Source organism: Mus caroli, unplaced genomic scaffold (assembly GCF_978045245.1).
Source record: "Mus caroli unplaced genomic scaffold, Mus_caroli_1 scaffold_5, whole genome shotgun sequence".
Classification (NCBI taxonomy): Eukaryota; Metazoa; Chordata; class Mammalia; order Rodentia; family Muridae; genus Mus; species Mus caroli.
Window position 1 is genome coordinate 95,870,162 of NW_028227260.1, and position 72,089 is coordinate 95,942,250.

Below are 72,089 nucleotides of genomic sequence, written 5' to 3' on the forward strand. Positions count from 1 at the left end.
GGCTTTTTTTCTGTAGTCCTAACACGTGGGAGTCTGAGGCAAGATTGCTTTGAGTCTGAGACCATTCTGGTGTACATACTGAGTTTGAGGACACCCAGAGCTCCACACCAAGATCCTGTCTCAAAAATGAACTAAAGAAGTTTAAGTAAAACTGTGTGTAAAATGCCACACATGACCAAAGTCACATGCTTGGCCCTTTAGTAGGACATTTCTGGATAGATCAAGAGGTAACTTATACTTGGAAGCTTCAGTGTAAATGTTTGCTTGCAATGGGAGTGAAGGTCTCACCAGTCACCGACAGGGAATGATCCATGACCAGCTGGCTTTCTTTCTGGGGGCTATGATCTTAGTTGCCTGTTGATGTGGCCCTTACTGAGAGTCTAGGCAGACAGATCTGATCCAGAATATATTCCTGTACTGCCTACTAGCTGCTGTCATTGGTGTATGGTCCACAGGAGGATACTGAGGCTTAGAGAAGTGAGGGCATATAGCCACATAGCTTTGAAGTGGCTGAGCCCAGATAGCAATCCAAAGCTCCTGGAGCCCTTCAGAAAAGCAATTGTGCTAGAATAAATAACTTGCCCTAAGGACACAATTCAATTTTGTAGCAACCAATGCTGCAAATCAGGCTTCTCCATAGATTTGGGCAGTAAAGGAGAGTGATGCAGAACTTCAGTTGATCCAGGGATCCTCTTCAACCTGGTGCCTTAACTTTGGATTCTGAGGCATGAAAGATGTCAAGAGGTAAAATAAGGCTATGACATAATTAAAGCTCATGGTCATTGTTGTCAAGTGTACTTCTCTAAAAGTTTGATAGTTGACTTTCCAATTTTTGAACTGAATTCTATCCTACTGTATATGAATGAGAGCTAGGTAGCAATTGTACCCCTGAATCTACACCAACTTGCTTTTGATACAAGACTATGTTCCATATACCTTCACTATCTATGACTGCTGAGGTGGTGGAGTTTTATTTTTGGCATCTATGTTTATGTTTGGATTGCCATTTTCTTATTTTCTGTTCCCTTTAGGGAATGTTCCTTCTTTTTCTAGATTCTGTCAAATGGTTGAGAGAATTCACTATCCATTTCCCTAAGTGTGAAGATTTTGTTGAATGAATTAGCTATCCATTCCAAAAGAAAAAAAAAAAACAGCAGCATATAAAAATCCATTGAAAGGAAGTGACTCATGTGATAGTGGGGGCCACTTGAGGAGGTCTACATTGCAGAGCACAGCCATAAAGAATAGCAGGCTGGGCCCTTTAGATATGGACCTATGCTGCAAACCACCACAACATAGATGATTGGCTGAGGCTGAGGGTCTAGGATCATCTCCCTACTTTAGAGTTCATTCATGATGGACCTGAATCACTCCTGCAGAGTATTTCAAGTAGCCCCCAGATTAATTAATAGGGTCTCAACTATTTTGACTCATACTGACCCACCCAGCCCAAAAGTGTAGGTATTTGCCTCTGGCCAACAGTTTATTCTCTGAATCTCGAGATGCCAACTGCATGTTCTGCAATGAGATCCACTTCTGACACAAAGCTACCTAGAGTTAGTCCACTTCCCACAGGGTTGCCTCCACTTCAGATGCCAGTTCATGTCCTAAGTTGCCATCTGCCCTTCCTGATGGCTGGTTATAAATTCAGGGTTCTTCCTCAAGTTCAATAGTTTACTTGAATGGCTTACAGAACTCTGGAAATGACTTTACCTGTTATTATTGTTTATTATTAAAAATGTAACTCAAGAACTGCTCAAAGAAAAAACTACACAGGATGGAGTACAGAGGAAATGCTGACGGGTTTTCATGTCCTCTTGGGCAGACTATGGTTGGTTTTGATGTTAAGTGTTCCTAAAAGAACTATGTGTTAAAGGCTTACTCCTTGTGGTGGTACTGCCAGGAAACGATGAGAGTTTGAGTTTTAGAAGATATGTTTTCACGGGAGGTCTTTGTTATTGTGGGAAGGGCCTATACCAGCCTCTTTCCCTTTCTTTTGTATTCTAGTGACAAGGTGAATGGTTTTTGTGTTGTCATAAACTTCCATCATGATGGCTGCTTCGCTATAGGCCCAAGCTAATGGAGCTAAACATTCATGGTCAGAAATCCCTGAAAGTACAATAAAAAAGCAAAGCATTCCCATGTCTGTGTGCTTTTACATGGTCATACTTCTGAGCAGTCGCCAAAGAAGGCAAGAATCTGATTGAAGTAGCTGCCTGCCTAATCTTCTGAGTTCTAAATTAAATATATACTTTAATACAGAGTGAAAACAAGAGAGTACATGGTTTGGAGGGTTGAGTTGTTAAAGGTTTACTTTCCTTTCATAATATTAAGGATTGCAAGATAACTCAGCAATGGTGGCCTTCATTTCTTTTCTTGTGAACAAAGACAGTCTTTGTATCACCAATGATGTTGAGGTCGATCTGTTGGGACACACAAGTGAAGTTTTCAGTAGATGGAGCCAAGAGCAGATCTGCCTGGTACAAAGTGATCCAGGCAGATGCATGTTGAATAAAGGGGTTATGGCTTCACGTCTGAACAGCCTAGGCTGGGTGGCTGCTGTCATCAGTGGCAGAGTTAAAGGCAGTACTCTGACCTCAGTTTCCTGACCACCAATGATTCTGACATGGTGGGGACAGCCCCCACTCCTCATTAGGACCCATGGGCTTTGATCTGAGTCTCATCTAACTGAGTCTTCTTTAACTAATTTTGGCCTAGACTACCTCTGACTTCCAGCAGACTTTTGCCTCCAGGCCTTGCAAGCAGCTACTTACCCACTTCAAGTAATTCTTGCCTGCTGGGATCCTGAACACCATCACCAAAGGGATTCTTCTCCTTTTGGTTCTATTAGGCAAGAGGCACGCAGGTCTTCAGGGCCACAGGGCCACAGGAAAACAGGGCTTTGGCTCACAGTGTAGAATAAATGAAAGGATATGTGTTTTTGTAGGTGAAGTACTAGTAATATCATCTTGATGATGTGTGGCCAAGTGCAGATGCCTGGCAGTGTACTCCCTGTCATCCTCAGTTACAGAAACCATTTGTGTGCCTATGCTGACTAAGTGTGCACATAACTGGCCATCTTTAAGTCTATGGAACTGAGATGAATGGAGGGCCCTTACCAGCCATGTTCTGTGGGACAGCTGGGAAAGGTTCAACATGTTACCACAAGACTCAGAGCCCAACAGTCACCAGACTGTGCTTGTGGCTAGATCTGGGCACAGGATGGAGATGATGTCACTAGAGCTTCACATTATTTCACTCAATTAAGTGCGAGTTAATTAGTATTCCCAAGATGCTTTGAAGGGGAGGAGTGCTGTTTATTCACTGTTGGGGTGGCAGTGAGAGGATAACTCACTTAGAAGACATGCAACACTTAGACCTCTGCAGACACGTGGGTAAGGTTAGTGTGCCAGGGCTGCTGGAACAAAGAACCACAAATCAGGGTGCTTAAAATGATGGAGTGGCTTCTCTCTCAGTTCTGAATGTCAGAAGTCTGAAATAGAATGTTAGTAGTGAACCTCTAAGGCTGGTCCTTTTTTGTGTCTTCCAGCCTTAGTAGCCCCAGGCGTTCTTCAGCTTGTGACCACATGGTTCCCATCTGTTTCTTTCTCTAAATGGCCATCTTCAGTCATATTCTGTGGCTCTGGTCTCTTCTCTGAGAACACCATTATATTTGAATTCAGGCCGTGTAATATTAACTTGATTTTATCTACACAGACTATTTACTAAAAAGGTCACCTCACAGGGATGAGGGCTTAGGCATGAAACCAAGGTCATGATATCAGGCTTTCCAGTGTCTCTCTGACTGTATACTTTCTTGCCTTGCTGCTCCTTCCTTCATTTGAACAGCCTACAGTGATTTTTGGCACCTGGGGTCTTACTACTGTCATTGGTGCAGGGCCCAGCTTTTGCAGTACTCTTCTAAGAGTTACATAGTCCCATCCTGGAAACCCCTTCATTGGTATATGCTGGCTGAAAGCCTTTAGGTCAGCCTGCCAGCTTCCTTTTCAGACATGCTAATCACAGCACCACAGAAAGTACAAAGACGTATGCCCAAGTGTCTGAGTCCCATACTTGCTGGAGCCAGAGACCCAGATGTTCCAGTCCAGAGCTTGGAGCAGTGCTGAACAAGCACTTGCTCACCCTAGGCCACTGGATTCTCAGGAGGCTCCACCCACATTTCTCAGCACCACCCTCTTGGCGACCTCTATGTAGGTTTTGCACTCATCAGTGACAAACCAGTCCAGGGAATGATCTGAATGGTTCTGGTTCAGGGCTGAAAGTATCTAACAGTTTCCTTAAGGTCTTGGACCCGGTGGAAGCCTAGCAGGCGCCCTTGTGGGGCAAGAAGGAGCCTTAAGCACTTTCTTCTCTGAGCCAACTTGCCCGGCTGCCCTACCCCAGATCGGTGGCCAACTGAACCTGTTAGGACTTGCCTGTCCTTTGACCTCTCTTCTCTCTTTCAGTTAGCTTCCAAACTGAGTTCTAGCATGTTTCATGCCTCATCAGGTGGCTTGGGATCTTCTCTCTGTGCTTCTCCAAGGTTTCAGGGCTTTAGACTCAAGGCTGCCTGGTCTCATTCACTTGAGTTGTTTCTGTCTCTACCTTTGGAGAGTTTTGCTGGATTGATTTTACTATGCAAAGAGTAGAGGACCAGGACACTTCTGCCCTGCAACCCCACCAGCCAGAGGTGATCAAGGGTCTTAAAATGAAGAGATGATAATCCTGGATTATCTCAGTGGACATAAGGAAAATCTTACCTATTTTCATAAGAGTAAGTGAAGAATAAGATAGTATAAACAGAGATGGAAGTAATATGCTTTGAAGAGAAGGGGTCACAAGCCAACAAAACAGATGATCACTAGATGCTGAAAACAAAAAGGCAAAATGGCAATCTATCTGCTCCTACCCCTTCCCCTCTGCCAGGGCGATGTGCCTGTCAATCAAGGAACAGCTCCGGCAGCCTGTCAATCATGGCTTAGCCAGGGCGGCCTAAGTTTTAGAAGGATGCACATGTTCAGGCTCCTGTGAGTGCATGTATGGAGGCCAGAAGAGGACATCAGGCACCTTCCTCTATTGTGTATCTTCCTCAATAGATTTCTACCTTATTCTACTGACACAAGGTCTCTCAGTGAACCTAAAGTTCATTGTTTTTGGCTAGGCTGGCAGCTGTCAAGTCCCAGAAATCCTCCTGTCTCTGTCTTACTCCTAGAACTAGGATTACAGGCACATACACCCATGCCCAGCTTTTTATGTGAGTGCTGGGGATTTGAACTCAGTTCCTGATGCTTGTACAACAATCATTCTTATTCATTGAGCCATCTCCCCAGGCCCTATTTGTGCTTTTTGAAACCTTCAGGTTACAAACATATCAGATTGAAGCCTGCTATCCTGTAGGTTTAGGAACTCTTAGCTAGATTAGGCTGGCTGAGTATGAATGTGAAAGGTGGTGCTTATTGGCCAAAACAATTAGTCCCCATTCTGATTCTGAAAAGGATCTTTGGGGCTCCCTCAGGTGGCTAATGTGGGAATTGTTGGCTCTTGGCATACTAAGTGTGCACCTTCCATAAAATAGGTAAGGAATAGAAAGCCCTTGGCCTCTAAGGAGCAAGAAAATCAGTCTACAAGGGAGAGTGGGCAGTTGGGTCAATGGTTAATATATGATTGAGGACATAATTAGATGGACGTGTAGGAAGTGAGGGGAGCTATAAGGAAGAAATTATGCTGGAGATAGGCTTTGAAAGGGAATCAGGTGCTGCCTCCCCCACAGTGAGCTGGAGGTTGGGTATAGGATGCTGCCGCCGAGGAAGTGGGTAGAGGATGGCACAAGCTGTACTCTTGGGGATAAAAGAGTAGAGTTGTGCAAAGATTATATGCCCCAGTACAGGGGAATGCCAGGGCCAGGAAGCGGGAGTGGGTGGGTTGGGGAGCAGGGGAGGGTATAGGGGACTTTTGGGATAGCATTTGACTTGTAAATGAATAAAATATCTAAAAAAAAAAAAAAAAAAAGAGTAGAGTTGGGAGGGAGAGGGTGTGAAAGGAGGACGTCCCAGCATGAGGGCATACCTGGAACCTTTGAAGGGCAAGAGGCCATTTCTGTCCTTTGCATGGCTTCCATTTTGAAGTGATGGACTCCACAGTGGAAGAGCTAGTTTAGAGACTTGCCGACAGAGATTACTACCGCCATTTTGCTTCTCTCTTTTGGCTCTCTCTCCAAAGCAGGTTTCCCTACAGCTGCTGAGTTCCAGATTCTCTAGCTTGCAATGTTTTATTAGGTCACAGTCTTGTCCGACACGTTGGTGAAAGACACATGCTGAAAGGCTAATTTATGGTACTCAGAGGTTGCAGACCCCACACATGTATGCTGGGATTGTGGCTCTTCTCTACCCCAGCACTTCCTGCTGTTCCCCTAGGACACCAGGTCAGGAAAGAAGATCACCTGTGCTTAATGGACAGCTACCCTGTGCTGGCAGGACACTGGCTGCCTCTGTCCCTGAAAGAACTTATAGTCTGGCAGAAGTAGGAGAAAGCAAAGGCAGGGAACACATGAAATGAGGTGAAGGCCAAGAGCCACAGACTGAGGAGCCGGAGAGGATCTGAGAAGGAAAGGAATGGCCACAAAAATGCACTGTCAGCAAGCAGGACAACCTGAGCAAGTATATGGATGACAGGGTCAAAAGTGATGGTACAGTTTTGCTGCAATACAGTACATGTTAGCCTAGTGGTGGAAGTGGAAAGGTAGGCTAGGAGAACATTGAGATCTGCTAAAGCATTGTGAGTAGTGAGGTAGAATCTAGAATTGTTTTAGGTCTTGACATCCCCAGGACTGGAAGAGGGACAGATCAGCTTGCTATCACAGCACACCTGACTCAGGTGCAGATGAGCCAGGAAGAACTAGGTCAGCAGCCATAGAGATGGGAAAAGGGACCGAAATGGGAGATCACCCCACTAGACATACAGAAAGTTAGCTGCCTTCCTCTGGCTGATTCTCTAGGGAGAAAGTACTGCATGGCAGATGCAGAGGCCAAGCTCCATGTTCTAGGCAGCTACTGTAGGTCATCAGTCATCAGAAATTCAACAGGTTGGGTAACCCCTAGGACTTGGGCCTGTGATGACAGCAAGTTGTGTCTTGTAGTGGCTGAGGTGAGGCTACTTTAGTGGTTGGAACTATCTGCAGGACTGGCAGACACAGTGCCAGGTCTATTCCCCAGTCACAGTTTAGGGTACGCCCAAGGCTGAAATTTCCTGGTGCTTGCATTTCCTCCAAAAGGGCATAGTGGGTGAGTGGGGCTGAGTTAGGAATGCTGGGAAAGAGTGAGCAGCTAAGAATGTAGGTCTGTCTCTTCCTAATTAACTCACATCTTTTAGGTCTGAGGGGACATTGCTTCCACACCTAATTCCTACACCCGATTCATTCACAGGGCCATCTCCTTCCCATGGTATTCTGTCCTTTTCCATTTTTCAAAAATTTTTTGTATTTTATGTACATTGGTATTTTTGCCTGCAAGTGTGTTTGTATGAGGGTGCCGGATCCCTTGGAACAGGAGTTACAGACAGTCTTGAGTTACCATGTGGGTGCTGGGAACTGAACATGGGGCCTCTGGAAGAACAGCCAGCAACACAAACTGTATGGCTTTTTATTTCTTTATTGTTATTGTCCTCTAATCATCTTACTGTTGAACAGTGATGAAGAAGAACTTAGAATTTTTCAAGAATACATTTCAATTAGTTCAGAGAACAGAAATGGCTGGATTGTTAGTGGCCTGTACTCTTTGGAAAGTGGCCTAATAATGTTCTGTGAAGTGAGCTGCAAAGCTGTCTGTAACCCATTCTGCACCATCTCATGGAGGAGTTTCTACTCAAACATCATGTCGATGAAGGAGGCCACTCTTTCTGACTTATTGCCAAGCAGCCATCATCTCCTGTTTATTAGGAGCTGACCAGCTAACACAGCACACACTGTACCATTGCATTGCACCACCACTGAGCAATAAAGACCACACCAGAGTCTGTGGATAAATTGAAATGCTTTATGGAAAAACAATGGAGGCAGACACTGCAACCATCTTTGAAAGAGACCTAGACAGTATGTGAGGGGGCAAGGAACCAGCAGTGAATTTACCCTTAAGGACTGGGGATTGGGGATTACATTCATCAATGCTTCGAGCTATTGTACTATGATCATATAAAATGTATGTCTGAAGGCTTACTGTATGTTTACAATTTCTGGTTTTGCTTCAATTTTTAAGACCCCAGATAAAGACTTCACTTTAGTGTTGTCTTTCTGATAATGAACCCAGGAGACAGAAGTAGGGGGTTGGGGGAAAGAAAAAGACCCAAGCAGTGGATTATGACTCTGTCTGAGAAGTTCAATGCTATCCTGGGAGAAATGTCTCCTGATGTCACCTCCAATGTCATGGAGGGTGTCAGGTATGCTACCATCTAACCAGCAAGGGACACACAGGTCAAGAGAAACTCACTTTAGGATATGTGTTCTTTAGAACAACAGAGAGGAGAAAGTTACTGGGGAGGGCACTGGGGAACTTCACTTGTCCTTCCGCAGGTGGTGGAAACTCTGCACAGTCCTTTCCACAGCGTCATCCATGGTGACCAGTGGCCGGTACCCAAAGAGCTTTTTGGCTTTTTCACAACTGTAATAGTGGAATGTTCCAGCCAATGCCACTCGAATTGGTGTAAAGGTTGGCTGGATTTGGATGAGAGGGCTGACTACCATCACCAGTAGAGATAGCAGGAAAGCAAGGTAATAGGCCATCCAGTAAGGGATGTGGTACTTAGGGGCCTCATAATTGAGGCCTGTCAGAATGCGGGACAGGAACGTCCAGAAAGGGATTGGTTCATCGTTGGTGATATGAAATGCCTGGTAAAAGAACATGTAAAAGAACATGAGTCCTGCACAGCTGCTAGAGTGAACAGGCCACACATGGGTCCCTAAGCTCAACTTGCTGGCTCCACTTCCAACTTCTGTGGAAAGCAAAGGCACATTGTCCAGCCTGCCCCATCTCTTTTGCAGGGGCACTAAATGGTGAGGTTGTGTTATCAGGCGTCACATGCCTAGCTGTGGCAATGTGCCTGTCTTAGACTCTCAGAATGGGCAGTGTTTAAGGGCAAAGAGGGGAGGTGATACAAACTCTACAAAAGGCCAGGACTTTAAGTGAAGTTTAGCTTGCACTTAGAAGATTACATTTGGTTTTAATCTTTGCATGTAAGATCTATATTAGATCTTTTAAACCAAAAGCTATATATAACCACCCCATTTCCAACCACTCCCAAAGTGGGAAAATGGAAAATGTTCAAGGGGAGAAAAGAGTACTGAGTACTCAGGAGGGGTTACAGAGCTAGCATTGCGATGTAGGAGGCAACATGAAGGAGCAGAGTACATTCTCTCAACTCTGCTGACTTCTGAATACCAAACGCCAGGGAGTTCATATGTATTACTTGCTAGAGGAATATCAGGCCTGAGCAATATGAGCCATGTGTGGGTGGGGAGGGAGGATGAAGATCTGGACTGTAAGAAGGAGAAAAATGAGGAGCAGGCATCTGCCCAATGTCCATGTGGGCAGGCCTGGAGTGAACATGAGAGCTCTAGAGAAAAAAGCCTTGAGGTTTGGGTCTGTCCTGGCTGTCAACTCCAAAGTAATGTGATGTTGCTATGGTAGAGAACTTCCCAGCGGATCCCAAAGTGCTGAGAGAAGCAAGTAGCTTACCTTTCCACCTAGAGCTGAATCTTGGGAGAGGTGCTCAGCAGCTAAGATGTGTCCATGGACCACATTCTCCACGAAGGTGAAGTCCACCAGGTTTTCCCCGTTTCTGTGGGGACACAGGAAGTATTTAAATTGTGCGGAGTATCTGCATGCTGGCCCCACAAAGTTCCAGCACTGAGACGTTCAATAAACTAATCCACTTCTACCTCAACAGTGCCTGCCTCTGGTGCAGTTAAGTGATTGTAGCAGGTAAGGAAACGTGATCATGGAGAACTACTAGGGCTCTCGGGAGCAGTGAAATATTGAATACGAGAGCATGGTGCCCTGCACCATCTTCTTAGGCTCAGGTTTGAGGTATATATCTCAAACACTTGCCCAGGATACACCCCGCCAATGGACTTCCAGTTTTCTAGCATCGCCTCCGTAATCCCTCACAGTTTTAAGTCAGGGAATCAGTGAATGGTATCTTTCCAAAGCTTACACCACTCTGGAAATTGTAGTGTGACTGTATGTTGAAATAGTTATGGTAGACTAGAGCAGAAGTCTTAGCTCAATGCTGATGTCTTTATCAGAGGTATGAGGTAGGAGTGACACAGTGGTATGCAAGGAGCAGCAACGACAAGCTCGGCAGCCTGTGGGCTCCTCACAGCAGCCAGGAGCTAGTCCTGCCAACAGCTGCATTAGACTTCTGGTTTCCAGAACTGAGAATCAATTTTTGTTGTTTTAAGAACTGGGAAAAAAGTACTTCCAAGGAATCAACGTGGAGGTCAACAGAGAAGCTCACATGTATGGTCTAAATGTTTCTGTTTCCTCAATATTCTTGTTAGAATCTAATCCTCAATGTACTTAGGTTCTGAGGTGGAAACTTTACAGGGTAATTAGCACATGAGAGTGCTGCCCTCAGGAATAGGGAGGGGCCTCATAAAGATACACAGCAGGTAGGAGGACTGGATAGCCCTTAGCAGACATTGCTAAGTTCTCTTAGCACATACCAATTTTGCTGACAGCTGATCTTGGACTTCTCAGTCTCCAGAACTGTGAGCTGTGAGTTACTCCTGTTTGTCCGAATAGACTCAGACAGTCTCAAATTATTTTCTATATGTGTGATCACAGTCAGAAGGGTAGAGAGAGCCATGGGAGCTGCCTTACCCAATCATGAACTTCATTTTGCCCTTTCTAGCTGCATCAACTAGGATTGGGACCAACTGGGGGTCCCTTGGGCCGAAAATGCCATGAGGACGAATGGCTGCGGTTAAAAAATTCTTCTTAGGGTCGTTGGCATCCAGTACTGCCTGAAAGAGAGCAGGAGAGAAAGGAGCCACTATAAGACTTTTCCTGAGCTAAGATAGAACCTTACTATGTGTGGAATACTTCCCATTAGGAGGTAGACTGATGACATATTTGGTGTGTGTGCAGGACAACTGGACAGTTGTCTGCCTTGGGACAGCACACTATAACTCTATCCCACTTGTCCCTGAAAAACCAACAAGGCAGGAGAATCTGGCTAACATCTGTTAGGATTGAAATCAGAAAGTTCAGGTTGGGTGTAATAGCTATTTACACATGCAGCCAGAAGGTGTATCCTGGCTTCTTCAATTGCTGGAAAGGGTATGAGAGTTCTAGTTAGTGAAGTAGTCTTGAGCCTCCAGCAAGGCTGCTACCACCAGAAGAGCTCCTAAATTCAGTGTCATGTGTGAAGCTTCAAGCATACTCATGCACCATGTATTAAAGGGTTCAGTCAACAGCAGATACATAGAGTTGGGGAGCTGGCTCAGTCAGCAAAACTTTTACTTTGCAAGCACAAGGATATGACTTTGACCCCCTACCACTCATGTCAAAATATGTGGAGGTGCATGGTTATAATCCCATGGCTATGGAGACAGACACAGGAGGATATATGAGGCTTGATGGATAACCTTTTAGTCTAATTGGTGAGTTCTAGGTCAGTGTGCATGCTTATAATCCCATGGCTATGAAGACAGATACATGAAGATAACCGAGGCTTACTAAACAACCACTTTAGTCTAACTGGTGAGTTCCAGGTCAATGAATGACCTTGTCTCAAAGGAGGTGGACAATATTCCAGAAGATGATACACATGTCCATATACCTCCATTATCATGTAGACATACACATACACACACAAAGACGCATATTGGTGGTCTCATATGCTAGAGGTACCATAGCTGTCTGAGTTTTTCAGGTATACTCTATGTTCCCACAATGATAAGTCACCCATTGATGCATTTCTCTGAACGTCTTCATCCTTATGGTGCATGACTGTACGAAGAAACAGGTTTTGCCTCACAAGTAATTTCCGAAATGATTTGTTATTATTGTTAGTAAAAACAAGGTGGCAAAATATGTATGCAGGTGCTGAAGGGAATGAGCCAGCCTTCAAATGGCCTTTGTCATGGCTATCTTTAGTGCTAAAGAGAATGGAATTTGAAGAGTTTCTGGACTAATCCCCCAAATAACCTATTATTAAGAGGGTTTAAAGTGTTGATCTGGAAAACAAGATTAAGTTACTGTTGGAGTCAACTCCCGTTTTTCGGACTTGCGGCTGAATACCCAAAAGTCCGTGCCAGTGACACATTCATGACTTGAGGCCAGGCTTCCATCTAGAGGTCATAAGCTTACTCAGCTGCACAGGGCCTCTGAGGTAACTAATTATCAGGAGGCTCATTGTAGGCTTTGGTCTTCCTTAAACCTAGTTCCACAGTGCAGGAGGACACAGCACGGACATAGGACTTTAGCATGTCAAAGGCCACATCTGGTTTAGGAAGTTGCTCTTAATCAGCTGAGAACAGGCTCTGCTGTGATTTCTATGTGACTGTGTCCAGTTCTGAGCTCAATGTGAGGACAGGCAGAACAGGAAGACCCATGCCAGTTGAGTGTAGAGCTTCAGTTTAGCAGTACCAGCTTGGGGAGTGAACCAGTGTGTGGTGTGCTGCAAAGGCCTAAGAGATGGAAGCCCACAGCTGCCCAGTCTACAGTCCAGAATCTCCAGTGTCCTTGCAATCTCAGTGCTCAACCCAATCACATGGCAATGATGAGGCCCCTGATGAAGACTCTGGATCCCTCTGCGAACCAGGATATTTTCCTGTCATTTGGAGATGATAAGAAAGAGTAGCTACTGTATGAGATCATTTCGGAGTGTAAAAGAAGTAGTTCGCAGAAAATACTGAGAACAGTATCTGGCCACATTACGGTATTCTGTCCTCTTGAAATCTAACTTCACACATGAATTTACATCTCGTGTTGGGTCTCAAAATAGAACATTCCCATGTTCATAGATAATTTTTCTTATGAATGGAGCCATTTGAGGTCTCTGCACATTTAACTGCCTTTAAAGAACATACTCTCTCCTGCAAGATCTTGGTCTCTGTGTAATAGTCAATGGGCTTCATGGCATAAGGGAGGTCTTCGGATCCATTTTTTATGTCAACACCCTCAAAGACAACACTGGCACTGCTGGTTAAAATGAGTTTCTGGAAGAAAAAAGTTCAAAGGAAAATATAAGTCAGGAATTATTGCTATTCAAAGTGAACGAGCAAGTCCTATCTAAGGCATTTCCAAGTCACTTGCTGAACTATCTTTTATTTCTACGTCTTCTAAGATAACCCGAGATCACTACCTTTGTATCCATAGGAACTCTGGACACATTATGGTATTCCAATCTAAAAGAGTAGATCTTATTTTTTTCCATCCTATCACATCTGAGGGAGGCATCAAAACTAACACTATTCGTGGTAGATCACTATAGGAGAGCGTCTCCATGGAGGGAAGGATGGACGACCAACCTGTAGGGAAATATCTGCTTGCAAAATTCTCCTGGATGCTCTGATACCAATCTTGCCATGTGAACACATACCTATGCACACACACATAACTCTAGTCATGCTTTCCATGCTTTGCTAATAGAGCCAAACATCTAGCAAGTGTAAGGCCCTAGGTTCAGTCCACAGCAGCACTATGAAAAAAAAAAAAGACAGAAGGAAGACAGGAAAGCAGCTAGCTATATATATTCTTTGCTTCTTTTATTATACATCATTCTACAAGTCCTAGCCATAGTGGAAGGAGAAGACAAATCTAATTTATAATGTTTAAAAAACAAGAAACCAAATTAATCTCACCAGTGCATTGGTTCTCAACTTTCCTAATTTTGTAACCTTTTAATACAGTTCCTAATGTTGTAGTGACCCCCAACCATAAAGTTATTTCATTGCTTCTTCATAACTGCAATTTTGCTACTGCTATAAATCGTAATATAAGTATCTGACACGTAAGATATCTGATATGTGACCTTAAAGGGGTCATGCTCTTGAAGAGAAACTGAGTTGGCTTCCCTATACCCATATTATATGGCTCACAACCTCTTGTAACTCCAGTTCTAATAGGATTTGAGCCTTTGGCCTCTGAAAGCTCCTGCATGTAAGTGTGTACACACACACACACACACACACACACACCCCAAACAAAAACAACCCCAAAACTAAAACTACCATATGTATGTATATATGTATTATGAAAATTAGCCATAGTCCTAAGTATCAGCAGAAATTGAAATGTAGTATAAGTTGGTAATTGACACATGATGGGGTACACATGAATAAATTCAACAAAAGATATATAAGACGTTTGTGAAATATGGTACAATATCACTGAGTGGCATTACCAACTGGGAGATATTTATAGAAAGGAAGACTTGCTAGGTGGTGGTGGCTCAGGCCTTTAATCCCAGCCCTTGGGAGGCAGAGGTAGGAAGATTTCTGAATTTGAGGCCATCTTGGCCTATATAGTGAATTCCCAGACAGACAGGACTACACAGGGAATCCTGTTCCAAAAAACCAAAAAAGGAAAAAGAGAAGAAAAAAAAGAACAAAAGGAAAAGAAAGTAAGACTAAATGATAGAAAGAAATCAGCTCTTTTAAAAATTTTCCAGAACATAAATGCAATTGCAGTAATAATCTCACAGCTTCATCAAGGAACTTGACAAGCTGAATATATATATATATATATATATATATATATATATATATATATATATATATATATATGATGGGAAAATTTGAACAAAAGTCTCAGAGCAGCTAAGGGATCTTTGAAGAAGTTGCTCAAGGAGTGTGCCCTATCAAATACTGATATGTATGCTACAGCCATGAGAACAGAGGTCAGTACAATAAACAGAAAACCTAGGAACAGACTCTGGCAGGACAGGATGCCCAAAGTATGCTGCAGGAGGCATATGTTTGCACAAATGTTGGATTAAGCCATCAACATGCTTAACTGGCTAACTGTAAAAAGCAATCTTGCATATAATCATAGATACCTGGTTAATTAGCCTTAAGTATGGGAAGTAACATGGTCAAACTTTGAGATAAAATGCATTCAAGACTTGGTTTTGGGTGTTAGAGAAAAAAAAAAAAAAGGTTACTTATATCACTTTCAAGCTGTCTACCCCCTCAGAGGATGACCAAGAGCTACATATAGCAAGATATATAAAGCTCAAAAGTCTAGTATTGGTGGAAAAAAGTTACAGAAAGACATGTTCAGTGCGACACCACTGTTATAAAGTTCTCCAACATGCAAGCCAATGCCTTATACCAGAGGTGCATGGAATGCATAGCTCCTGGCTACTTAAGAAGAGAAAAAGTAGGTGACAACTACAGCAGGGTGAAGTGTCTTGTCGAGTGTAAAGCACAGCTGAGTATGACAGTTGGTTTGAAATCACCTAGGAGATGCATCTCTGGGTATGTCTGGGTGGCACTTCTACAGAGGTTTCAATTATGGAGGAAAAGCCACCATGCAGGGGATCAGAGGCTGTGGGGTCCTGAATAGGAAGAAAGGAGGAAGCTAACTGAATACTGGCATCCATCTCTCTCTACTTCCTGCTTATGCATTAATATGATTGGCAAATGGAAACTTTAACCAATGGGAATCCAGAAGAGCTCCCCTGTCATCTATTCCTGCTGGGCTGGTTGGTTACTGGGAATTGGCCAAAAGTCACCAGGAAAATGATTAGGAGAAGTACTCTTTTTCTCAGATCAGAGCATCTGGCATGTAGCATGCACTGTAAGCAAGTGAGATGCTGGACCTAGAGGCTGAGGCTTCATTAGGGCCACTCTAGGAAGCAGATTTCTAACAGTGTTATAAGCTGATACAAGGCTAAAATCTGTATGTCCTTTGGCCAAAGACATGATAGGTTTCTATCAGACATAAGCAACAGTGCTGTCTTTTTGTTTCTTTTAAAATATAAGCAAGGTTGTTAATGTGATGACTCTTTTTAAAAAGTTCTGTACAAAATTATCTTATGGTTCAGGAATCCCACCTCTGAGCACTGAACCAAAAGAGTCAAAAGCAAGGACTGAGGCATTTGTAGCCCCCATTCATAGCAGATCAAAGGTGAAAGCACCACAAATGTCTATTGATGGATGAATGAATAAATTATGGTCCAAGGCTAAGGGGAGTATTAGCCTTGAAAAATGAATAATGAAAAGGAAATTGTGACATGTGTCAAGGTGGACAGATCTTACAGACACTGTATTGTGACAAGTAAAAAGATAAAAACATGGTTTGAATGACTCATATGAGCTCCCTAAAGTAATCAGAGAGATGGCTAGAATATGGTGGTTGCCACGAGTTAGGGATGGGCAGAAGAATGGAGCCCTGCTGCTTATGCATGACTAGGGATGGACAGTGGTAATGGTTGGACAATGAAGTGAATATAGTTAGTATCACTGAATGAACATCTGAAAAGGTTACAGGGTCAAACCTTGACAACATTAAGTGCATGCTGTTTCAACAGAGAAAAGAAGTAATGTTCAAATTTCATAGTTTGCTAAGCAAAGACAAATAGGCCTTAGTCTACCTGAGCATTCTGATGATGGCCTATCTGGATTGGAAGAGTATAACTGCAAGTGGTCCTCTGTGATATCAACTGGTCCCCAGGGCTTAAGTTTTAGTATCTTTTCAACACATGAAAAGCAACCCTGGATAGGCCCAGCAAGACAGTAACAAGATTCCTCCCCCTCCCCTCCCTCTGAGAAAGCAAGCACACTCTCCTGCTACTCCTCACCACAGCATTCCCCTTACCTGAACTCCAGCCTCTTTGCAGGTTTCAATGATAGTCTTGGTGCCAATGAAATTCACTCTATAAAAGAGCTCCTTGTTGTTACTGTATGGCGGAGGTGACGCACAGTGGAAAACTGTGCTTACACCTTTGAGAGCTGGGTACAGGTCCTGGAAAAGCACACAAAGACAAAAGAATCACTCCGGTTTAGGGCAGGTCAACAGCCTTCTCACATTCTGTCATCTGAGGCTGAAGGTCTTTTGGCTTTTTATAATTATATAAGCAGCACAAAAACTTTACTTTTTGTAAAAGACTCAAACTATACAAAAGCATGTGGTATAAAAACAAGTTTTCTTTTAATTGTCCCCTTCTTATTACCTTGCCCTGAATAAAATGGGAGTACCAGAAGCCAGACAATACAGTGACAGGAAGGAGATTTATAAAGCAAGCAGGTTTCACTTACTTCTAGAAGGAACCTCCTAAGACAAACAGGTGGCTGCAGATCTGGGGCAGTAAATATACTAAATGGACCAGGGATCAGTAAGACTCTCTAGGCCTACAAGAGACTAAAAAGACTCAAGAACAAACACGCAGGGACTCCTACTGGCCAAAGAAGAGACAGTTTGGTCATCAGTAAGAAAGAGAGTTATTAGTGAAAGGAGAAAATAGAGAGGAATAAACTGATTTACTCTTGCGGAAAAATAATTTCATTTCTTTCTTTCTTTTCTTTTCTTTTCCTTTTTCTTTCTTTCTTTCTTTCTTTTTTTTTTTTTTTTTTTTTTGAGACAGGGTCTCACTGTGTGTCCTCAGATGATCTGGGACTTGTTATGTAGAACACTTTTGCCCTCCAACTCTACCACCTATATTTTAAAGGACACCTTCTTTTTTTTTTTTTTTTTTTTTTTTTTTTGGTTTTTTGAGACAGGGTTTCTCTGTATAGCCCTGGCTGTCCTGGAACTCACTTTGTAGACCAGGCTGGCCTCGAACTCAGAAATCCGCCTGCCTCTGCCTCCCGAGTGCTGGGATTAAAGGCGTGCGCCACCACGCCCGGCTAAAGGACACCTTCTTGTTTGAGGTATGTTAGCTGGTCAATAAGCTCCTGAAAGTCACCCATCTCTACCCCCCTAATGCTTGGTTTGCAGGCCTGCATGACTATATATAGCTTTTTATTATTTGTGGGTTCTGGGGATTTGAACTCAGTGAACTATTTCCTCAGCCCCTTGGAACTCCTTTTTTTTTTTTTTTTTTTTTTGGTTTTTTGAGACAGGGTTTCTCTGTGTAGCCCTGGCTGTCCTGGAACTCACTTTGTAGACCAGGCTGGCCTCGAACTCAGAAATCCGCCTGCCTCTGCCTCCCGAGTGCTGGGATTAAAGGCGTGCGCCACCACGCCCGGCTGCCCCCTTGGAACTCTTAAGTAACAGTTACTCCATATCTAAACTTCCCGAGTCATTCTGACAATATTTATTTGGGGGTTTATGATCCACATATGGACCATGCCTATGTGATTCTTCTGTTCTTTCCATTTAATCTGGAGCAGTCCCCTGAGTTTTGCCTTCTGCCACACTAATATTTCACAGGATCAGAGAGGTTATTTTATGGATTTCTCAATTTGCACTTGTCTGTTCCTTCATGATTATATTCAGGCTTAATGGTTTTGGCAAGCATTCCACATCAGTGCTAGTGTATCCTTATCAGGGCACTCACTGCTGGCAATGCCAAGTTGGGTCATTCAATGAAGGTGATAGCTGCCTGCCAGATTCTTACCAAATCTGTGGGGTGATACTTACAACATCCACCGATGTTTCTGTCCTGGAGCATTTCTCAGCAAATGGTGACATTCTCATTTGGTTGTTCCCTAAATATTTACTGAGTTGACATTCCTCTGCCAAGTAGACCTCTGTCCACCCGAATTTTCTTTTTATGAACTATGGATGCATAGATTCCCTTAGTAATGTGTTAGATAAAAAAGAATCTATGCACCCATAGTTACTATACTCCCAGATTCCCTTTATGGCTATGTTTAACTTGTGTAAGAGGCTAACAGAATTCAGGTAAACACATTTACTGACTCACTCTAAAGGAATTACAAAGGTTCCAGGTGAAGAGATGCACAGGGAAAGGCATTGAGGACGTAGTATAGAGCTCCCATGCCCACCCTCCGTGCACAAGCTTCCAATCTCATGACACAAGCACGGCTGAAGCCTAGATATAAGCACAGTTAATAAGAAAGCCCAGCAAGGCCTGTCTGGCCAGATTCTTTTTGGCTGCTCTGTGTAGCATTCCTTCCTTCTGGGCACAGTGATGGGTTCCTCTGACACTGCACTGGGTGGGGAGAAGCACATATGACTCATCTTTGAAAGATGATGGTTAGTCGTTTCTTATCTGCCCTCGAGAAGCACCAGTGAACGGAAATGTGGATGAGGACAAATACTCTCTCTCTCTCTCTCTCTCTCTCTCTCTCTCTCTCTCTCTCTCTCTCTCTCTCTCGTGTGTGCGTGCATGTGCACATTCAATGTTCACACACATATACACATATAGGGGTTTGTAGTCACAATGCATCAGGATTTTGGGGGGGGGGGAGGATGACCAGAACCACATCAAGTCTTTGCTTCATACTTATTTGGGAGTTGGAAGCAAAAGGATTACTGTGAGTCTGGGGCTAGAATCCTTGACATAATGAATTCCAAGCTAGCCTACACTAAAAAGCAAAAGCCTTTCTCAAAAAAAAAAAATGTGTGTGTGTGTGTGTGTGTAATAAACCTATCAGACTCTAGATTTTGTAGTCCCTGGACATAATCAATATGAAATTATTGAGCTACTTAATGATTTTGTACTCAGTCTCTGAATTTCAATATGTATTTTAAAGTGCCTCTCACTGCTGACTTGTCTTAATTGAAGTGTTTGGTAGCCACAGGTGGCCCTTAGTGCCTTACTGGACAATGGACCTATTATTTTACAGGAAGTAGTAGATGGCACAGGGACATATGCTGATTACCTGGAGCCCTGGGACATGCTAGCTGATAATGAACAAGCTAAACAGCACTAAGTCTACACATATACTAAGACATCGTGGGAACTAAGAGACTGACATATTTATCAAATACACATGAGATTGGAAGCTTGTGCACGGAGGGTGGGCATGGGAGCTCTATATACTATTTCCTCAAATCAAATCAAGTCAAATCTTTATTTGTGTTTAACTCTCTATTTGGGGAAACAATTATACATTAAGGAACTATTTACTGTGCCTCTGAGATAATATTGTGTAATATTTTTATTAAAATAATTTTTATGTTTTAGAGACAAATCCTGAAATGTTTATAGACTGATATGTTTAAGATTGTCTTGAAAATAATTGGGGGGGCGGGGGAGGGCAGGAAACAGACATGCTGAGAAGGTGGCAGTTGGGAATTTCCAGGACTCATGTTAAAAACAAACCAAAAACCAAACAAACAGAAAACAAGCTTTGTGCTGGGCAGTGGTGGTGCACGCCTTTAATCCCAGCACTTGGGAGGCAGAGGTAGACGGATTTCTGAGTTCGAGGCCAGCCTGGTCTACATAGTGAGTTCTAGGGCAGCCAGGGATATATAGTGAAACCCTGTCTCGAAAAAACAAAAAACCCCAACCAAAAAAAAAAAAAAAAAAAAAAAAAACCAAAAACCCAAGCTATGCACAAAGGTATGCCTGTAATCCCAGGGCTGGTGGAGCAGACATGTGGATCCCTGGAGATTCCTGGCTAGCCTAGCTGAACTCTAGGTTTAGTGATCCTGCCTCAAAATGAGATGGAAAGTGACTAAAGACACCTGATGTCAACTTCTGGCCTACACAAGAATGTCTATCTGGCCACACCTTCATGCACACAGAAAATAACGTGAGGGTAAAGATGGCACGGCCATGAGAAGTTATATAAAGGTGAGAATCTATGTAATAGTATAAAGAAAAAGAAGGAACACAGGACATAGGCTAAGATAACAAAAGTCCAAAATTGAGGCCTGGATATTAAAAAAAAAAAAAAATCCTAAAGCCATGAGTGGAAAAGCCAGATGGCTTACAAAGAACAACAATCCGAATTACAAAAGCTACAAAAGCCACCAGAAGTTGGGGGGCGGGGGGGAACAACTCTTTAAAAAGTGGGCGATGGAGTTGGAGAGATGCCCAGTGTTTAAGAGCCCTGGCTGCTCTTGGAGGACCTGGAATTGATCCTGAGCAGCCACATACTTACTCACATCTGCCTGTAATTCAAGTTCTAGAAGATCAGACACCTTCTTCTGGCCTCTGTGGGTGCAGTGTATATGTGTCACAGAGACACATATGCAGGCAGAACACACAAAATCAAAATAAATAAAATCTCAAAAAATACCATAGATCTGGAATTACTTTGCTCCCCTACCCCCTTTCAGTTGATAAGCATCTTTTTCCATCTGGCTGTTTGAAAAGTAGAACCAGGAGCTAAAGAGAGTGCAATGAGAGGGCTTCTTCAGCGGATAGCGGTAGGTGCCTATAGTTCCAGCACTGGGAGGCTGGAGGCAAAAGGATCATTTTGAAGTGTTCCCTTGCCATGGTCTTTAACAGCATCAATCCACCTTTCTTTGCTTACTTTAGAATTCAGGATCTACGCATAGAGTTTTGCCTTAGTCCTCGACCTTGTAGCACATTTGTCTGGCAAACTCCTGACCTGGTTAATGCTTCTTGCTTGTACGTTGAGAGGCTGATTGTGACTAGAGAACATGCTGTGTTGGGAAAGTTCCTTTGGAATTAGATGGAGGCATGTGTAGGCTTGTGACTGAGGCTAGATGGCACCAGGGGAGAGTGAGGGCTATGATAACAGCAAGGAACACTGAGAATGTACTCATTACCCAGAGAAGCAGAAGGAAAAAGACAGATGGTTTTATCAGTGTTGGGGCTCTAACATGAAGGAGCTTCTGGTGAATCACCTGGTCCATATCCTATCTCCCTCCTAGTGACTGCATCTAGAACTGGCTGGGGGTGGGGGGATATTAACAATTGGCTGGTTCAGACAAAAGAATACTCTCCTTGAAACTCTTGCTGAAGAGAACCTGAAGAACAAAACAGGTTTCTATAAGAGCCAGGGGTCCTAATCCTATCAGTTCTAACCAAGTTTTCTGTCTGTCCTGCTAACTTAATACTTCCCACCCGCCAATCACAAAAACTCATTCTTTGAATTTGATCTCAGTCATTCTCTCCTTCCTGCCCTGTGCATTGCCCCTCTCCTTCCCACTGTGGATTGTTTTTCTGAAGAACCCTAGCTGACAAGTGACAAGAAGAGACTGGGTTTGGAGGATGAAAGTTATACAGGAAAACAGGGCTATGGAGCCAAAGCTGATGAGGATACAGTACAGAGGGTGACAGTAAAATGCCCAGAGTTGGTCCCACTGGAGTACAATTTTACCAGAAATGTTGATGGGGCCATCTTCAGCAAGGAGCTGAAACCATTGTGGAAAAAAGTAAGTCACTTGGGAAGGGAAAGGGGTGGCTGTGGATGGTCACCATAAACACACCCAAGAGCTTTGCTGAGCGACTTGGCAATATCTACAATGATTCAAAATATAAATACTCCATACAACCCGGATGGAACTTGAAAGCATTGTGTTAAAGGACATTTTCAGAACAACTGAAAGTGGGAGAAGTGGTGCTGAGGGTTGCGGGGAGAGTGGGGACTGAAGAGGCGCAGGATCTCCTTTGGAAGTGAAGAGCTGCTGAAAATTATTTCAGAGCACATTTCAAAAATGTGAAGTTCAGGGCTGGAGAGGTGGCTGAGCACTGCTGGAACATGCACTGCTCTTCCAGAGGATCGGAGTTAAATCCTAGTACCCATATCTGATGGTTTACAACTACCTCTAACTCTGGCTCTGATTGGGGAAGCTGGGGATATCTAACATCTCTGGCTTCTGCAGACACCTGCACTCACATATCAACACAGACATATATACATAACTAAAATAATAAAACATATTTTTAAATAGGAATGTTATAGCATGTTAACTGTATCTCAATTAAAAGGAATAAATACCATATGGCCTACCATCTGCATACTCTAGGGCAGCAGTTGGCATGTTGCAACCTATAGTATGTTTGATGAAATGTTTTGGTAAAGTTTGCTTGGCACACAGCCTTGTCTGCTCACTGGACTATGTATGGCCCATGGCTACTCTCATGTTCCTATGACACAACAAATTCCCTGTGACACAGACAACTGTTGCTCATTCTGATTAATGACAACATGGTATGTGAAATTATTTCCTATAACTTTTACATTTTTCTTTTCTTTTCTTTTCTTTTCTTTTTTTTTTTTTGAGACAGGGTTTCTCTATGTAGCCCTGGCTTTCCTGGAACTCACTTTGTAGACCAGGCTGGCCTTGAACTCAGAAATCCACCTGCCTCTGCCTCCCGAGTGCTGTGCCACCACACCCGGCTACTTTTACAGTTTTCAAAATAGAATTTTTTTAAGCTACAATTACCCTGGTCTCTGAGTACTTGATTTTCCATTGAGGTCCCGCAAGAGACCAGTGAGACTGAGTGGGTTCCTTACCTGTTGGCTGCACAGGTCGCCTATAAAGAACTGCACCCGGGGGTTATCAAAGCCTTGGCGGATATCAAATACATTGACAGCATAGCCTCGCTCCAGCAACTGCTCCACCATGTGCTGCCCCAGGAACCCAGAGCCTCCAATCACTGTGCACTTCTTAGCCTGCAGAAAGAGAAGAATGGCAAGAGGACAAGAGGTATGAGGATTAAAGTGGTGAAGGTCAAGTTTACCTGTCACAAGCCACTACAATGACAGACACATGCATTGACATAATTAAGCTATATGGCACATTCAGGGCTTGTCAAAGCCAGGTACCTTCTGCAGATTTACCTGTCTTAATCTGGGTGTTCATCCTGAAATAGCTCTGTAGACACCGTCAGCCTCATCACTGTCCACCAATCACCTCTCTGGCAGCCCGTTCCTTCCATCTCTTTCTACCTCAGCTACAGCGTGAGCACTTAGAGCCACACTGGTTTTTCTTGGTTTATTAGAAGTCTGGCCAGTCCTCAGAGCTCCTGCTGATGTTCTCTAGTGCTTAGAGCTTCAGGGGTTCTATATGGCTCATAGTCTAATAATTATTTTTAAATAAAACAACTTAGGGGCCGACGAAATGACTTACTGGTTAAGAGTGCTTGCTGTGCAAATGTATGACATGAGTCCAAATCCCGACATCAATGTAAAAAGCCAGGCATGGCTGCACATGCTTATAACCCAGATTTAAGGAGCAAAGCCAGGTGAATCCTGAGAGCTTGCTGACTAGCCATATTAGGCAAAACAGCAATCTTCTAGTTTATAGAATATAGTAGAGGCTTAAATAGGAACATCCTCTGTCATCTTGGGCATGTGAGTACTCTGGTCCCAGTTGGTGATGCTATTTGGATAGGTTTATGAGCTATGGCTTTGCTGGAAGTATGTCACTGGGGGCTTTGGAGTTTCAAAGTTTCCTGTTGTTCCCAGTGCTCTCTCTCTCTCTCTCTCTCTCTTGGTTTCATGTTTATAGTTCAAGATGTGAGCTCTCAGCTTGTTACTCTAGTCACTATGCTTGCTTACTGCCAAGCATCTATGCAGTGAGGATGGAATCTTATCCCTCTGGAATCGTAAGCCCAAATAAACCCTTTTCTCTATGAAGTGCCAATGTCATGGTATTTTATCACAGCAATGGAAAGATAATAAGGTGAGAGACTCTGTCTTAAAGAAATAAAGCAGAGTACAATAATGACATCCAATGTCTTTCTCTAGCCTCTTTGTATAAACATATGGGTGTGCACACCTGTACAATCACTTGCAGGAACTACACTAATACAGGCATGTGCATACATACACACACACACACACAAACCAAACCAATCAATCAATCAGACAAATAAATAACCTTTTAATTTTGCTATTGTGTCCTTCAGGGAAATTACATTTCCTGGCTTTATAATATGTATGTATGTATGTATGTATGTATGTATGTATGTATGAAATCAGGGTCTGTCTTTCTCTATATCCCTAGCTGTCCTGGAATTCTTTATGTAGACCAAGCTGGCCGTGAACCTACAGACATATTGTACTGATACTGCTTGGAACAACTGAGACAATTGCTGGTCAGTAGAGTTTTATAGTGATGGGAATCAAACTAGACTCTGCCCAGAGATGTTGAACATGTAAAGGCTTATTAATGTACTTAATCATATGTCTAAGACTAAGCGGCTAGAAGAGACCAGGTGAAATAATCACTAACTTTTGGTGGCCATACCAGATAAAAGCAGAGTGAGTACTGATAAAAATAAAATTTCAGGTAGTAAGACTCCAGGATGGACCAAATGGATAAAATGAACATCTTAGAGATGATAGTGCTAAGAAAAAGGAGAGGAATGAGCTTGGAGTAGGGTGTATAGCGCAGTGATAGAGCACATCTATTAAGCTACATGTTTGATTCCCAGCACCACAAAAGAATTAAATTCGATTGTAATATAATCTTAACAGCATGGCTGGGGCTTCTGGGTTTTCTTTTCTTTCTAGTTTTTCTTTTTCTTCAGCAGAGATGATTTTCTTTTTAGAGTAGATAAAACTATTCTTCCTTAGTAGCTTAAATTTAGGCATTTATTTCTTAGAAAGTCACTCCCTGGAAAACAGAGCGTATTCCAAAGTATTTAAAGAAGGTTCAGACCTGATGATACTAGCAGTTTGTTATGATTTTTTAAGGTTGCTCTTAACAATAAAATCTTGGTTTATACAAAAAGGGTAGAGAGCTAGTACAGGGCTTCAACCAAAGGTGCCCAAATGAAAACTTATTTGAACTCTACACCAAAACTAGAGTGATTTGGAGGCCTGGTATTATCTTGGAGAATATCTAAATTACTAATGTTTGATAGACACAATTTGGAAATGTGATGTTTATCAAGAGTGAATTACATGACAGTAAACTTGAAGACCCATGGTGAAGAACCTTCAGAACACTTGACAATGATGGGGCAACAATTCCTTCAAGTATCTTCTGAGACTCATGATACTACATCTTAAGGGCTACTGCCACCATCTGGGAAGGCTTCTACCATCTCACTAAGAAGTCTAAGCTAAAATATTAGAGGCCATATGAAGACAAGCCAGCCAGTACTGGTGGTGCGGGCCGGTAGGATTTGCTGAAGGAAGCAGAGGCAGGAGGATCTGGAGTTCAAGGCCAGCCTGGGCTACACATTAAAAAAAAAAGAAGACAAGTCAATGTGTCTAGCTGACAGCCAACATTCACTCCCATCAATGCGTTAGTCCACCAGTAAACATGCATGCTAGAGGTGCCTGCATGGTTGCAGCTACATGAACAAGTCCAGGGAAGACCAGTGTAAAATCTCCCAACTGGAACCAGAGTCAGTATCCTCAGAAGGGAGGAGAGGGGGATCCCCTAGGACTGGAGTTACAGGTGGTTGTAAGTCACCATGTGGGGACTACACACAGGTTCTCTGAAGAACAGCTGGTGCTGTTAACCATTGAGTCATGTTTCTGCTCTAATTATTGCTCTTTTAAACTCTTGCTTTCTGACTTTTGTTGGATACATAGCAATAAGTAACTGGCATATTTTAAATCAAGGTATACATACACAAAATCATAACCAACCAGCAGTGACTGAACAAATGGTTTAAGTACATTTTAAAATGTACAGATAAAGCCTGATAGGTCTGTGCCCAGTCTTCTTGCAGCTTGTTAGGTCGTCATGCTCGGTTGATAGTCCTGGGAGGGCTATTGTTTTTGAAGTGAAATAGAGGAGCAGTGCATCTGGGGAGATGGGAGGGGGTAAGGAAGGACTCGGAGGAGTGGATGGAGGGGAAACTGTAGTTAAGATGTAATATATGAGAAAAGAATAAATAAATTTAAAACCACGGAGGTAAATATCAATAGTTTGACTTTCCCCTACTTTTTAAATGTTAGTACCTACTTTGGAAATGTCGTTTGTCAAATGTGTTCCTGTGACCTGGCCTCTCTTTGATTCACCGTGAACAGCTTGTTCCATTATGGCTCAAAGTATGGTTTCGTTTGCAATCAACTCTTCTTCCTGAAGACACAATTAGAGAAAGACATTAATAGTATGCGAAGCAAAGCACCGTTAGTCATTATGGCTATTCATAAATAGCTAAGGCATAGCTATTACACATTACCAGCCAAACTGCCCTGTGCTAGAGAGTGTATGACAAGTCTTTAACTCATAAATAGCTAAGGCATAGCTATTACACATTACCAGCCAAACTGCCCTGTGCTACAGAGTGTATGACAAGTCTTTAACTCATAATGCACTTGGATTAGAGGCAGGATAGGAATAACCTCCTTTACAATAGTCATAGCAAAAGCCTTTGGGTAGTGGTTGGAAAATGATGGGGACCAAGAACTTTACAGTGGGAGACAAAGTAATCAAGAGCAATGATGCTACTAAACAGAAAAATGCAGTCCTGGTGAAGGCCTCATCATGCATTCCCCTTTTCCTTTACCCACAATACACAGTTGCAAACGCAAATTAAAAATTATGATATTATTTTGTATGTATAGGTATTTCTGATGTAGTATTTGTAAATGGAAAACTATACCAGAAATAAAAGAGCCTACCCATGAAAGAAGATGCAAGGAATGTCACTGGGGAAAGAAGTGACAGGCACCCAGTACTGACTAGGTCTTGTGATGGCTTCAATCCAATTTCCACAGCCTGACACTTTCAAACAATGGGTGCCATCATATGTCTCTATGGGACTTAATTTGATAAGTGTATTGATTTTTTGGTGGTCATATCAATGGCCCAAACATCCTTGAAACAGATATTACAACCCTCAATGTTTGATAGGTCACCTATAGGGAGATTTTCTGAATTCATAATAGAAAATATCAGTTATAACTATTTACCTTGTTAAACTGCAAGATTCCTAGGAGACTTTGAGACATGTCTGTGAGAGCATTTCCAGAGAAGTTTAAGCAAGATACAAAGACTTACACTGAACATGGGTAGTGCTATTCCATGGGCTGGGAACCTGGACTCAATAAAAAACGAGAAAGCAATGGAGAGGTGGATCAGTGGTTAAGGGCAGTTGCTACTCTTGCAGAGGAACTGTTTTTGGTTCCCAGCACCCACCTGGTGACTTACAACTGTCCTTAACTTCAGTGCCTAGGGATCTGACACACTCTTCTTATCTCTGTGAGGACTAGGCAGGCTATACACACATGGTATACATATATACAATGTAGACAAAACACTTATACACATAAAAGGAAACTTAGAAATCTTATATTTTAAATAAAAAACAAGAAAGCAAGCTAAGCATCAGCATTCATCTCCCTCTGCTTCCTGACTGCAGATGCAGTGTGACCTGCCACCTCGCATTCCTACTGTCATGACTGCTTTGCCATGACAGACTGGACTCTCTCACACACAACACTAAACTTCTGCCTTCCATAGGTTGCTTTTCTTCAGTTATTTTCTCACTGTAATAAGAAAAATATCCAATACATCAGTTCAGTATATTTTAGAACTTGCCTTTTTCTGAGTCTCTGTCCATACAATCTAATGAATATGGATAGTTAACCTGCAGTTCCATGCCTACTCCATTCCTGTCTTTATTGCTCATTGCCCTGAACACTTGCAACTGACATCACTCACCTCAAACCTAGGTGGCAGTGACTGGACTCATATATGGCTTTGCATCTAGCAGGACAGAAGATGCTGGAGAACAAGGATCAGGGCACCTTGTGCCAGTCTTGCAAACAGTCTGATCTGGCTTGCTTGCTTGCTGCTGAATTATAGGCATGCAAGACAGGGCCTAGCATAGAGCAGGCACTCATGGGCCTGCTGGTCTCAGGGCTGCATCAAGTATTTATACATGCAGAGTCTATACTGCTCTTCCTCATGTATCTAGTGACGCCTATCTAGAAGCTTCCCTAAGCGGATGACTCTTTTCTTAAGCTGGTGTGTTATAAATCACAAATGTCTACTGTTCACTTTGCAGTTTTTCAGATCCTCAAGGGAGCATTAGCAAATGAGAAGGCAGATGCATCAGTGGAGGCAAGGGGATTCTCCTGACTACCTTGCAACCCTGTCAATGCCATTATTAACCTCTCTAGCAGGGGGTCTGTGTTGTGTATCTGGGGCTGTGATGGTCTCCACCTGCCTGCTTGTGGGATCCCATCGTAGCGTCAGGGAGGGAATGCTTCCTACAGGTTTGGAGCCCTGCTGTTTTAAGTCATGATGTGTATGTTCAGGCATGACATAGACCTAAGAGATGAATGCAAGCTTACTAGTAAGTCCATCCCTGGAGGGTACTCTGCTCACCTACACTGCCAAAGCACACACCCCTTTACTTTTCAAAGCTGTAAACTAATAAATAAACCCAGAGCCTGTGCCAAGGTTCAAATCTCAGTTCTACCTCTGACTGGGAAGCTCTCTTGAGAGTCATTAAAGGGAACTGAACCTGTTTCTTCATTTATAAAGCAGATAGCCTTGCAAGATTACAGTGAGAATTAAAGACAAAGCCCTTAGAGCAGAGTGCCAAATACCCATTAAACACCCTGTTAAAACCAGTTTTTACCATACCTCCCAATGGTCCACTTCTGAAATCCAGCTTACCTGAGGACACACTGTGTACACTTGATACAGGCTGCTTAACATGCCCAGTGCCCTGGCTTTGATCCCTTCCCACCTCATTCTCAGTAAAGCACAATTCATCCTAAGGTGTTCTACTTAGTTCTTTTCTTAAAGCTGTTTATTTACTTATTTATTTTTACATCTGACCACAGTTACCCCTCTCTTCTCTCTGCTAAGTAAGTCTCACCCTCCCCCCACTTCCCCTTGTCCTCTTTCCCTATCCACTCCTCCTCCATTTCTCTTCAGAAAAGAGTAGGCCTCCCATAGATATCATCCAGCCTTGGTATATCAAGTTGTGGTATGAACAGGCACATCTCCTATTGAGAGTGGACAAGGTAGCCCAGTTAGGGAAAGGGTCCCAGAGACGGGCAACAGAATCAGAGATAGCTCACAAGAACACCAAGCTACAAAACTATAACTAACATATTTCACCCAGTTCTTAAGTAAAATGCAGAAAATATAATCATCCCAGTACTCAAAGTTTCATGTAAGATGTAGGAAGAAATATGGGCCCAAACTGGGCTAGCTTAAGGGAGGTTGTGTAAGGATTACAAAAACAAAAGGAAAGAAACTCACTTGTCCTCCATGCTGTCTGTGGTCAGGTTACAAAGACCGAGTGGGTGAATGAATTCTGTGCAGTCTAGAAACATAGAGTGCAGTTGCCAAGCCCCACCCCCACTACTAGTCAAAGCAAGAAGCACATAGTCTTTCCCACTTGCCAGAGGAGGAGGTGAGAAGTAAAAGTGACATGGCCACCCTAGTATAACTGCAGCGCTCAAATGATGATCACACAGGTCTTAGCACACCGACCTCTTCTCAAAACTAAACCCTATCCTATCTCAAATTATAGGCCTATCTGCTGTGTATGCAGCTCCTGGGATAACAGAATTAGTCCGACAGTGAGTCAAATGCCACTGGCATCCTCTTTCTCCTGCCAGATGTCTGAAATGCAGTGGACATTCTATACTTAGGTTCAAATGCATATCAGGAATGGCTCTGAATGAACAGAGAAGATACACTTAAACAGCAAGCAAGCACATGAAATTGACTAAATGTTACCAATTGCTAGAGAAATGCCAATCAAAATGTCAATAAGACCATCTCACATCCATTAGGAGAGCTACTATCAGGAGTCAGAAAACAGAAAATAAGTGTTAGTAAGGTCATGGAGAGACTGGAATACTCATGAGTTTCTTCGCTGTAGAAATCTGGCAGTTGCTAGCAGAGTTCAACAGAATTCCCATGTGACTCAGCAGTTTCATTGGAGAGTATAAAACTCCTAAATTGTGCGCAAGGACCTGGAGTTGACTTTCCTATATCTGTCTTCACAGAAGCATTGTTTACTGGAGCCAAAGGGTAAAAGTATCCTAAATGTCCAGTGATGCACGAGCTGATAGAACGTGGTCCATTGAAATCATACAGCAGGATATTATGCAGATATAAAGGGGAACAAAATTCTAAGACATGTAGCAAACTGAATATACTCTGAGGCTATCATGCTAAATGAAACGAGCCAGGCACAAAAGAATAAGCACTGGCTGATCCCATTACCACCGGGCACTTAGACTCACAGAAACTGAGAGTAGATGGTTTCTCGTAGTGGTTGTCACGGGTAGACGGAGGAAGGGCTGCTCATGCAGAGTTTCAGTTTTGCAGAAGGAAAATATCAGAGCAGAGTTGGTGTCAGTTGCTCTACAGTAGGAAGAGAGTACAAAAATGGTCAAAAGGTTGCATTTTCTGGTACATATATTTGATAACACACTTACAGAGAAAAACAGAATTGCTCTGAACTAGTGAAAAGTGGTCCTCAAAGAGCAAAGTCCTAGGGACTAGTGAGCTGTGATGACTGTCATACCAGATGCCTCAAGTCTGTTCCTTTTAGAATAGTGGGACTTTGAATCCACTAGAAGCTAAGATGTACCACCACATCATACACTGTGAAAAATACAAGAAGGTAGGGACTGTTTGTGACCACTGATTGCTGAAGACAACAGGAAAGGATAATGTGTTTCAAAGCCCACAACGATGAAAGTGCCCCTCATTTTCTGAGGAGGAGTGTGAGCTCTCTCTAAAGGAACAGAGTGTGAAGCTAGACTGTGGCTACCTTGAGTTCCTTATCTGAGGGTAGATTGTGCTGATCTATGTAAGAAATACAGCCTCCAAGGGCAAAATACACTTCCCAGACAAGTCAATTAGTGGAGTTGTCACCACCCACCTCAGGCTTAGCACACTGTATAAGACCTGGCCTGATGATCTAATGGAAAGAGAACAACTCCCATGAAGCTGACACCTACTTATCCAATGGATACATTACCCTGAGTAAATACTGCCAAAAAAAGGCAGGGGTCTTGTTAAAAAAACAAAGTAAGACCTCTCTGTGCAGAATTCAAAGACATGGCACAGGGTGAAAGTGTTTAGGAGGTAAGCCATTATTTTCCTGGGGCCATCCAACTGGACTCTGTCTTTTCACAGACCTGAGATGCCATATCTCTCTCACTTTTTCATATCTACTTACTTTTGAATTTGCTATGGGCCACTCAGGAGCCCCTTACCAAGCCCGAGCCTAGCTTCTACTGTTCCTTTCAGATTTAAGGTAAATCCAAATTGCCCCCTATCCTTCTATTTCCTCAGTACCTGTTGGCAATGCTTTCTTCCTGATTCAAGTGACTTCTATTGTTGTTTTAGAAGTTGGATCTGTAAAACACTCACATTTCTTGCCTACATCAGAGTTGCTATAGGGGCTCACTCACTTATTCACAAGTTGCCAAACAGCAGCCACTGTCAGGCAGAAGCCAACTAAAACACTTCAGATCTTCAAAGAAACCATCAGCTTGTATGGAAAACAGAAAGCTTCAAAGAATGATAGAGCTGTGGTCGGATCCTAAGGAGGCTAAGCCCATGAGAACTAATATCCGACGCTTAGTAACATGAAATTATCTGAAAACTTGAGTGCTAAGGCCCTAGAACAAGTGAGTTAAAGAGAGGATGTGAGAGTCTTAAAAGATAGATCACATCCAAGGGTGGGAAGAACATATCCTAGTAACTGTGATAAGTTGCAAGAACAAAAGAACAAAGCAAAATTATACTCAGACAGGTCAAAGAACTTGGCTAGGGTCACAAAATTAGCGCATAACCCAGGAAGAAATTTATTTGTTCTTTCTACCCTGCTGGGCTGCCACCCCAAAGGGGACTGATGAAACCAGAGATGTTCACTGTAAGAGTATAAGCATATGTTGGCAGAGGGGTAAATTATGAAAAACTAAGGGATACTTAAGGACTACCTGATAGACTAAGGTTCACTGAACACCTAACATGTAGTCTTTCCTTTTCCAGGTACTGGTGAACAAATATGATTCCTGTCCTCATGTGCCTCCCTTCTAGTGGAGACAACAAAGAAAAAAGGTTAACTTTACAGTGGCTTAGGAGGTGACAAGTGCTACTATAAAAATATGGAGCAATATGAGGGGCCCAGGTACAAAGTAAAGAGAGTGATTACAGTAACTTTACAGAAAAGGTGACAATATCTGAACACCAATACTAGGCTTGCTGGTGCATACCTTTAATCTAAGCACTCAGGAGGCAGTGGCAGATGGATCTCTGTGAAGTTTGAGGGCATCCTGGTTTACATAGTGAGTGCCAGGTCAGGCAGAATTACATAGTGAGACCCTATCTCAAAACAAACAAAAAAATTATATCTACCTGTGAAATTTTCTCAAAGAATTAATCAAAATACTATAACATTTAAAAAAGTTCATGGGACTGGGTAAGGTCAGTGCGGGAATGTATCAGCCAAAAAAATAGTGCCCTAGGTGAGAGTGAGCCAGAGGGGGAACAGTGTGGGTATGCTTGGAGAAGGAGGAATTTCATGACAGGCTTTGCAGACTATGGTGAGAACTACAGCTCATACCCCTGAGGAAGGGCTGAAGAGGAACAGAGAGAGCAGATGACATTTCAAGGACAGAACTGTGAGAACTCAGAGGCTGGATATGGGGGATTGTTGCTGCAGTGAACAAAGGAGCCAAACAAGACACAAAAGTTTTGAATCTGGTTCATGGCTTAAAAGAAAGAGGGCAAAGGGCCTATATTCCATTTATGAGGAGCTGTTAAGTCTCAGGCCTTTCTCAGTTTGAGAGACTGATGCTGTGCCCTTAATGTTCCTAAACTGATTTTCTTTGTTTTGAGGGACATAGAACATAGAATCTGTGTTCGATCCTGGGCCTTCATTACTCCTGGCACAACTCCAGGTAGCCCCAACCCGTTGTGCACTTTGCCCATTAATTCTCTTTATATTTCATACTTCCAAAACTCCTGTGGCTTTGCTTTCCAGGGAGTCTCATTCAGGAATGCTCCTTCCCATGTGACTTGAGTGTCTGTACGTCTAACAGGACACATTTTGATGAGTTTTGAAGATCTTAAAGTCCCCAGCCCATTCCCCTGAGAGCTAAAGTGACTCTTGTAGAGCTAATGTAAAGACAAAGCCCCAGCCCTGTGAACCACTGACACAATACTCAGCATGCCCACTCCAGTTTCGAGGTCTCAGCTTCTCCTGGCACAGTCACCCCTCCAAACCATTAGGTCATATCTTGCTGGCCCCTCAGATGTTCTGTGTCCCCCAAATCGGTTTTTAAATGGGTCACACCCATTCCCTCCGACTTCCTCCAGGTTCTGTCACCCACTCGCAGCAGCCTCTAAGGGCAAGCCCGCAACTCTTACCCGGTTTAGACACTCAAATGATCGACCTCAGCTTGCAGGCAACCGGCAAACAGTGAACTCTGGCTGAACACCCGCCACCCTTTTCTACTGATAGATATGAGCCCACAATCAGCAGAGCTTCCTTCATAATGTTGATTGGTCTAGCTTGGCTCTGGCGCAACCAATTGACGCTCACAGCACGATTTTGCCCAATGAGGCTAGTCTTTGGCTGCCGACGCACCGCCCTCTTGCTCTTGGGCGAGCTTTGCCAGGTTAGCCCCACCTCTTCGATCCCAAACCAATGGGAAGCGGGCTGTGCGCGCACGGAGCAGTGGGAACGCCGCTGAGGCTGCGAGTACGCCGTTGCCTTAACAACCGGTGGCAGAGTCCGTTGGGTGATGGTAAGTGCTAGGGATTCGGTGGACCCCACGCGGCGTCCCCGGTCCTTTCCTAGGCCTCGGTGCAGCCTTGCTACCTTTCTTGCACGGTTCTTGGCGTTGACGCACTAGTTCTTCCTTGGAGCTGTGTGCCGGAAGGGTAGAAGAGAAAGTACAGCCGCCAGCAGCTTGCCTTGCCTGCTCTTTCCCACTACCCCCTCCTCGCCCCAGTCACCTTCAGCCACCCCCGCACAAACTGCCTCTGGACCTCCGCTGGCTTTCAGGAAACAGCAGGGTGACCATTCTATTGCTTCCCTTAGACTCCCGCCTCAGTCAAACTCAGGCCTCCTGGCCGAGGCCACCCAGTTAAAGTTTATGCATGCATGGTGCTAAGAGGCTTACTGTGTTCTGATGGTCGCAAACGCTTTCAGGAGATGCTGTGAGAAAGCACGCAGGTGCAAATGGTTTGATTTTTATCACTTTGTACCGGCATAATATTTATCTTAGTAAGTTTACATTTAGCCAAATTTAGGCATAAGTAATTGGAGGAGCAGAGTTATTGGAAACCGGCACCACAAGTAGATGTTTTAAGTATATTTCTAAAACCGAGAGTCCCGAAATCATATACAATCGATCATCCATATCTGTAATTGGTTTCTCAAAGAGCTTTTGATGATGCTTCTTTATATTTAAAAATGACTTAAACTGAATTTCCTAAAGTGACACATCGATTAATGGTACAATTGCATGAACTTTCTGTAGTATAAACTCGAAGACAGTGGAAGTCAGAGTTATGCCCTCTCATGAAGGCTATGTAACACTAGAAATTCATAGTCATATATTCACTTGCTCTATGTTGATCTATACAAGAACAAGGAGGAAAATGGCAATATACTATTTTAAAACAAAAACTCTCTTCTATTTGGTGGCTCCCCAATGAAATATAGTTGAATTTAGTCATGTGAGACATCACATTAAGACAGATTTACAGTTATATTAGAAAATAACCACATTATTACCAATTTCCTTTTTTACAACATAGTAAAAACTGACATATATAAATTAAAATAGTTTTAAGTTGAGAGAAAGTTTTTTCTTCACAGAGGTTTGTGTTATTTGTCTTTTAGAGTTGGGGTTAATTTTATTTTAGGTTTTACACTTATTATTCCTTGGTGGAGAAGCACATTTTAGCCTGAGTGTGGCAGTCAGAGAATAATTTGGAAGAGTTAGTTCTCTCCTTTTACCATGTGAGCATCGTTTCCCTTTTCATCTTTGATAACGAAAACTGAAGCCTGGGTCCTGGTTCCCACTTAGGTTATCAAGCTTGGCAGCAAGATATCTCACTGGCCCATGGAAGTTTACGTAATGACATAAGTACATTACAAACGATGGCGGGCCTAAATGAAAAAGATATGTATGTTTAGAACTATCATAAATAAAACAAGGACTATGGCTTGTAATAATGTGCTTCTGTTTTTATATAATGTGTGAAGGCCTCTAATTTTAAGAAGACAACCATGGCATCCAGTGCCCAGAGAAAAAGGATGAGTCCTAAGCCTGAACTTACTGAAGAACAGAAACAGGAAATCCGGGAAGCTTTTGATCTCTTTGATGCTGATGGAACTGGAACTATAGACATCAAAGAACTGAAGGTAAGCTGCACACACCCTTTCTTTGTTACCTTGTGTTTCCTTATTGCTTGTCTTTTAGCTGTTACCGTTCTTCTCCTTTCTTCCTGTAAAAACTAACAGAAAAGGGTACCCTGTGTATATTTTACCTGAAACAATGGTCTAATTGATAAAGTTGATTGCAAATATCAATTAAATCAGCATTACAGTGTTCCCTGATCATTTTTCATCATTTTAAAAATGGTGTTTGGTTAATATCCTCAATAGTCATTTTTGTTTTTACATTATGTATCTATTTAGATGATTCTGTTTTCATTGTAGGTGGCAATGAGGGCCCTGGGCTTTGAGCCCAAGAAAGAAGAAATCAAGAAAATGATAAGTGAAATTGATAAAGAAGGAACAGGAAAAATGAATTTCAGTGACTTTTTGACAGTGATGACTCAGAAAATGGTAAGTTAGTTAAGATAGTTAACATACTTTCCACCTATAATGGTAGAAACATGAGAATGTGTGACATAAAATGTCTAGACATGAGAATCTAGACATAAAAAGAACTTTCTCCAACAAAATCTACCCCATCCACATGGGAGAAGATAGTATTTTTAATTGAGAGGATCCCTAAGTTTCATGTGGCTTTCTTTAAGGTTATTAGCATTATCTTGTTTCATGTGGCCACATGATAATTAATCACAAGCTGTAAAAACTTTTAACAGAGATTTTCAAATACTAGGCATTTTTGTTTTTAATTTATTATTATTAAAAATTAAATTATCATACAATAAATCAGGTATCAATCTGACATTTTCAGACAAATGGTTCACACTTAAGATTGGTTCCTAGATTATTCTTCCAACTGTTCCTCCTGGCAAGAACCTTCCTAAAATATCCGAGGTTTGAATGCTTTCAGAAATTCTACTCTTCTCTATTACAAGTACTCAGGGCCCTGGGAATTCTTTGAAGGCCATTGTGAAAAATACCTCTCTCCTCCTCTGCCTTTATCAGTATATCTGATACATAGATACAGTATATCTATTACCATAGCAATGTATTTTCCCTGATTACAACCCTACTCACTGCTTCTATATTTTAAAAATGAATCTAGTGTCTGCTTGTTTTGTACAGTACTTTACATACAATTATATTTCCTATGTAACCCCTGAGTTTATATTCACTTTACTAAGTATGTTTTCTTTTTTTACAATGTACCATACTTGTTTGCCTGTGACCAAGGACATATATCATGACAGCTGTCACCAGGACCTTATGATAATGTGGGCCATGGCCGGGGAATTAATCTAAGAAGATAGTTTTCCTACAACTCCCTTCTTGGGATTAGAACTGCTCAGAGTTCTGTACAAGACAAAGCACAGGAGGGACAGTATAGATACCTGGCCAGATCCAGTGTCGGGGGTTAGAAAGATGAGCCCCAGCTCACTCCAGAGGCTCTTGTCTTCTACCTGTGAAAACAGTATATGACTGTTCGGCTACAATAGGAACCTGTCCTTGCCACATGATACTTTGCCCCACCCCCCAACAAGTCCTCATGTCTATATTTTAGGACTTCTTGACTTTTCCAAAAGCAGGCATCTTTTTTCTACTTAGTTCTGATTTGATTGTGGAATAGATGATGGGAGAGGGAATACATGCCACCATGAATCAGAGGACCTGGCCTCCTAACATTGTTCAAGTCAGGTTTTTGGAGACAACAGGATGCCCATGGAGTAGCAGAATGGCTGGATATGAGTAACTATCACTTTTGTGCTCTACTCCAGTCTGAGAAAGACACTAAAGAAGAAATCCTGAAAGCTTTCAAGTTGTTCGATGATGATGAGACTGGGAAAATCTCTTTCAAGAATCTTAAGCGCGTGGCCAAGGAGCTGGGTGAGAACCTGACAGACGAGGAACTGCAGGTGAGGAAAAGGCTATGGCTTTCGTGGGCTCTATTTTCTCTATTTTCCTTCTTTGAAGGAAAGCTAGTATCCCTCATACCTGTGGTGATAATTTCATACCTGTGGACCCTGTTTCCAAAATACACATGTACAATTGAAGTTCCCTCATTTGGGTTTCAGGTCAGGGTGACTTTCCAGCCTCTTTTCAATGGATGCATATGACAGTAATTGAGATTTGGTTTTTAAGTAACTTTCATAGAAAGGGGCATACTCACATTAAATGGACCACAGTCATCTTTTCTCATAGCATTATTTGAAGTTTCTTCTTCTTTTTCTCTTTTGTTTTGTTTCTCGGTTTTTTTTTTCAAGACAGGGTCTCTCTGTATAGCCCTGGCTGTCCTGGAACTCACTCTGTAGACCAGGCTGGCCTCGAACTCAGAAATCCGCTTGTCTCTGCCTCCCAAGTGCTGGAACTAAAGGCGTGCGCCACCACTGCCTGGCTGAAGTTTCTTATCTAATCACTTTCAATTTAGTTTGTGACTTAATCTAAGCTGAACCCTTATCTCTGTGCAGGAAATGATTGATGAAGCTGATCGAGATGGAGATGGTGAGGTCAATGAGCAGGAGTTCCTGCGCATCATGAAGAAGACCAGCCTCTATTAAGATCAGTGTTTCTTTTTCTACTGCAAGCACATGTGACTAGATTTAGTGCCTGACATTTTGTGAAATCTGGCTTTTGAAAGCCTCCCTCCCCCAACCTCTGGGGTAACTTTAGCCATGACCTTGAATCTATTTTTGACTTTTGGAAGTGTTCTTTGATATTAAGTTCTTTGTACATTTACCTGCTGACGAAATCAACAGGGCAGAACAAGAGCACATAGAGTGGGGGAAAGGGTCTGAAAGTGTGACTGTGGCCACCCCACCTTCCATTACTTCACCTTGCTCATGCATATCCACACGACTGAAAACATGCAGTGGCTTCTTAGTTGTCCAGTATCCATGTCACCATAAGCAGTGGTTGTTCTTAAAGTGCTTTTGGTTTTCATTTGATACCACAGTACAGTTTTCTCTTTTACAAAACCCAGTGAGTGCTTGCTGTGGCATTTGGATGTGTGTTAATGTATTTGTTTTGTCTTAAAAAAAAATAAAACCTTTCTTAATTTAAGCTCTCATTCTTTAAAGGATGAGTATTTTTAGCTTTAACTGTGAGTTCACCTTGTAAAAAACTGTGTTGAGGACAGCCTGGTACATATATACAATTTGTCATCGACCTATGGATAAAAAAAGGTAATAATTCTTTGTAACTTTTCTGCCATAAATAGTTTTTTTTTTTTTTTTTGCTTTCAGAACTTGTGGATTTTTACAGCTAGTAGAATTTCTTATGCTCTAAGCCTATAGAGTCTTATGTGTGACTTCTGCTTGGACAAAATGGAGAGGGATGGTCAGTAGGCAATATTCAGGCAATCTTATGAGATTATTTGTTTTATAATATCTCATTGTACAAGTGCCCTCTGGGCTTGCACAGAATTGCCTATGACAGAAGCCCAAATATGTGGCATTAACATCTAATCCAGGGTGAGGGTGGGAACAAGAAGAGCTGAAAGGAAATGGAAAATGAACAATGATTAAATACATACATGAAAACGTACCTACATATATACACACACAAAACCCACAATAAGAGCCAGGCAGGTGATCAAGATGGCAATCCCAATGGATGAGGCAGGAGGGTTGCAGTGACTGTTAGTCATGCTGGGCCTGCATAATGAGTTTCAGATCATTCTGGGTCACAAAGTCTGATCCTGTCTCAAAGAAGCAGAACAAAACAAGACTCCACACAACCAGATCGGTTTGAATCATATCATCAATGGGTTATATGTACATATATTTAAAAAGTTTTAGATATATTTATTTTATGTGTATGATTATTTTGCCAGCATATATATATGCATATTATGTGTGAGCCTGGTGCCTGCATTAGTTAGAAGAGGGTATAAAATTCTATATAACTAGAGTAAGGAACAGTTGTGAGTCACCATGTAGGTGCTGGGTGCTGGAAATCGAACCCAGGTCTTATGCAAGAGCAACAAGGCAAGAAGTTCTCTTAACCACTAGGTAAACTCCCCATACTTTTTCTCACTCTCTCTCTGTTTCTTTTTCTTCCTCTGTCTCTCTCTCTCTCTCTCTGTGTGTGTGTCTTTCTCTCTCTCTGTATGTGTGTGTGTGTGTAAAGGCCTCCGATTCCTCTTGATCTAGCATCCAACTTTCCAAGGCATTTTATATTTTCTGCTGGGGGGCTGTTAAAAGGCTGTGCTCCCGGGCCCACCTTTATACATTGGCAGGCTTGAGAATCTAGGTGGACTGCAGTAAGTGAGGGATGACTCCTTGGAAAACACAGGGAGACAGAAAGCCAAGAGGCACCTCAGATTTCAGTTACAACATGGGTTCACTTAGTTCCTGGATGAAAATGTGGGGCAGGCTGCTTCTCTTAGTGTCTCGAATTCCTTGCACAATGAGAACTGCTGAATGGAGATTTTTGTGCAGTCAAATGAAAACTTCTCAACAGAACCTTGCGTTATGCTATTCAAGTATAAGATGTTTCAGAATGATCTCATTCCATGAAACTTACAATCATTGTACCCAAAGTCATTGGCAGCATTTTTTGACAGCATTTTTTTTTAGGAGGATAAAAGATAAATAGTTTAAAAAGACTGACCCTTCAGCCCATTTTACTGTGAAGTATATAGCCCCACAAAATCAATATATTCTTAATGGGCAAGTAAAAGTTCTCTATATTTTGTGTATGCACAATTATATTTTGAAATATGCCTACTTTATAAAATAGTGGAATCAAGCTAATTACCCTGAGAACATTCTCCTACTGTTTAATGTTTCCCACTCTGATAATAAATCTCTTTAGAATCTCTTGATGGAGGTGATTATTGCATATCATCCCTAGTGACAAAAGCAAATATAAGGAAGTCACCATGTCCTGCAGTGCAGCCATTCTGTGATTCTCAGTACAGGAAACAGACAGACAGGATGAGTCATTCAAGCAGGGAGGTGGGGCTAACCAAGGAGCTGTGAGAAGAACTGGAGCTGTGTAAGTTCAGTTCATGTGGAGCCAGGCAAGGGGCACTGTAGGGATTGGGTATGTGGGATAGAAAAAGAACTGAGGCAGAGTGGTAGATGGGATGGGCCTGGTTCTAGCATGACTGTACCAGAGACTTGGGCACTCAGGAGAGTTCAGCCAATTATATCAGTGTGTGTGTGTGTGTGTGTGTGTGTGTGTAGGAGCAGTAGCAAAGGATGGGAAGAATGGACCAAGAGACATTTTATAAAGTAGGAAGGGATCAGAAATTGAAGGAACCAAGGTGAGTTCAGTTCATTCAGGACAGAACACAGTGATGGGTGGTGGGGAAGGAGAGAGAGAGAATGTAGAAGATCGTCTATGTGAGGCTGTAGCTGAGACATTTTTGTTGAATGGGATTCAGTTGAAGATAGTAATGACTAATTGATGTGATCTTAGGCATGTATTGGGAATGGGGAGGGAGCACATAGAACTTTTGGAAAGATGGTCTGGAGGAAAGAAGAGGTCCATTCATGTTGGGCTTAAAGACATAGTAAGTATTCATGAAAGAGTTTTTCAACGGTTGAGTCTTTTTCTGAAGACACACCAGTGTTGAGTTTAGAATCTATTTGAGAAAGCAGTTTAAAGAGTAAGGTAGTTAAATTGCAGTCCTTGGAAGACATAGACACAAAACATAGGCCAAACACTGTAGGAGAGCTAAATGCAGACTGACTTCGCTAGGCCATCTTGAGGTACTTTTACCTTCTACCAGGTCTTACCTTCTTTGGGGACTATTTTGCTTCAGTCTCACATGAGCACCTTCTGCTTTTTTTCTTCCTCATCTTGCTGTGGTTTCTCTGGTGGCTAAGGTAACAAGAGAACATGTGCTTGGAAACATGCCTCTTTGGAAAGCCTAGTGGTTAGACTGTATGTTTAGAATAGGCCACGTGGCTACAAGTTCCTGAGCATGTCCACTGGCATCTACTAGGAATAACTTTCCTGAAGTTTAATGGCTTCTGAAAGTGCTGACCTTGCAAACAGTGTCAAGTACAAGAATTTTGGGCTCCCCTCCAGTTCTTCTCTTGAGCCTGCGCCTGCTTTAACTACACTGTAGGCAAGAGCTGTCCAACTTGGTTTCATTTTTGTATCCTTTCAAATACTAGAATTTTGGCAGCAGGGTTAAAGGAAGTAATGAAATCAAGACCACACTTTAATAGTAGTAGTGACTTAGTTACTAGTCCCCAGGAAACATGCAGTATTCGGCCTACTATACAAATAGGCATCCATCTTTTTGGCCAGAATTGCTTGCTGCCCTGATGGTGTTGTTTTTGAAGAAGTCAAGACACACACCCCTACCCGACCCCCACTGCCTAATCCAGGAAATGCCCTTTCTAAGTCCTCCACTGTGATTGACATTTTGCAGTAAGTCATTACCTCCTCCACAATGAGTTTCATGACTTGTTTTGTTCACTGTTCCATATGCTGGAATTTGCTTGAGTATCCTGCACCTTACATTGTAGTTGAAGTAATCAGTCTGCACAGATTATAGTCAGGAAGCCATATTACCAGTCTACTGTGCCATTCTGCAACATATTATTTTTCTTTGTGTGTATATGTATGCATGTGTATGCACATGCATATCCATACATGCAGGTCTCTATGTCTGCAGAAGCCAAGAAAGGGCCTCAGAGCTCCTGGAGCTGAAGATATAAAGCCATTGTGCAACACCTAGTATGGGTGTAGGAGTTTGGACTTGGGTCCTCCACAAGGAGTAATATGCAGGTTCCTCCTCAAGAGCCCCAAATCCTTTTTACCACTGAACTCTCTCTTAGGCGAGCTCTGGCCTCATGGCTAAGACTATCACAGTCAGCCTTTGAGCTATATGAAAGGAAGCCTCCCTCTTTTTGTCTCCACAGAACCTTTTGTATGTCATTTACCCTTCCTTTCTGTTCTTTGCTCTGATCTCGGCTGCCACCAAGACTTACCCAATAGAAGTCACTTTGATCTTAGTTTCTTTTCTTAACAAATCTTTGTTTTTATTTTGTGTATATGTTTTGCCGCCATGTACATATGTACACTATATGTATGTTTTGCACCCCCAGAAGGTGTGAAAGCTCCTGGAACTGGAGTAAAGGAGAGTTGTGAGCCACCATTACATTTCTTTTATTTATGTGATTGCATGTGCACATGTGTGTTTAGAGGACAACCATTGAGTGGGTTATCTCCTTATACCATGTGGATCCCAGGAATTGAATTCAGGTCATCAGACTTTGTGGCAAGCATCTATACCACAGAGGCACTTAACCTCCCTCCCCTTTTAATTTCTGAAACCACCTATCAATCCAAATATAGATTGTTACACTGTTCCCTACCTGGTCTCTCTTTTGTCTTTCCCCAAGACCTTGTTCTCATGTTGCTCTGTGAAGGAGTGTGACCTCTATCTGCTTCAAATTTCAGCTTTTCTACTCAGCAGCTATGGCCTTGGAAGCCTAGCACTTCAACTTTGCTGTGCACATCTAGAAAATCAGTGTACCATGAGAACAAAGGGAACTTATGAATGCCAGGCTCCTCCACAACATATGGCCAAAAAGCTGGTGGGCACATTTGGGTGTAGGTCTCACTTACAGCCTTCAGCAGATCGGTACAGTCACCTCTGTTACCGAGGATCACTCTCCATTGCCAGTTTTCCAGTTTCCCTGAATTCAGATTCTCTTTCCTTTACGAACCTATGTTGGAGTGGTGCATGCCTTTAATCCCAGCACTAGGGAGGCAGAGGCAGAGAGGCAGAGAGGCAGAGGCAGGCGGATTTCTGAGTTCGAGGCCAGCCTGGTCTACAAAGTGAGTTCCAGGACAGCCAGGGCTATACAAAGAAACCCTGTCTCAACAAAAACAAAAACAAAACAAAAAAAAAAAAACCAACCAACCAAACAAACAAAAAAAACCCAAAAACAACAACAACAACAAAAAAAAACAACAACCCAAAAAACGAACCTATGTTGGCTCATTTCTATATACATAATATCTTTGCCATTTCCCCAATTGAAATATCCTTATCTTTGTCCCAAACCTACATCTTTCATTTTTCCAGAGCTCTCTCCTGGAAAACTTTTTTTTTTTTTTTGAGGAGGAAGGTGGAAGGGGGTGGGTGGGTGGGTGGGTGAGAGGAGATTTCCCAGCTAGAATTAATATAAGACAGCTGTCTTGCAAAAAACATTCTTGCCACTAGATGGAGGACCAGGACAGAGGCCTGGAGGCAATGGCTATTTAAGTAGCTTCTTGCTGCTCAAACAGCCTTGACACGTGATAGGTTGCTGGGAGAGAGGTGGGGCTGGGGATCCCCCCCCCACACACACACAAAACAAAACAAAATAAACAAACAAAACCAAAAAGCCCTAGCAGGCATGGGTTCTCATGAAAGGATAGCTCATTTGGATGGGTGCCCTACTGAGTCTAATTAAAAGGGTACAATAACAGTTTTGCAGTCAGAATTGTTTACCCGCTGCATGGCTCGCTGAGATTCCCAGCTACACATGGCTCGCTAAGAGTCCCCAGCTACACTGAGCACCCCTCCAGGGAGGACATGGTTATGTCTTTGAGTTCTTCACAGCCACGCTCTGTGCCTGGTGCGATGCTCTAGCTGTAGTCAGACTTACTCATTAACTGTGGGTCATAAAGCAAGGGCTTACTGACTCATTAAATTTTTCTAGCTGTCCATGACTCTTTTTCTGACAATTATCCTTTATTACAGGTTGAATTGTGCTTCCCTCAGTGCTGGTGTTATAATTCCTGGTACTGCAGAATGTAACTTCATTCATTGTGCCTATGGTCTCTATGGTTGTGTTCAAGATAAGGATGGGCCCATATCTGTCCTTACTCATTCGCTTACAGAAAGGGGACATTGGGACACAGAGGGAAATGACATTGTACAATAGGGCTGTCTGATCACCTGTGCCTACTTGTAAGAGCCCATCAAGATCAGGCTTCATATAAGGGGTGGGGACCGAGAGCCATTGCATGCACACCTGACATTCGAACAGCTTCCTTAGCCCTCTGTGTGTGCAGTTCTGCCCTAATTGCATGCAGCGTTGGTATTGGAGGAGGGCACAGAGTATAATAGGTTGTGTAAGATTAACAACAAGAGGCTCTATCCATACAGCTATGAAGAATCCTTCATCTGTGCTTGATGAAGTCTTTGCAGTGCCTCTGCATTGGGTCACCCACACTCCTTCCAGGAACACCTTACTCAGTGCTTTATGGGTAAACATAATGCATTCACTGGTTCTCCACATTGAACTTTGGTGGAATCATATTTTGGGATGTCTTTATGACCTCATAAGGAGGGGTAGACATGGTTTTTGCCTCCCTAGGGGAAGACATTTTATACCATGTAAGAGACACAGAGAGAATGGTGGTTGGAATGCCCACAAGCTGTGGGGAGATGCTAGAGCCTTTCCTTCCTTCACAGCCTTAGAAGGAAGCAGCCATCTGGTGAGCCTAACACTCAAATCTTGAGTTTCTGTACAAACAAACAAAGAAACTTATTTCTTTTGCTGAAGCCTCTGAATTGGTAGTGTTTTGCTACCAGACTTCTGGCAAAACACACACACACACACACACACACACACACACACACACACACACACACACACACTTCTCTTCTGGAGAGAACCATCAAAAATGCCCGGGAAAGATGAAAACCAAGGCAGGGTGGCCTCAGCATCAAGCTTGCTGTTTGAGAGAACTGCTTCTGAAGGAAGCTAGCTGCCTGTGCTGATTCTGTAAGGGCAGCACGAGAGAGGTAGCAGCAGGAGGATCAGGAATACAAGGCAAGCTTTGCTGCAGAGCACTTTGAGACCAGCCTGAGCTACACGAAATCCTCTCATTAAACAAAACCCTCCCAAACAATCCTTCTACAAGAAGGAATGTAGATATTTGTCCAAGCAGATACTCTCCTGAGAGGCATTGTTAGGAATAACAGTGAAATGTTGAACTTTTGTGCCTAGTTCCATTGCTTTGACCTGGAGTAAGTTACCCAAGGCCGCAGGACTTCTTTCATTTCATCTGTCTGCAAGGAGTGTGTTACTAGAACCTACCTCAAGAGCAGTTGTGAGAATTATAATCAAGCCAATATATCTAAAGGGCTTAGAAAGGCCCTACCCATGTTATCATTTCACTAAATATTGTCAAATTAAGAAAACAAGAATTTTGCTGTACTCTTTCAGTCTTTCACTACAGAGGTCAGTAGTTTCATTGACATTTCCAGTGTTGCAATTACGGGGTTGTCCTGGCTAGTTTTTTTTCCATTAATTTATTTACTTATTCACTTGATGTCCCAGTCACAACCCCCTACCCCAGTCCTATCCTTACAAATCCTTTTGCCCGTTACCCCCTCCTCTTCTCCTCAGAGAAGGGGAGGGACCCTTGGGTACCACCCCATTCTGGGACATCAAATAACAGTAGGCCTAAGCTCATCCCCTCCCACTGAGGCCCAGCCACACTATCCAGTTATGGGAAGGGGATCCAATGTCAGGCAGTAGAGTCATAGACGGCCCCTGCTCCAATTGTTAGGGGACCCACGTGAAGACCAAGCTACATATCTGCTACACATGTGTGGGGATCTAGGTCTACCCACTGCATGCTCTTTGGTAGTATGGTCTCTGTGAGCCTTCCATAGGCCTAGGTTAATTGACTCTAATCTTCTTGTCCTGTCCTCAACCCCTCTGGCTCCCTCAGTTCTGTCCCCTACTCTTCGTCAAGACACCCCAATCTCTGCCTGATGTTTGGCTGTGGGACTCTGCATCTGTTTCCATCAGTTGCTGGATGAAGCCTTTGAGGAGACAGTTATGCTCCTGCTTGCAAGCATAGCAGAGTATCATCAATAGTGTTAGGGGTCCTGGCTAGTTTTATGTCAGCTTGACACAAGCTAAAGTCTTCTGAGAGGAGGGAACCTCAATTGAAAAAATATCCCTCTATAAGACCTAGTTGTAGGCAGGCCTGTAAGACATTTTCTTAATTAGTGATTGATGGGAGAGTCCCTCTCATTGTGGGTGGTTCTGTCTTTGAGCTGGTGGTTGTGGGTTCTATAAGAAACCAGGCTGAGCAATCCAGTAAGCCGCACCCCTGCATGGCTTCTGCATCAGCTTCTGCCTCCAGATTCCCGCCCTGTGTGAGTTCCTGCCCTGACTTCTGTCAGTGATGAACAGTGATGTGGAAGTGCAAACCAAAGAAACCCTTTCCTCCCTAATTTTCTTTGGTCATGGTGTTTCATCACAGCAATAGTAACCCCAAGACAGGGTTATACCTTTAGAACAAAGGCTTCTAATTCGGGTTATATAGCCATCAGGATTCCACAAATTGCTCTGAGGAAGTTCCTAATTTTCTGACATAGGCTCAGTTTGTGAGGACATACAGGTGGGCAATTTGTGTCAGATTTGTTCAAAGATTTCCAGGTGCCCAAAAAGATTTAGAATTGGAATTACACATGGGTTAAAGTATGTAAACCCACAGCACGGTGTTCCAGTCATATGTGTGCATGTATGTGTGCACCTGTATCTGTGCATGTATGTGTGTTACATGTTCATGAATGTGTGTACATGTATGGGGATGTGAAGCAGACACCTGCTTTTAAGATTCTCTATCCACTTGTCTAGATGCTTGTGCCCTTGGCATCCAACAGCCTTGTCCCTTCCATGAATTTTCTATTTTCCTCCCTTTTTCTCTGACATTTTTACCTTGAAGGTTAGTCTTGCTGAAGGAAAAATACCATCAAGATTTATTTTCCTCTTAAAAAATTGCTCTTTCCTTTTTTCCACACCGACTAAAAGGTGTTTTGCTGATTTCTTCTTTGGTTATTTTCAAGACAGGGTTTCTCTGTGTAGCCCTGGCTGTCCTGGAATTCACTTTGTAAACCAGGCTGGCCTCGAACTCAGAAATCTGACTGCCTCTGCCTCCCAAGTGCTGGGATTAAAGACGTGCGCCACCACGGCCCAGCTGCTGATCTATTTTCATTTTTTGAAAGTTTCAATTCATTCTCAGCTTTAGCCTTTCCCACATTAATTACTGAGTAGGATCCACATCATCATGTGAATTAATGTGTATTTTCCATTAGTAGATATCTTGTCTTATTATTTGGATTAATTCACCTTTTCATTCACTCAGTAAACACTTCATACCTACTCAGAATTCCTGGATGGATGGATAATCTCAAAAGCAGGTGTCTGCTCCACATCCCCACACATGTGCATACACTCATGCACATGTACACACATGCATACATATATGCACACAAACATACCCAGGTGTCTTAGCGTTTTACTGCTGTGAACAGACACCATGACTACAGCAACTCTTATAAGGCCAACATTTCATTGGGGCTGGCTTACAGGTTCAGAGGTTCAGTCCATTATCATCAAGGCAGGAATATGGCAGCATCCAGGCAGGCATGGCAATGGAGGAGCTGAGAGTTCTACATCTTCATCTTAAGGCTGTTAGCAGAATACTGGCTTCCAGGCAGCTAGGATGAGGGTCTTAAAACTGACACTCACAGTGACACACCTACTCCAACAAGGCCACACCTTGTAACAGGTCCAGCATATATAAACCATCATACCAGGCCTGCAATGAAAAACAAAGCCTCGTGGTATTTGTTTTTTTTTTTCCAACTGACCTTTTTTTTTTTAATTCAAGACAAACAATACTTTAATGTTATATGACAGAAAAAAATAAAAACACAAATATCACAAGGGACAACAATATCAAAATTTAAATACTTCTATGACTTTCCCTCATTTGACAATTTCTAATTTGATCCTGAAAAATATTGATGAAGTCAAAGTCTAGCATGAGTGAATTCTTGAATATAATGCTTCAAAGAATCTGAAGATTCCTATAGGCCATGATACCATAATAATTCCTAAAAGAAAACATAAAACATTTTGCCCTCAATTTTCTTTTTATTTTTTTTCTCTTATTTTTTTAATTAGGTATTTTCTTCATTTATATTTCCAATGCTATCCCAAAAGTCCCCCATACCCCCCCACTCCCCTATCCACCCACTCCCCCTTTTTGGCCCTGGCGTTCCCCTGTACTGGGGCATATAAAGTTTGCAAGTCCAATGGCCCTCTCTTTCCAGTGATGGCCGACTAGGCCATCTTCTGATACATATGCAGCTAGAGTCAAGAGCTCCAGGGTACTGGTTAGTTCATATTGTTGTTCCACCTATAGGGTTGCAGATCTCTTTAGCTCCTTGGGTACTTTCTCTAGCTCCTCCACTGGGGGCCCTGTGATCCATCCAATTGCTGACTGTGAGCATCCACTTCTGTGTTTGCTAGGCCCCGGCATAGTCTCACAAGAGACAGCTATATCTGGGTCCTTTCAGCAAAATCTTGCTAGTGTATGCAATGGTGTCAGCGTTTGGAAGCTGATTATGGGATGGATCCCTGGATATGGCAGTCTCTAGATGGTCCATCCTTTCATCACAGCTCCATACTTTGTCTCTGTAACTCCTTCCATGGGTGTTTTGTTCCCAATTCTAAGAAGGGGCAAAGTGTCCACACTTTGGTCTTCGTTCTTCTTGAGTTTCATGCATTTAGCAAATTGTATCTTATATCTTGGTTATCCTAAGTTTCTGGGCTAATATCCACTTATCAGTGAGTACATATTGTGTGAGTTCCTTTGTGATTGGTTTACCTCACTCAGGATGATGCCCTCCAGGTCCATCCATTTGCCTAGGAATTTCATAAATTCAATCTTTTTAATAGCTGACTATTACTCCATTTTGTACCATATTTTCTGTATCCATTCCTCTGTTGAGGGACATCTGGGTTCTGTCCAGCTTCTGGCTATTATAAATAAGGCTGCTGTGAACATAGTGGAGCATGTGTCCTTCTTACCGGTTGGAACATCTTCTGGATATATGCCCAGGAGAGGTATTGCAGGATCCTCCGGTAGTACTATGTCCAATTTTCTGAGGAAATGCCAGACTGATTTCCAGAGTGGTTGTACAAGCTTGCAATCCCACCAACCATGGAGGAGTGTTCCTCTTTCTCCACATCCTCGCCAGCATCTGCTGTCACCTGAATTTTTGATCTTAGCCATTCTGACTGGTGTGAGGTGGAATCTCAGGGTTGTTTTGATTTGCATTTCCCTGATGATTTAGGATGCTGAACATTTTTTTCAGGTGCTTCTCAGCCATTCTGTATTCCTCAGGTGAGAATTCTTTGTTTAGCTCTGCACCCCATTTTTTTTATGAGTTTCTTTTTCTTTTTTTTAATGGTATTAATGCTTTTATTTCAATTATTTCAGAACTAAATGATCAAAGGTATGGTAAAAATACCCACCAATATTTATGACAAGGAATAAACAAATGTTTTAAGATAATTAGACAGAATCCATTTCTCTTTTTTTGTAATTTTTTTATTAGGTATTTTCCTAGTTTACATTTCCAATGCTATCCCAAAAGTCCCCCATACCCACCCCCCCAATCCCCTACCCACCCACTCCCCCTTTTTGGCCCTGGCGTTCCCCTGTACTGGGGCATATAAAGTTTGCAAGTCCAAAGGGCCTCTCTTTCCAGTGATGGCTTACTAGGCCATCTTTTGATACATATGCAGCTAGAGACGAGGGCTCTGGGGTACTGGTTAGTTCATATTGTTGTTCCACCTATAGGGTTGCAGTTCCCTTTAGCCTCTTGGGTACTTTCTCTGGCTCCTCCATTGGGGGCTGTGTGACCCATCCAATAGCTGACTGTCTGCACCCCATTTTTAATGGGGTTATTTGATTTTTTGGAGTCCACCTTCTTAAGTTCTTTATATATATTGGATATTAGTCCCCTATCTGAATTAGGATAGGTAAAGATCCTTTCCCAATCTGTTGGTGGCCTTTTTGTCTTATTGACAGTGTCTTTTGCCTTACAGAAGCTTTGCAATTTCATGAGGTCCCATTTGTCTATTCTTGATCTTACAGCACAAGCCATTGCAGTTCTATTCGTGGTATTTGTATTCTAGTGAAGAAGACAGAAAGTCAGCTAAAAAAAAATACAAAGTTTTAAAAAGGGATGGAAAGAAGATGACATTTAAGCCAAAGCCTAAAATCTTACATAGACTTTTAGAAAATGTACCCAGCTCAAGAGGATAGCATGTGCAAAGGTCCTGAGGCAGCAGCAGTCTTGGTTGGCACAGTGAGGAACTATGAAGAATCCCATATGGTTGAAGCAGAATATAGTTAGGGACAGGTTCAGACCTGCTAGGTTCCATAGGTAGAGGAGATGTTCTCTGGATCAGGGTGTCCGCAGCAGGATAGGAAGATATCTTGCCTAGCACTGGTAGTGCATTCTTTCTTTCCAGCTTGGCTTATGTAGATTCTTGATGTAATTTTTTGTTGTTTATGATTTATTAACAATTTGTGTGTATGTGTGTTATAGGTTTATATTTTTAAAACCCATCTTTTTGTATGAATAAAGTAACCTCCCTTCCAGCACCAAATTTTTTTCCACTTCAGTGTGGTATATATCTGTGTGCACATGTGTGTTTGTGTGGATGTGATTGCCAACCTGGGTATGTTTGCAGGCTAGAAATTTTCATTGGCATATCTTTGTCAATTGCTTTTCACCTTATTTAAAATTTTTTTTTAATATTTTTTATTAGGTATTTTCCTCATTTACATTTCCAATGCTATTCCAAAAGTCCCCCATACCCTCCCCCCCCCACTCCCCTATCCACCCACTCCCACTTTTTGGCCCTGGCGTTCCCCTGTACTGGGGCATATAAAGTTTGCAAGTCCAATGGCCCTCTCTTTCCAGTGATGGCCGACTAGGCCATCTTCTGATACATATGCAGCTAGAGTCAAGAGCTCCAGGGTACTGGTTAGTTCATATTGTTGTTCCACCTATAGGGTTGCAGATCTCTTTAGCTCCTTGGGTACTTTCTCTAGCTCCTCCACTGGGGGCCCTGTGATCCATCCAATTGCTGACTGTGAGCATCCACTTCTGTGTTTGCTAGGCCCCGGCATAGTCTCACAAGAGACAGCTATATCTGGGTCCTTTCAGCAAAATCTTGCTAGTGTATGCAATGGTGTCAGCGTTTGGAAGCTGATTATGGGATGGATCCCTGGATATGGCAGTCTCTAGATGGTCCATCCTTTCATCACAGCTCCATACTTTGTCTCTGTAACTCCTTCCATGGGTGTTTTGTTCCCAATTCTAAGAAGGGGCACAGTGTCCACACTTTGGTCTTCTATCTTCTTGAGTTTCATGTGTTTTGCAAATTGTATCTTATATCTTGGGTATTCTAAGTTTCTGGGCTAATATCCACTTATCAGTGAGTACATATCATTTGAGTTCTTTTGTGATTGGGTTACCTCACTCAGGATGATGCCCTCCAGGTCCATCCATTTGCCTAGGAATTTCATAAATTCAATCTTTTTAATAGCTGTGTATTACTCCATTTTGTACCACATTTTCTGTATCCATTCCTCTGTTGAGGGACATCTGGGTTCTGTCCAGCTTCTGGCTATTATAAATAAGGCTGCTGTGAACATAGTGGAGCATGTGTCCTTCTTACCGGTTGGAACATCTTCTGGATATATGCCCAGGAGAGGTATTGCAGGATCCTCCGGTAGTACTATGTCCAATTTTCTGAGGAAATGCCAGACTGATTTCCAGAGTGGTTGTACAAGCTTGCAATCCCACCAACCATGGAGGAGTGTTCCTCTTTCTCCACATCCTCACCAGCATCTGCTGTTACCTGAATTTTTGATCTTAAGCATTCTGACTGGTGTGAGGTGGAATCTCAGGGTTGTATTGATTTGCATTTCCCTGATGATTTAGGATGCTGAACATTTTTTCAGGTGCTTCTCAGCCATTCGGTATCCCTCAGATGAGAATTCTTTGTTTAGCTCTGCACCACATTTTTTAATGTTTTTTTTGATTTTCTGGAGTATTCCTACCTGAGTTTTTTATATATTGGATATTAGTCCCCTATCTGATTTAGAATAGGTAAAGATCCTTTCCCAGTCTGTTGGTGGCCTTTTTGTCTTATTGACGGTGTCTTTTGATTACAGAAGCTTTGCAGTTTCATGAGGTCCCATTTGTCAATCCTCGATCTTACAGCACAAGCCATTGCTGTTCTATTCAGGAATTTCCCCCCTGTGCCCATATCTTCGAGGGTTTTCCCCACTTTCTCCTCTATAAGTTTCAGTGTATCTGGTTTTATGTGGAATTCCTTGATCCACTTAGATTTGACCTTAGTACAAGGAGATAGGAATGGATCAATTTGTATTCTTCTACATGATAACCACTAGTTGTGCCAGCACCATTTGTTGAAAATGCTGTCTTTTTTTCCACTGGATGCTTTTAGCTCCCTTTTCGAAGATCAAGTGACCATTGGTGTGTGGGTTCATTTCTGGGTCTTCAATTCTATTCCATTGGTCTACTTGTCTGTCACTATACAAGTACCATGCAGTTTTTATCACAATTGCTCTGTCGTAAAGCTTTAGGTCAGGCATGGTGATTCCACCAAAGGTTCTTTTATCCTTGAGAAGAGTTTTTGCTATCCTAGGTTTTTTGTTATTCCAGATGAATTTGCAGATTGCTCTTTCTAATTTGTTGAAGAATTGATTTGGAAATTTGATGGGGATTGCATTGAATCTGGAGATTGCTTTTGGCAAGATAGCCATTTTTACTATATTGATCCTGCCAATCCATGAGCATGGGAGATCTTTCCATCTTCTGAGTTCTTCTTTAATTTCTTTCTTCAGAAACTTGAAGTTCTTATCATACAGATCTTTCACTTCCTTAGTTAGAGTCACGCCAAGGTATTTTATATAATTTATATAATTATATTATATAATTAAATTATTATTAAAAATATTATTAAATTTTATATAATTTATATAATTATATTTTATATAATTCTCAATAATGACTATTGAGAAGGGTGTTGTTTCCCTAATTTCTTTCTCAGACTGTTTATTCTTTGTGTAGAGAAAGGCCATTGAAATGTTTGAGTTAATTTTATATCCAGCTACTTCACCGAAGCTGTTTATCTGGTTTAGGAGTTCTCTGGTGTAATTTTTAGGGCCACTTATATATACATCATATCATCTGCAAAAAGTGATATTTTGACTTCTTTTCCAATTTGTATCCCCTTGATCTTCTGTTGTTGTCAAATTGCTCTGGCTAGGACTTCAAGTACAATGTTGAATAGGTATGGAGAAAGTGGACAGCCTTGTCTAGTCCCTGATTTTAGAGGGATTGCTTCCAGCTTCTCACCATTTACTTTGATGTTGGCTACTGGTTTGCTGTAGATTGCTTTATCATGTTTAGGTATGGGCCTTGAATTCCTGATCTTTCCAAAACTTTTATCATGAATGGGTGTTGGATTTTGTCAAATGCTTTCTCCGAGTCTAAGGAGATGATCATATGGTTTTTGTCTTTTAGTTTGTTTATATAATGGTTTAGGTTGATGGATTTCCATATATTAAACCATCCTTGCATCTCTGGAATAAAACCTACTTGGTCAGGATGGATGATTGTTTTAATGTGCTCTTGAATTCGGTTAGCGAGAATTTTATTATTTTTGCATCTATATTCATAAGGGAAATTGGTCTGAAGTTCTCTATCTTTGTTGGATCTTTTTGTGGTTTAGGTATCAGAGTAATTGTGGCTTCATAGAATGAGTTGGGTAGAGTACCTTCTACTTCCATTTTGTGGAATAGTTTTTGCAGAACTGGAATTAGATCTTCTTTGAAGGTCTGATAGATCTCTGCACTAAACCCATCCCGTCCTGGGCTTTTTTTGGTTGGGAGACTATAAATGACTGCTTCTATTTCTTTAGGGGATATGGAACTGTTTAAATTGTCAACTTGATTCTGATTTAACTTTGGTACCTGGTATCTGTCTAGAAATTTGTCCATTTTGTCCAGGTTTTCCAGTTTTGTTTCCTTTTGTAGAAGGATCTGATGGTGTTTGGGATTTCTTCAGGATCTGTTGTTATGTCTCCATTTTCATTTCTGATTTTGTTAATTAGGATGCTGTTCCTGTGCCCTCTAGTGAGTCTGGCTAAGGGTTTATCTATCTTGTTGATTTTCTCAAAAAACCAACTCCTCATTTCGTTCATTCTTTGAATAGTTCTTCTTGTTTCCACTTGGTTGATTTCGCCCCTGAATTTGATTATTTCCTGCCATCTACTCCTCTTGGGTGAATTTGCTTCCTTTTTTTTCTAGAGCTTTTAGGGGTGTTGTCAAGCTGCTAACATGCACTCTCTCTAGTTTCGTTTTACAGGCACTCAGAGCTATGAGTTTCCCTCTTAGAAATGCTTTCATTGTGCCCCATAAGTTTGGGTATGTTGTGCCTTCATTTTCTTTAAACTCTAAAAAGTCTTTAATTTCTTTCTTTATTCCTTTCTTGACTAAGATATCATTGAGAAGAGTGTTGTTCATTTTCCATGTGAATGTTGGAGTTCCATTATTTATGTTGTTATTGAAGATCAGCCTTAGTCCATGGTGGTCTGATAGGATGCATGGGACAATTTCAATATTTTTGTATCTGTTGAGGCCTGTATTGTGACCAATTATATGGTCAATTTTGGAGAAGGTACAGTGAGGTGCTGAGAAGAAGGTACATCCTTTTGTTTTAGGATAAAATGTTCTGCTGATATCTGTTAAGCCCATTTGTTTCATAACTTCTGTTAGTTTCACTGTGTCCCTGTTTAGTTTCTGTTTCCACAATCTGTCTATTGTTGAAAGTTGTGTGTTGAAGTCTCCCACTATTATTGTGTGAGGTGCAATGTGTGCTTTGAGCTTTACTAAAGTGTCTTTAATGAATGTGGCTGCCCTTGCATTTGGAGCATAGATATTCAGAATTGAGAGTTCCTCTTGGAGGATTTTACCTTTGATGAGTATGAAGTGTCCCTCCTTGTCTTTTTTGATAACTTTGGGTTGGAAATTCATTTTATTAGATATTAGAATGGCTATTCCAGCTTGTTTCTTCAGATCATTTGCTTGGAAAATTGTTTTCCAGCCTTTCACTCTGAGGTAGTGTCTTTCTTTTTCCCTGAGATGGGTTTCCTGTAAGCAGCAGAATGTTGGGTCCTGTTTGTGTAGCCAGTCTGTTAGTCTATGTCTTTTTATTGGGGAATTGAGTCCATTGATATTAAGAGATATTAAGGAAAAGTAATTGTTGCTTCCTTTTATTTTTGTTGTTAGAGTTGGCATTCTGTTCTTGTGGCTGTCTTCTTTTTGTTTTTTTGAGGGATTACTTTCTTGCTTTTTCTAGGTTGTGGTTTCCGTTCTTGTATTGTTTTTTTTTTTTTTTTTCTGTTATTATCCTTTGAAGGGCTGGATTCGTGGAAAGATAATGTGTGAATTTGGTTTTGTCATGGAATACTTTGGTTTCTCCACCTATGGTAATTGAGAGTTTGGCTGGGTATAGTAGCCTGGGCTGGCATTTGTGTTCTCTTAGTGTCTGTATAACATCTGTCTAGGCTCTTCTGGCTTTCATAGTCTCTGGTGAAAATCTGGTGTAATTCTGATAGGCCTGCCTTTATATGTTACTTGACATTTTCCCCTTACTGCTTTTAATATTCTATCTTTATTTAGTGCATTTGTTGTTCTGATTATTATGTGTCCAGAGGAATTTCTTTTCTGGTCCAGTCTATTTGGAGTTCTGTAGGCTTCCTGTATGTTCATGTGCATCTCTTTCTTTAGGTTTGGGAAGTTTTCTTCTATAATTTTGTTGAAGATATTTGCTGGCCCTTTACGTTGAAAATCTTCATTCTCATCTACTCCTATTATCCATAGATTTGGTCTTCTCATTGTGTCCTGGATTTCCTGGATGTTTTGAGTTAGCATCTTTCTGCATTTTGTATTTTCTTTGATTGTTGTGCCGATGTTCTCTATGGAATCTTCTGCACCTGAGATTCTCTCTTCCATCTCTTGTATTCTGTTGCTGATGCTAGCATCTATGGTTCCAGATTTCTTTCCTAGGGTTTCTATCTCCAGCGTTGCCTCACTTTGGGTTTTCTTTATTGTGTCTACTTCCCTTTTTAGGTCTTGGATGGTTTTATTCAATTCTATCACCTGTTTTGTCGTATTTTCCTTTAATTCTTTAAGTGATTTTTGTGCTTCCTCTTTAAGGTCTTCTATTTGTTTAGCAGTGTTCTCCTGTATTTCTTTAAGTGAGTTATTAAAGTCCTTCTTGATGTCCTCTACCGTCATCATGAGATATGCTTTAAAATTCGGGTCTAAGTCTCTGAGAGGCATGTCTGATTGCATGAAGGTTGAGTGCCCTAGGGTCCTTCCCCCAGGAAAAACGGCACGGGAGCAGGTCAGGGTTACTCTGGGTAGAAGTCTGTGGGCCTAAGAGTCAATCCTGTACATGGCCCCTAACATTGCACACTGGGGATCAGACCTCTACCTCTACCCACGGAGCTTGCTTCATTCCTAAATCCCTTGGCTGGCCCAGGTTATACCCAAAAGACTGGGACCATTAATTCAAGCCTCATAGATGACTTGTCCTTATGTCCTTCGTGGTTTTAGAGAATTACCCGGTGAGCAAACAGGCCTTTAGGCAGTCGTTAAAAATGTGGCAACAAATTTATTATACATTATGCCTTTATAAAAATATTAAAACGGGGGAGATGTTGGGAGCTATTAAGACAACTCTTGATCTCTAAATTGGGCCTCTCCCCCCCAGAGAAGAAAAGGGGTTCAAAAGCGGGCCACTGACACTCCGATTCCGAGAATGTTCCAGCCCTAAGCCATTGCCGATGTCCTGACCACACCCTGATACCACCAAGTTCCTGCTTCCCCGTGTAGCTGCCAAAAGAATTTCTATTGCCCCCCTCCCATAAGTACTTCTCCTTTTGCTTGTATTGCCCTACCCCTCCCACTGATAAGAATCTGTACTTCCCCTTTTGCTTGTGCATTTAAGCCTTGGGCCTTTCTCAAAATATGGGGGCTTTGATAAAAAAAAAATTCGGGTCTAGCTCTATGGGTGTGTTGGGGTGCCCAGAACTGGGTGGGTTGAGAGTGCTGAGTTCTGATGATGGTGAGTGGTCTTGGTTTCTGTTAATAAGATTCTTAGGTTTGCCTTTCGCCATCTGGTAATCTCTGGAGTTAGTTGTTATAGTTGTCTGTGGTTAGAGCTTGTTCCTCCTGTGATTCTGTTAGCCTCTATCAGCAGATGTGGAAGACTAGCTCTCTCCTGAGTTTCAGTGGTCACAGTACTCTCTGCAGGCAAGCTCTCCTCTTGCATGGAAGGTGCCCAGATATCTGGCGTTCGAACCTGCCTCCTGGCAGATGTTGTGTTCCACTCACCAGAGATCTTAAGATCCCGTGGAGGGTCCTGTGGGGACCTTGCAGGTGTCTGCAGACTTCGTGCCCAAGGTACCCAGGTGCTGGCGTGGACCAGAAGGGTATTTTTTTTTTTAATTTTTTACTCACTGGATCTTGTACTTTAAATTTTGACCAGCTAGCCAGAGAATTCCAGGGGTACAGATAGTATCACCATGCTTGGATATTTCATTTCATTTCATTTTATTTTATTTTAAAGAGACATGATTTCACTATGTAGCTTGGAACTTGTAATGGAGAAACAGGCTGGCCTTGAAATCACAAGAGATACCCTTGTCTTTGTGTCCTGAGTGCTGAGATTAAGGACCTGCTTCACCATGCCTGGGAATTTGAACTCAGGTCCTCATGGTTGCTCATCAAGCACTTTGTCTAGTGAACCATCTCCCCAGTCCCTTGTTATTAACTTTAAATTTTCTACAACAGGAAAATTGTCTTTGAATTTGAATTGTGACATGGGATTTGAGCCTGCTGTCCTAGAGGCTCAAACCACACATCAGCTTTCCTGGACTTTCAGCTTGCTAATTCAACCTGCCGGATTTGAGGCTTCTAGACTTCCACAAGTAATAATGCATATGTATATTTTATGATATATAATGTACATACTTATGCATGTAACAAATATGTATATATTATATAAATATATTTATAGATTATTCCTGTTTATCCTGAGATGCTATTTCTGAAGAATCTTAGCTATCACAGCCAGCAGAGGGCAATCTTTTATCAAGCTACACTTTTTTTCACATGTTCATATGGTTGGAGTCTTCTTCAAAAGGGAGAACAATCTTTTTCTTCATTGAAGAAAACAGATTTTTCTTCTCCCAGAAGCTGTCAGTTACAAATAGATGCTTGGTTAGGGGTGGGACTTTGTTCCTCCTTCCTCTTTCCCATGTTGGGATTCTGTCTAGCTTGAATCTTGTGCATGCTATCATAGTCTCTGTGAGTTAATTCTGTATCAGTCTCATTGTGTCTGGATGATGCTTTTTCCTCATAGTAACCAGAGTGATCCATCACCTCAGGCTCTTACAGTCTTTCTGCCTCTTCTTGCACATAGATCTCTGAGCCTTGAGGTGAGGAACTTGATATGGGCATCCCATTTAGGGTTGAGTAATCCAAAATTTTCCACTCTCTGCACACTCTCCAGGTGTAGATCTCTGTGATAAATAGCATCTACTGAAAGATGATGTTTATCAGATGGGGGTTGGGCAATGAACTTATCTTTTGATATAGTAATATATCATTATCAATTATTTTATTGCTATGTAGCTTTAGCACAATATTAGTATTAGGTTTTCCTCTAGCCCCATGACTTATCTAGTCTCAGGAGAACAATCTTTTTAATTCTTCTTCTTCTCTTCCTCCTCCTCCTCCTCCTCCTCCTCCTCCTCCTCCTCCTCCTCCTCCTCCTTCTTCTTCTTCTTCTTCTTCTAAAAGCCATTTTACCATCAGTGGGACAAGTTTTAGGTCAAAACTTCAGAAGTTCTATGTCTTTAACAGAAGGACCAATGAAAAAGGTGAAATGCAGAGGGAAACCAACTTGACTGACAATAAACAAATGTATTGTGCATAATCTTGCACTTTTATACACAGACCAAGGTCTGAAGGACCCATGCCATGCTTTGAATCATGGTTTTCCTCTACACAGGAAAGGAGCTTAGGAGTAACCAGAGTTGAAAGTTGACTTTCTCCTTTTTTCTGTTCTGGCATTATTTTTTCCCTCCATTTTTGAGAGTAATTTCTGTGTCTCACACTTTTCATTCTTAGAGCAGCAACACAAATCTATTTCCTATAATTGTGAGGCTAGTAAAAAGAGCAGATATATATAAACCTTTTCATCAAAGATTGTAACTCAGCAAGCACTTAGCTAATCATATCTAAGACATGAGTGTCTGTAAACCTTAGCTATCTGATACCATTGTGGGGTTAATTTTTGCAACAAGAATGTGTCCATGTGTGATTTTCATGTCTTTAGAATGTTGTTAGGTAGCACTTTACAGGTGTAATTTTTAAAAAAGACTATACATAAATGTACATATATGCATATATGCATGTGCGTGGCCACAGAGGCCAGAAGACATTCAGATCTCCTGGAGCTGGAGTTATAGGTTGTTCTGAATCACTAGATGTGAAGCACTAGATGTAGTGCTGGGAACCAAACTCAGATCCTGTGCAAGACCAGAAAGTGTTTAAAAAAAAAACCCACTGAGCCATTATCAATCTAGTTGCAGATGGATATAGCTTTTAAAAAGGGAAATAACTGTTATTATGCTTGTGGGAATATAGAATGACATGCTGTTGCATATACATACAGGTACACTTCCAAGTATATAGCCAAAATAATCAAAAGCAAGTTTTCAAAGAGATTTGTATATACATGTTCCTAGCACATTACTCACACTAAAGCTACAAGCAATTCAAGCATTTGTTGATAGATGAATGAATGACATATAATTTATCCATACAATGGAGTATTGTTCATCCATAAATGGGACAAAATACATTTTAAAAGTAATTTTATTGGCATATATATATTGCACATGTGCTGGATTTCATACTTCCTATTGGGAACAATCGTTCCTTCATATTTTTCCTGCTATTTCCTTTAAAAAATTATATACATCTGGGACTGGAGTGATAATGGCTTAGTGTATTAAACACTTGCTGCTAATGACATAGCCTTGTTCTTTATGACTGAAAAATTTCTCTATATATGTAAATTTTTCTATATGTAATATATATTGTGACCTATATCTACATATATTGTGGACCAATTCTTCTTGCCTGGATAGTGAAAACCCTATGCTTATTGAGTAAATCAAAATACTGATAACAAATATATTATTACACTTACATATGGTACATACTGCAGGCAAGTGCATACAGATAGTAAATAAGAGATTACCACAGACTAGAGGAAAGGGAAGTGAATTAATATTTAACATGTAGTGAGTTTTTGTTGGAAATGATAAAGTTTTGGGTAAATATACTGGTAATGGTTACCAGTATATCATGAATACATGTAGTGTCAATGAATTATATAGTTAGAAGTAATTAAAATGATAAATGTTCCAGAATATAATTCCAGAATAAGTATGAAAAATATTCTTAACAGAAGGGATACTGTGCTTTTAGATCTAGTTTAAGCTCTTGACAAAGTGGGGGTGGTATTTTTTAGGTGAAAGAGCAAGTGCTGCGGAAGTTCTAGTAGCAATGATAAGATACACAGGCTTGTGGATCCTGTCATTTAGTTACGGAAAACTGTGAGCTCAAGGCCTGTATTCACCCATGCTTGTTACTTTAGCTTTGGTGCTTAACACAGAATCTGCTATACTGTGAGTACTTTATATGTATTTGTTGGATGATTAAATGAATACATAAAAGCTGTAACTTCCTAATCTACTTAAATGTTTGTATTGTGGGTGCTGCAGACCTTGGTAGATGGTTTGGAAGTCTTCCATACTGCTCTGATAATATGAGTGCCCATGTCCACTGGCATCCTGTGTGACACAAAATAGAGGATCCTAGCAAACTAGTGGAACCTCAGAATGGGCTGGGAACAGGGTGATGGCTCCTTCCTCCATCTTTATGCAAGTCCCCTCAGGTGCTGGCAGCCTGACACCTCCCCATAGTGACGGTGGGATGGTTAATTACTCCAGAGCTTGTGTAGATTCCCCATTGAGCCAAAGGCTGTATTAAAAAAAAAAAAACCACACTCACTACTGTACAATACATTAAATCTGCATCTCCATGCTGGACTTTGGAGTCTGTTTCCCAGGTTCATGACTCCGCCTCTATCACCCCCTTCTGGATCCCAGTTCCTACAATTATATAGCCTGCCCTTTTGGGTATCTTTGTCAATTATTTGATCTATACTTAGAAGTATGAGCGTGTAACTAGATAGTGTAATTTCTTGTAACTAGACACACAGTATATTAGCTAGACTAGGCTCATTGCTGCATCAAATAATTTCTGCATCTCAGTGAACTTATTCAATCAAGGATTGTTTTCTAGCTGTGCTGTGTCTCTAAGCGGATGAAGGAGAGTTGGGATGAAGGTTGACATTTTCTCCATGAAAGCTATTAGGGACCCAGCTTTCTCTTGTCTGTAGCTCCGGTGGCCCATAGATATTCACAGATCTTCCCTTTTTGTACCTGGCAAATAAATGAGAGGAGAGCACATAAAGGATAATATGTGGCCAGACCTGAAAGTATCATACAACCACTTGTCCCCATCACATTTGATGGTTAGTGGTCACATGATAGCCCAAGGGAATCCCAATAGTAAGATTCTGGGAATGTAGCTACATGTAAAGGAGGAAAGGAAGTGGTGACTGGTGAACACATTGTATATGTATATGTAATGAGTGAAATGTAGGTTCAGGAAGTTCTCCTAGGGAAGCTGTGTGGTGAGAATTCTAAGAGAAGTATCATAGGCCAAATGTCCCAGACCCTCAGTGTTTAAGAAATAGAAAGAGGAAGAACAAAGATAGGAGGCTAAAGATAGGCAAAGTGACTGAAGGAAATCTAACTGCAAGGCCACAGGGCCGAGAGAACACTCTGTGAGGGCTGTAATATTGTCTTTAGATTTAGTAGCATAGAGAATACATACACACACACACACACACACACACACACACACACACACACACTACATGGTGAAAGGATATAGGATAGTAGCTAGTGTCCAGACAAGATGATATTCAAGATGGGAGTAGAAAAAAAATGGATGGGAGAAACTTGTGAATGTTTGAAATTTACAGGGAAATAAGCATAGTATATACACCCAGGAACAAGTAAACAGACTGTTGGACAAACAACTACCCTGGAAACAGACTCATGCATATGGCAATTGGCTTAGATATTAAGAAGAAATGCTAGAAAGTGGACTGTTTCTGATACAGACATGTGTGCATCAATGTGTGGGAGCATCATTGTATCCAGGTTGGACAGACATCTCAGCTTGGGATAGGGGTGTACAGCAAAAAGAAACTTTCAGAAATCGTGGCCACACGGGAAATGTGTGAATTATATGCCTCAGGGAAGGCCCCAAGCCCACAATGAAACAAGAGAGGGATGTACCTTGATAATGACTGCAGATTTTCCAAATTGGGTGATCTGGGGGTATAGTCTCAACAAGGCTAGGCAAGTTGTACCCATATACTTGAAGTGAGGCTACACCAAATTCCAGACTTGCTGTGGCTGCCATAGAGCCTGTATATATTTTACCCCTCAGAGCTTCAGGTCCCTCTGAAACAGCCATAAATTTTACTTCCTAGGAGCAAAGTGAGGGAAGGTTTTTATAGCGGTCTTCCAAAATAAGGCATACTGGGTCATTTAAACAGCTGTGGTTCAAGGCACAGATATCTATTGACTCATAGTTTTAGAGGCCAGAAGTCCAATATCAAAGTGTGCACAGAGTTGCTTTATCCCGAGCCCTTTCTCTTTAGTATGCACTTAGCTTAATTCATTCTGTCTGTATCTGTATCTATCTGTATCTGTATCTGTATCTGTATCTGTATCTGTATCTGTATCTGTATCTGTATCTGTATCTATCTGTATCATCTGTGTTTCTATCTCCTAAGGAAACAAGTCACAATGCATTAGGATCTACCATACAAACCTTATTCTACTTTGGTTGCTTCATTAGAAGGTCTTTCACTAAGGACAATTACATTCTGTAGTACTGGGTATTAGGACTTCAGGATATGGATTTAGGAGAGAGAAAAATTCAGTCCTTATAAGTATTACCTTAGGGTCTGACACAACCTCACTGAATGTGTGTAGAGTGTTAGATGAAGCTTTAATGGCCCTAAAAATAATGATTAAGGATCAGGAACAGAGATGGAAACTAGCCACTTTAGACAAAATCTAAGGCAAGAGGAAGCAAACAGTTTCTGAGACGTGGGAGGAGCCAAGGGGATCAAGATAGAGACAGAGTAGGCATTGTCTTTATTCTGTCCATTTTTATGTGAGACAGGAAGCTCTCCAAAATCTTGTTTCTTCTACTTCTGAGTTGAATCCCAGAACAGGTGACAGGATCGTGCTTTCTACAACCCCCAGTTTTCTGCTGTGGACATCCCAGGAGGGTCTCCTCATACTGATGCCTCTTTGAATCAAACTGTCTACTGATGCCCAAAGATAGTTAAGGACAATCTATTGGCTCCTGCAAGGGAGCTCATCAAACCTGTTCCCCTATAGTTCAGTTTTCTCCTTTGTAAAATGGCAGTTCTAGGAGTTATACATTATTTGTGGGACTCACTGTAAAACAATCATGTCCCCCATTTCTAGAAAGCCCCTACTGTAGTGGGCTTCCATATGGCTTTAAAAATGTGTTTAGTATTACCTTTTCCTTTTTTTTTCTTGAAAAACGTTAAGGTGTTGGGGAGATGGTTCAGTGGGTAAAATGCTTGCTGCACAATCATGAGGTTCTGAGTTTCTGAGTTTAGACCTCAGAACCCATGTAAAATCAGGGTATAGCAGTCTGTTACCTACAACTGCAGCCCCGGATGGGGGGAAATAGAGACAGATCCTGAGAGCTCAATGGGCAGTTAACACAGCTAATTGGTGAGCTCTAGGTTCAATAAGAGATCCTGACTCAAAAGTGATAAAGACACTTGATGGTGATCTCTGGCCTCTGCACACAGAGATACACACACGGAATTGTATGCCTTTCACACATACAAACAACTAAAACAAAGTTATTAAGCCCTTTAAGTCAGTAATAGCTGAGTCCATGTGCGACTACCAAGACTACATAACTATGAAACCAGTCTGGCTTCCAGCCATCTCCCTTCTCTTGATATTGTACAGGTGTGCACTGTGTGATGAACAGTCAAATGCTGTGCTACAAAACTGAGTTTATTTCCAGACTAAAGTCGTCCACTTCTAGGTATCTGTTGGGCACTTTTAGACTTCTCTGATAGTTTGCATACCGATAGCACTCCCCAGCACCTACTCAGGATTCCCTTGCCCACTGTGCATCCCCTTCCCTTTTCACTTCACTTGGCCTTGGGTACTCTGAAAGCATCAGAATCAAGGGCAAACATCAGTCCCTAGGGGGCTCAGACTCATAGTTGAGCTCACATTTATGCTTTAGAGCTACAGCACTTTTGTTCTTTGGTAGCCTGGGAAATCCCTGTGTTCCCTAGCAACAAGACCCATTTGGAGCTGTTGCTAGGGAAACCCTGGGATTTCCATAGTTACTGAGAGCTCATGCAGCATCTTTTCTCCTATAGCTGAACGTATCTGGTATCAGCAGAAGAGGGGGAAGGGAGCTGATCTGCTGCTACCAAAGGGGGGCAGGGCTGTTTTCACTGTGATTCTGTGATTTTTTTTATGATTCTGCACAGAGGAGCAAACAAATGAGCAGGGCTAGAGCCTGCCTGCAAGAATTATGAATCAATAGTGCTATCCTCACCACATAGAAACCTCTAAGCAATGGGCGATGAATTTGGAGTGATATGGTCTCTTGGGTTTCCATGGTCCGGAGTGTACACAGCACAGAAATCACTGAATGCATTCTATCTATTTATTTGTGTTTCCTCCCACTCTGAGTAGGCGCCAGATCTTCTCTTTGGTTGTCTGGGGAAAGAGCAAGAACATTTCTGAATACATGAAATAAAATAGGTACATTTTGAAAGGAAATAATTTTAATTGGAATGCAACTACTAAAATATTTTTTCTTACAGCATGATTTTGTCATAAAACTTATCAAATAATAAAATGGAGTAGCAGGTCTAATTACTGTACTTTCAAAGTGCTGACAAGTGTAAAGGATATTTGGAAAGAGTTACTGCCATGACTGCCGAGGATACTAGGTATTTCTCTTGATGACAAAGTCCTGATTATTACCTTGTAACTTACTGTTTGCACCCTTTATTGGCAAAGCTAAATTTCAGTTAGAGGTTGTTAAAAGAAAAAAAATACTCTCCCAAATTTAATTCCACAGACTCTCTAAACTTTATGGATGTTGTGGACTCTGGACTTGAACACAGACAGTCATGTGTAGCTGTAACATCTTTCAAGAGCTGAGCTATTTAAACAAATAATGCTGGGAACAGCTGAATATACATAAGTCAAAGAACCATGCTGGAGTCTCACTATATACCATGTATATAAATTAACTTAAATGAATCAAAGACTTACATTATGGGACAGAACTATAAAGCATATAGAGAAAATGGGAGAAAAGAGCTTCATTATATTAGATATAATAGCTTTTAAAAATATGGCATCAAAACATACACATGACCAAAGAACAACTAGATAAAACATACCAACATATCAAAGGAAACAACCATTAGAGTAAAATGGCAATCAATGAAATGACAGAAAGCATTTATAGTTAATATATCTGATAATATATCTGTTATTGGCTATACACAAATAACTTTTACAACTGGACAACAACCTTGTTTTATGTTTAAAAAAATAGACTGATGAAGTGCTAAGGAGATGTGGTGAAAAGGACACATTGCTCTTTTAGAAGATCTGAGTTTCCCAATATCCGTATGGCAGCTCACAACTATCTGTTCACACCAGTCCCAGGGCATGCATGTGCACTTACACAGAGGTCCTGCATGCATGTGCACTTACACAGAGGTCCTGCATGCATGTGCACTTACACAGAGGTCCTGCATGCATGTGCACTTACACAGAGGTCCTGCATGCATGTGCACTTACACAGAGGTCCTGCATGCATGTGCACTTACACAGAGGTCCTGCATGCATGTGCACTTACACAGAGGTCCTGCATGCATGTGCACTTACACAGAGGTCCTGCATGCATGTGCACTTACACAGAGGTCCTGCATGCATGTGCACTTACACAGAGGTCCTGCATGCATGTGCACTTACACAGAGGTCCTTCATGCATGTGCACTTACACAGAGGTCCTGCATGCATGTGCACTTACACAGAGGTCCTGCATGCATGTGCACTTACACAGAGGCAAAACATTAATACACATAAATTTAAAACAAATTAAAATAGATGATTTAATTAGCTATTTCTCTAAAGAACATACCATAAAGTTTTATTCAGCCACAAAGAAGATTGGAATTATGTTATTTGCTGGAAAACTGATGTGACTGGAGATAATCATATTGAGTGAAATAAGTCAAACTCAGAAAAGCATATATTGCATGCCTTTTCTCATTTACATAAGAAAGAAACTAGTGGAAGGGGAAAGAGGGGGAATGAATATGGATAAAATTAGATATATTTGAAATTGTCTTTATGAAACTTAACATTGTGTATAATAAGTTTATACCAATAAAGTGTGTATGGGGCTGACAAGATGGAGCAGTGAGTAAAATCACTTGTCTCCAAGTATGACAACCAGATAAAGTTAGATTCCTGGGACCCACATGATGGAAGGAGAGAACTGACTCTAGTAAGTTGTCTTCTGATCTACATGTATATTCCCTACCCACACATAAATAGCATAAAAAGTTTAAATTAAATGTATAATAAATGACATGCACAATGGCTAATAAGATGCCCAACACCATCAGCCAATCAGAATCACGAGATTCCACTTTCCATGGAAAGTGATCCATCAGAATGGCACCCTTAAAAAATAGAAAATATCAAGTGTTGCTAAGAATCTGGAAAAGCTGGGACCTTTATATACTGCTTCTGGGGTTCTGAAAAGGTATAATCTCCACAAATGATAGTATGGGGATCCCTCAAAAAATTAAAAGTACAATTATCATAAGATTCATCAATCCTACTTATATACTTACTAAAAAGATTTGAATTCAGATCATAATGACGCTTTTTACTGTAGGCTTAGATTTTTCAAAACATACTTTAATGAGGGTTCTCAAATGCTTCGACCTCCCTTCTAGCCCACTGTCCAAAGGTGGGTGAGAAAAGATGGTAAATAGGACAAGGGGATGTGGACCTGTTTAGAAGTAGTTCTTTGGGGTGATTGCAATCTCTATTGTGAGGATATGAGCAGTTCAGACCAGTAGTGTCAGGACACCAAACAGGAATCAGCAGTGGTGGCTTGATCCAGTGGAAACTGCCAGTTCTCCACCAAGTTGGCCGTGGGAGTAACCAGGATCAGCTGGGTCACAAAAAAGTTCTCTGCCATGCCTCTCTCAAGTAAGCAAATCCTCGAGACCAATAAAGCATTACAAGTCTAGCTATGCAATTGCACTGTCAGTGTTGAATCCTACTTATACTCGATACAAACATCACATGTCCTTTCACCGGTCTTGCTTCAGCAAAACTGCATGACTGTATCACATGACACAACTAGAAATTTCCACCCCATTTTATACCCTTATTTTTCTGCCTTATTCATAATAACCAGGAGATGGAAATAATGAGCCAAATGTTCATCAGTAAATGAAGATCTGAACAAAACATGGTGTATATACAGGAAATTATATTATTTGACTATAAAAAGTGATATATGACAAATATTACAACATGGATGAAGACATTTCCCTAAGTGAAATAATCAAACTACTACTAAAGAGTAATTCAAATGATAAATTTCAAGTTATATGTATTTATGATAAGTAAAGATGAAGAGGCATACATGAGGCAAAGAAGCAAGCAATGTTTTTGGCTTGAAAATGCCTTGTTATGGGAGATGGGAATAGCCAGCCACTATTAGATTTAAGGTCCATTCCACAAGATGTTAACTTATACCTGATACTGCTAAATGGCTAAGAATCCGAGACTAGTTAGGTGACAGGCTTAGGGGAAAAACAATACTATTATTTTGCTAAAGGAACATAGCAATAAAATGACTCCAAATGACACACTGCTATACCTACAGATCATTGCATCACTCAACCCTCATCAGAGAAGCTTCTCCTTACAGTAAATGGGAATTAACAGAGACCCACAACTGGACAACATGCAGAGAGTGAGAGGCTTTGGAGCACTCAGTTCTAAATGGGATGTCTTCATTAAAACCCACTTCTCAAGTCTCAAGGATCTATGTGGAAGAGGAGGCAGAAATATTGTAAGAACCAGAGGTAATGGATGACTCCAAATAAGCCTTGTATTTTCCAGGCATAATAGGACTGAAACACATATGAACTTTGAGAGATTGTGGAAAAACACAAGAGGCCTGCACAGGTTCAGTCCAGACAGCACCCAGCACCGGGAGGATCCCAGGACTGGGATGGGGAAGGGTCATACTAGATACAAGATCTCATACCTATGCAAAAAAACTATTTGGAACTGATACCTGCTAAGAAAGGAAAAATCTGTTTTTTTCAATGCAGTGTCACTAGGTATATTGAGAACCAAGGAGAGCACAGCCAGAGGAGCCTATGTGCCACAATCTACAAGAGAATATCTGGAGATGGGGCATTAAACCCTGAGCCTCTGGCTGTGCAATCTTCACAGACCACAGAGCTTCAACGTCAGAAAAGCAATGCATTTTCCCAGGCTCCTTTGTCAGGAGACCCACTTCCAACTGTCTTTACTGCTAGTCCAAAAAAAGATGCAAACCCATTTCCAGGTGAGCTAGAGAATAGAAATAAAAATAAGTCTGTGTTTGGCAACACGGAGAAAAGAGGCCACATTGATGGTTTTTCTCACTTAGTTGTTCATTCAAGTAAATTGTATTGAACATCCAGTGAACTTAAACAGATTTTCATATTTTCTAGTTTCCTGAGCTCAAGTTGCTCTTTAAATATTCAACATTCAAAATTAGTTCCTCAAAACTATAATTACTGGCTCTCTCTCCTCTCCTCTTAAACTGCACAAGCATCTTAGAAAAATTTGCTATTATTTTACAGTTATTGTATCTTATTTCTCTTCTCTATGAATCAAAAATTTCTTCATTATTACTCATGCTATATAGTCACTGCTTATCTAAAATGATCCACCTTCATTTTGCCATCTTCTTGCATTTTAGTATTCCCAAGATTAATTTTCCCATCATCCAATCTTAGACATCCATTAAACAATGGCTTTTGTTAAAGAGTACCATTCTTTAAGCCAAACAGCTGCCACCTTCACTAGCTCAGCTGTGCCAGCTTGCAAGAGACTATTGCCATCAAGAGCCTGTTGACCATTGATGTTCCCTAACAGTAGAAGGGTATAGGGAGAGCCATTGGATCCTCTCTGGAATATTAGCCACGTTTTCCAGCCACTTGTACACAATTCTGCTCTAATTGCATATGGTCTTGGAATCTTTGGAGGTTCTATAGGTTAACTGATGAGATTCTATATGACTAGGGGGAATCCATCATTCATTCTGGGCAAAGTTTCTAGTACATTAGCTTCTGTGGTGTCCATGCTCCTATAAGTAACTTCAATTAGTTCTCCAGGGTGAAGCTTGGTGTAATTGTACTTTGGTTTGTTGTTGAATGGAGTTATGTAACCACTCTGTGGACTCAGTTCTTTCCTCCCACCTTTAAGTGACTTCTGGGAATCTAATAAGTTGCAAGTCTTGCTGGCAATCACATTTACCAGTAAGCCATCCTAATATGCTTATTTATTCAAAAATTTCATGTATGAAGTGTTACATTCCTAACAAAAACTTCAAAAGTATAATTTTGCAGTGGCTATGAAGCTAACATACAGTTATATACAACACGAAGTCTACATAGAGTATTTTTAGCAATGCAGAGCCTCCCATATGAAGTATAATCAACTTCTATGATAAAGGAAGATGTATGATAATTATTTTTCTTTGTTTTACTACCCTTTAAAACATTTAATAATAATTTTTATTCCATTTGACATTAATCAATCATTTCCCCTTTCAGTGCTGAGGCTCTTACCCAGGGTTGCACATGCTAGACATGCACTGTAGCTCTGATCAACTCTCTACCAGCCTGAGCTGAAATTTTTTATCCAGTTTTAATTTTCAAAGAAAATTTGTCTACATGTTTTCCTGAAGTTATTTTTGTTGTTGTTTTGGTATTGTTTTTGAGACATAATTTTATGTAGCTCAGGTTGGCCTTAAACTCACTGTGTAACCAAGGCTGGCTTTTGAACTCCAGATCCTCTTGTTACCACTCCCCAAATGCTGGGATGGTTAAAACTCAACTGTATTGAGCTTTGACAAATGCCTAAGCTGTGTGTCTACTAATACAATTATGGTGTCAAGCTTTTCTCTGTTCTCAGAAAGCTCCCTATTCTATTTCCTATTCAGTCTTTTTCTCATCCTAGGTAGCCATTATTCTGGTTTCATAAATTGTTCTGCATTATCTAGAATGTTCTATAATTAAAATAAAACATTTCTCAATATTATTATAATTCATTCATTGTGTTTGTTTCACTGTTTTATTTTTATTATTGAATTACATTTCATTGGATAGATCACAATTTATTTAAACATTTACATGTAAGGAGATATTGGTTTATTTGTTTCCATTTGGAATGTTATGACCTTGTGGTGTTTTGAATAATGGTCCACAGATGCTTGTGGGGAATTGCAGGCTGGTATCCAGTCGAACTTTCTCTCTCTCTCTCTCTCTCTCTCTCTCTCTCTCTCTCTCTCTCTCTCTCTCCCTCCCTCCCTTCCTCCCTCCCTCCCTCTCCTGCATTTTTATAATAAAGCTCTTAAACCATAGAGAGTCTCTGCTCCATCAAGTTCTGCTGCATACTCTGGTCAGTGTTGGGAACTTTTCACCTATTCCCTCTTTCCTACAATCCTGAGGCTTT

The 72,089-nt window shown here is 41.5% G+C and overlaps 2 protein-coding genes across 4 annotated transcripts; one reads left to right on the forward strand and one right to left on the reverse strand.

Moving 5' to 3' along the window:
- Positions 1 to 8,010: 8,010 nt before the first annotated feature.
- Positions 8,011 to 34,279, reverse strand: Nsdhl (NAD(P) dependent 3-beta-hydroxysteroid dehydrogenase NSDHL). 2 transcript variants are annotated; one of them, XM_029473487.2, is made up of 10 exons: positions 34,155 to 34,279; positions 31,013 to 31,133; positions 27,710 to 27,834; positions 26,757 to 26,873; positions 23,345 to 23,503; positions 16,818 to 16,964; positions 13,085 to 13,213; positions 10,872 to 11,014; positions 9,726 to 9,828; positions 8,011 to 8,878 (listed from the first exon to the last, which is right to left on the reverse strand). In XM_029473487.2, the coding sequence occupies exons 4-10, from the start codon at positions 26,829 to 26,831 to the stop codon at positions 8,546 to 8,548; spliced, it is 1,089 nt and encodes a 362-aa protein (XP_029329347.1). In that variant the 5' UTR covers positions 26,832 to 26,873; positions 27,710 to 27,834; positions 31,013 to 31,133; positions 34,155 to 34,279; the 3' UTR covers positions 8,011 to 8,545. The 2 variants fall into 2 exon arrangements, with proteins under 2 accessions (XP_029329347.1, XP_021009527.1); XM_021153868.3 differs by lacking the exon at positions 27,710 to 27,834.
- A 154-nt stretch (positions 34,280 to 34,433) lies between these two features.
- Cetn2 (centrin 2) lies at positions 34,434 to 39,192 on the forward strand. Of its 2 annotated transcripts, XM_021153381.3 has the most exons (5): positions 34,434 to 34,534; positions 36,004 to 36,162; positions 36,460 to 36,588; positions 37,911 to 38,048; positions 38,601 to 39,192. In XM_021153381.3, the coding sequence occupies exons 1-5, from the start codon at positions 34,532 to 34,534 to the stop codon at positions 38,688 to 38,690; spliced, it is 519 nt and encodes a 172-aa protein (XP_021009040.1). In that variant the 5' UTR covers positions 34,434 to 34,531; the 3' UTR covers positions 38,691 to 39,192. The 2 variants fall into 2 exon arrangements, with proteins under 2 accessions (XP_021009040.1, XP_085694287.1); XM_085838161.1 differs by lacking the exon at positions 34,434 to 34,534.
- The last annotated feature ends 32,897 nt before the right edge of the window (positions 39,193 to 72,089 follow it).

Excerpts from the sequence above, each read along its gene's own strand:
- Nsdhl (XM_021153868.3), bottom strand. The coding sequence starts at position 26,831 with ATGGAACAAGCTGTTCACGGTGAATCAAAGAGAGGCCAGGTCACAGGA. Across the intron at positions 13,214-16,817 it reads GCAAAGAGGCTGGAGTTCAG|AAACTCATTTTAACCAGCAG; the intron begins GTAAGGGGAATG and ends TTTTTCTTCCAG. Across the intron at positions 9,829-10,871 it reads AAAATGAAGTTCATGATTGG|AAACGGGGAAAACCTGGTGG; the intron begins GTAAGGCAGCTC and ends GTGTCCCCACAG.
- Cetn2 (XM_021153381.3), top strand. Across the intron at positions 36,163-36,459 it reads TAGACATCAAAGAACTGAAG|GTGGCAATGAGGGCCCTGGG; the intron begins GTAAGCTGCACA and ends TTTTCATTGTAG. Across the intron at positions 38,049-38,600 it reads TGACAGACGAGGAACTGCAG|GAAATGATTGATGAAGCTGA; the intron begins GTGAGGAAAAGG and ends ATCTCTGTGCAG.